The 65,769-nt window shown below is 48.2% G+C and overlaps 11 protein-coding genes across 28 annotated transcripts; 5 read left to right on the top strand and 6 right to left on the bottom strand.

Moving 5' to 3' along the window:
• Positions 1 to 6,239: 6,239 nt before the first annotated feature.
• Positions 6,240 to 9,237, bottom strand: LOC112896324 (ACT domain-containing protein ACR4-like). The gene is made up of 7 exons (XM_025964259.1): positions 8,901 to 9,237; positions 8,751 to 8,796; positions 8,521 to 8,635; positions 8,270 to 8,337; positions 7,490 to 8,152; positions 6,960 to 7,064; positions 6,240 to 6,876 (listed from the first exon to the last, which is right to left on the bottom strand). Exons 1-7 carry the CDS (start codon positions 8,981 to 8,983, stop codon positions 6,520 to 6,522), a joined length of 1,437 nt encoding a protein of 478 aa, XP_025820044.1. The 5' UTR covers positions 8,984 to 9,237; the 3' UTR covers positions 6,240 to 6,519.
• Positions 9,238 to 15,776: 6,539 nt separating this feature from the next.
• Positions 15,777 to 20,219, top strand: LOC112897042. 5 transcript variants are annotated; one of them, XM_025965227.1, is made up of 3 exons: positions 15,777 to 16,614; positions 18,697 to 18,756; positions 19,836 to 20,219. In XM_025965227.1, the coding sequence occupies exons 1-3, from the start codon at positions 16,539 to 16,541 to the stop codon at positions 20,054 to 20,056; spliced, it is 357 nt and encodes a 118-aa protein (XP_025821012.1). In that variant the 5' UTR covers positions 15,777 to 16,538; the 3' UTR covers positions 20,057 to 20,219. The 5 variants fall into 5 exon arrangements, 1 of the variants encoding a protein (XP_025821012.1); XR_003229574.1 differs by having other exon boundaries at positions 15,778 to 16,548; XR_003229573.1 differs by lacking the exon at positions 15,777 to 16,614 and adding an exon at positions 16,908 to 17,037.
• On the bottom strand, positions 16,782 to 21,983 carry LOC112897041. Of its 2 annotated transcripts, XM_025965225.1 has the most exons (7): positions 21,744 to 21,982; positions 20,999 to 21,042; positions 20,667 to 20,899; positions 18,279 to 18,577; positions 18,103 to 18,190; positions 17,349 to 17,500; positions 16,786 to 17,019 (listed from the first exon to the last, which is right to left on the bottom strand). In XM_025965225.1, exons 1-7 carry the CDS (start codon positions 21,921 to 21,923, stop codon positions 16,972 to 16,974), a joined length of 1,044 nt encoding a protein of 347 aa, XP_025821010.1. In that variant the 5' UTR covers positions 21,924 to 21,982; the 3' UTR covers positions 16,786 to 16,971. The 2 variants fall into 2 exon arrangements, with proteins under 2 accessions (XP_025821011.1, XP_025821010.1); XM_025965226.1 differs by lacking the exon at positions 17,349 to 17,500 and having other exon boundaries at positions 16,782 to 17,019; positions 21,744 to 21,983.
• A 324-nt stretch (positions 21,984 to 22,307) lies between these two features.
• LOC112897986 (transmembrane emp24 domain-containing protein p24beta2-like) lies at positions 22,308 to 25,351 on the top strand. The gene is made up of 5 exons (XM_025966393.1): positions 22,308 to 22,468; positions 22,811 to 23,046; positions 24,105 to 24,291; positions 24,374 to 24,481; positions 25,026 to 25,351. Exons 2-5 carry the CDS (start codon positions 22,837 to 22,839, stop codon positions 25,157 to 25,159), a joined length of 639 nt encoding a protein of 212 aa, XP_025822178.1. The 5' UTR covers positions 22,308 to 22,468; positions 22,811 to 22,836; the 3' UTR covers positions 25,160 to 25,351.
• Positions 25,352 to 26,870: 1,519 nt separating this feature from the next.
• LOC112897065 (non-specific lipid transfer protein GPI-anchored 1) lies at positions 26,871 to 28,540 on the top strand. Its single transcript, XM_025965256.1, has 3 exons — positions 26,871 to 27,415; positions 27,980 to 28,039; positions 28,133 to 28,540. Exons 1-3 carry the CDS (start codon positions 27,067 to 27,069, stop codon positions 28,258 to 28,260), a joined length of 537 nt encoding a protein of 178 aa, XP_025821041.1. The 5' UTR covers positions 26,871 to 27,066; the 3' UTR covers positions 28,261 to 28,540.
• A 5,044-nt stretch (positions 28,541 to 33,584) lies between these two features.
• LOC112896646 (peroxidase 55-like) lies at positions 33,585 to 36,409 on the top strand. The gene is made up of 3 exons (XM_025964697.1): positions 33,585 to 33,949; positions 35,273 to 35,464; positions 35,560 to 36,409. The coding sequence occupies exons 1-3, from the start codon at positions 33,716 to 33,718 to the stop codon at positions 36,133 to 36,135; spliced, it is 1,002 nt and encodes a 333-aa protein (XP_025820482.1). The 5' UTR covers positions 33,585 to 33,715; the 3' UTR covers positions 36,136 to 36,409.
• LOC112896645 (plant-specific TFIIB-related protein PTF2-like) lies at positions 36,005 to 40,349 on the bottom strand. 9 transcript variants are annotated; one of them, XM_025964691.1, is made up of 5 exons: positions 38,217 to 40,349; positions 37,061 to 37,182; positions 36,893 to 36,997; positions 36,685 to 36,808; positions 36,005 to 36,140 (listed from the first exon to the last, which is right to left on the bottom strand). In XM_025964691.1, exons 1-2 carry the CDS (start codon positions 39,943 to 39,945, stop codon positions 37,097 to 37,099), a joined length of 1,815 nt encoding a protein of 604 aa, XP_025820476.1. In that variant the 5' UTR covers positions 39,946 to 40,349; the 3' UTR covers positions 36,005 to 36,140; positions 36,685 to 36,808; positions 36,893 to 36,997; positions 37,061 to 37,096. The 9 variants fall into 9 exon arrangements, with proteins under 9 accessions (XP_025820476.1, XP_025820478.1, XP_025820474.1 ...); XM_025964693.1 differs by having other exon boundaries at positions 36,893 to 36,936; XM_025964689.1 differs by having other exon boundaries at positions 36,893 to 36,973; positions 38,217 to 40,348.
• A 772-nt stretch (positions 40,350 to 41,121) lies between these two features.
• Positions 41,122 to 45,531, bottom strand: LOC112897452 (protein NUCLEAR FUSION DEFECTIVE 4). The gene is made up of 3 exons (XM_025965743.1): positions 45,196 to 45,531; positions 42,672 to 43,609; positions 41,122 to 42,063 (listed from the first exon to the last, which is right to left on the bottom strand). The coding sequence occupies exons 1-3, from the start codon at positions 45,529 to 45,531 to the stop codon at positions 41,550 to 41,552; spliced, it is 1,788 nt and encodes a 595-aa protein (XP_025821528.1). The 3' UTR covers positions 41,122 to 41,549.
• A 1,561-nt stretch (positions 45,532 to 47,092) lies between these two features.
• LOC112897974 (nuclear transport factor 2-like) lies at positions 47,093 to 49,450 on the top strand. Its single transcript, XM_025966382.1, has 2 exons — positions 47,093 to 47,517; positions 49,120 to 49,450. Exons 1-2 carry the CDS (start codon positions 47,215 to 47,217, stop codon positions 49,189 to 49,191), a joined length of 375 nt encoding a protein of 124 aa, XP_025822167.1. The 5' UTR covers positions 47,093 to 47,214; the 3' UTR covers positions 49,192 to 49,450.
• Positions 49,451 to 51,330: 1,880 nt separating this feature from the next.
• LOC112896355 (MADS-box transcription factor 51-like) lies at positions 51,331 to 56,065 on the bottom strand. 5 transcript variants are annotated; one of them, XM_025964295.1, is made up of 6 exons: positions 55,488 to 56,065; positions 54,379 to 54,475; positions 52,203 to 52,261; positions 52,020 to 52,107; positions 51,816 to 51,894; positions 51,331 to 51,735 (listed from the first exon to the last, which is right to left on the bottom strand). In XM_025964295.1, exons 1-5 carry the CDS (start codon positions 55,760 to 55,762, stop codon positions 51,847 to 51,849), a joined length of 567 nt encoding a protein of 188 aa, XP_025820080.1. In that variant the 5' UTR covers positions 55,763 to 56,065; the 3' UTR covers positions 51,331 to 51,735; positions 51,816 to 51,846. The 5 variants fall into 5 exon arrangements, 3 of the variants coding, with proteins under 3 accessions (XP_025820080.1, XP_025820081.1, XP_025820082.1); XM_025964296.1 differs by having other exon boundaries at positions 51,847 to 51,894; XM_025964297.1 differs by lacking the exon at positions 52,203 to 52,261 and having other exon boundaries at positions 51,847 to 51,894.
• Positions 56,066 to 60,292: 4,227 nt separating this feature from the next.
• Positions 60,293 to 65,408, bottom strand: LOC112896884 (MADS-box transcription factor 7-like). The gene is made up of 8 exons (XM_025965006.1): positions 65,073 to 65,408; positions 63,812 to 63,890; positions 62,840 to 62,910; positions 62,131 to 62,230; positions 61,950 to 61,991; positions 61,832 to 61,873; positions 61,068 to 61,216; positions 60,293 to 60,545 (listed from the first exon to the last, which is right to left on the bottom strand). Exons 1-8 carry the CDS (start codon positions 65,255 to 65,257, stop codon positions 60,482 to 60,484), a joined length of 732 nt encoding a protein of 243 aa, XP_025820791.1. The 5' UTR covers positions 65,258 to 65,408; the 3' UTR covers positions 60,293 to 60,481.
• Positions 65,409 to 65,769: the final 361 nt, after the last annotated feature.

Genomic DNA, 65,769 nt, shown 5'->3' with positions numbered 1-65,769 from the left:
CTTCGTCCGTTCTGCTGCCGCCGCTGCCGTTGCCTCGAGATCAGTTTCCTCTGGCTCGTCGCCTGATGAGCCCCGCGCCCCTGACCGGCTGACCGGCCGGCGTGCGGCGCCGGAGGAGGACGAACAGACGAACAGTGAGGTCAGTCCCGGTCATGTGCGGCACCAAAAGGAAACAGTCGGTCAGTTTGTAACTGTTCCGTTCGAATTTCAAAAACTTCACTACGATATGGTTATGGATGGGAACCCTGTCGAGTGGGCCCTAGATGGCACCCGTCACTGCGACCCTGCGCGCCTGTCGATGCGCATTCCGGCGTTCATTCGTACTACCTGGCTGCTGGTTAGAGCGCAACTGTCAAAGCCCGGCCAGGGCCAGGTACAGCTTGGAAGGATGCGTTGGCAGGCACCCTTTTGCTTTTCACGGATGCCGGACGGCTCACTTTTTACTGCGATACGATACGGCGCATGCTCCGTTTTCCTCGCTTGCTTCATGGCCGGAGTCGATTCCCGGACGTCCTCCGACGGCGACCAAGGACGGGTGACCTATGCAAATCTCAATGCGGATACGGCGGTGGTAGCATGGAGTCTGGACGAATGGTATGGTCTCGCCGTTCGATCATGGGGACTGGACGCGACCGGAGTTCCTGACCGATCTGCAGCAGTTTTTTAACGGGTCACTTCTATCTAACTGATGGATCAAGCAGGGCTAATCCTGGCAGGGTGGGGCCGGCATGTGTAGGCCGTGCGGTCACGTGACGGGCACATGGGCTCAGCTTTCCCTCGTACCCTGACCGGCGCGAAGTGATTGTGCTCCATCTGCAGCGCCCGATGACGCCCGGAATCGCAGCGGCGCTCCTACGCCGCCACGCTACGCGCCGCCTGCCACGGCGGCGGCGAATCGGCGAGCACGCCGCGGCCGCGCACAGCTGCTCGGACGCACGTACGTACGTACGAGCGCGATGCCACTTGCCGGGGTCGTCCTCCTGGACGTTCCGCCGCGCCGGATCCTCGGCCTCGGCCTCCGATGCGTGCTCGCCGGACCGGCCGAACAGCGCGCAGCCAAAGGACCGCGTCGCGTCGCACGTGACCGGATCTCGGATCCGCGCCGGCCCGCGCGGAGAGAGAGAGAGAGAGAGAGAGAGAGAGAGAGAGAGAGAGAGAGAGAGAGAGAGAGAGAGAGAGAGAGAGAGAGAGAGAGAGAGAGAGAGAGAGAGACGGGTCGGATGGGGCGCGCGGGCGCCCATCTCCAGGAAGATCCACGCCGGGATACGATTCGTGGGGGACGCCCGGACGCGAGTGACCACCGGCGCCGCGCCACTCCCCTCGGCGCGCCCGTGCAGGCGAGGACACGCGCGCGGTTCCGGCGCGTGCTCGGGTCTGGGGCTAGCGCCGGCCGGTACCACTTCAGGTATGGGCGTGCCTGCCTGGTGCGCCGCGCCCGCGCGCGTGTCAGGCGACCGCCGCAGGGAGGAGACGGGCGATGCTGCAGCGGCAGTGGCCGCCGGGGATACGGCACAGCGCCGCGATCCGGCGCCTTGGACCGACGTGGCAAGTGTGCCGCGCGCGCACGCCACGGCTGCTCGAGCGGAGCTGTTTTTTTCTTCCCCCCTCTACTGTGACGAGAGGCTTTCGCTTTACACAGTGCCGTATTGTGCAGGTCTCGGCACGTACCGCGTGGCGGCATCCGGCGCGCGCGGTCCCCTACGTGCGCAGGGGCAGGGCAAAGCTGATCGCCTCGGCGGCGGTGCGACGTGGCCGGAATGCTACGCGCCGTCCGCCCTGCCGGGCCTCGCGTTCGCGTCGCCGCTTTACGATCGGGAACGTGTGGACGCCCGCGCCCGCGTCGCGCACGGCCCCTTCCGGAGCGCCAATGGGAGCGCCGGCGGGCGCCCAGCAAGACGGGTGCGGAGGAGGCAGCAGGCGCGGGTCGCCGGGTCGGGGCCACGGCCAGCCATCGACTGCCTCCCCGTCCCCGGCGTCCCCATCGCCCGACCCGGCGGCGCCGTCGACCGGCCGCGGGGGCCAGGAATCTGCGGCGGCCAATGGGCGCGCGCCGGCGCAGGCACCATCATTGCCTGCCGCGCTCCGTCGTGCCGCAATAACGGCGGCGCTCCACGCTAGCTCGTATATGATGACGCGTCGCTCGGGGACTGTTCGTTGCCCGGCCGTTATGGCGGCCACTGCTGCTTACGGTACGTGGTCGTGATCGACCGGTCGCCGACAAGGAGTCACCGGGTCGGCAAAAGCGACGCGCGCATTGACCTTGGGATCCGTAGGCGTGCAACGACTCACGGTCGTACTGTGTCCGTGTGTGTGGCGTTTGCATCCGTGTAGAGGAACAGTCTCGAACAGATGTCGTGCATGCAAAGAACACGCAGGCTAAGGTCATGTTTGGACCTACTAAAGATTATTATAATCCACGAGCTAGGTATGAGTACACTGTTGGATCATCTAGATCAGATTGTACAATGTGATTGTTTGGATCCACAAAGAGTATCTCGTGAAAATTTGTACCGTACAATCTGCTTGTTTGGATCCATTCGAGATTAAAAACGTTGCTTTTCACAGTGTGTCGGAAGATTTCTCCAGCCGGGTGGCGGAGTGCACCCGCCTAATCCTAGCTTAGGATGAGTCTGGGGTAGTCAACGAATGCTCGATCTAGAGGCGTATGAACACGAGTAGCATACACGGGTTTAGAGTGGTTCATGCCGACTGAGTGTAATACCCTACGTCCACTCTATGATGTATTGTTTGTAAGTTTAGAGGAGGAACTGCTGACCCTGCGTGAGTGTGAACCTTCCTTCTAATATGTGCGCTCTCCCTTTTATATGCTCAAGGGGAACGCGTACACTAAGCGGGGCCCCGACAGGTGGACCCGGCGATATATTAAATAACGTACATATTGGAGCTTTAAATGCCTCAGATCCGAAGATCTTCCTCGTCGGCCTCCGTGCGTATCCTCCGTCTGGATATGGTCTTGTGCCGTCTTGCTAGCATAGGGTCTGCTGCCGCTGACATGCGTAGGGGGAATCGTGCTGTCGGTGTAGAGTCAGCTCCCGCTGATAGGCGAAGAGGCTATGCTGACCTGCCGAGATGTAGCATTTGCGCACTGTAGCACCGCACATTGTAGCCTTCCTGTAGCAGGTCATAATAACTCTTCGCCCACGCGCGCGGCGCTGTGATGTGACCATACGTTCTGATGTCCTGTGAACCGCCTCGGTAACTCGCGCGCCGCCTCGGTAACTGGCGGGCTTACCGTACTGTCACCCATACCTGCCCAACGTGTCAGAGGGCAATCCATACTCTGTCTTGGGTGCGCGCACCCCAACCACCCGCATTTAATGCGGTAGTTGGGCTCGATTCTCGCAGAAAGCTGGTATTCACCGGACACATGGCGGTGCTGGTTTAGCGGCCGCTTCCCCAGGGGCACGTGGTGGCACCGGACCCCCTCTCTGGTGGGGTGGGAGGTTCGGGCCCCCGGCTGGCCTAGGCGCTCAGGTCCCCTTGGGGTCCGGCTTCCACACGTGGGGGTCCAAGACCATCCCGCGGTGGTCCGGATCCGTAGTAGCTGTTCCTGAGCACTTTGTCTTTGCGGGCACGTGGAGACACCGGACCTGCTAGTACATGGGAGGAGGTCCGGAGACTGTGCCCCCAGATCTCAGATCTGGGCCTTACGCCCTGTCGCCCAGAAGCTTAGTGCGAGGTTACGGATAACTTCGCACCCCTCGGACTGGATACTCCAGTAGAAGGTACTCCTATCCGTATGTACCGACACAATATCTAACGGATCAAGGTACGTGCTAACTAACTAAGGTTATAACACCAGCGGTCTCTAATGTGGTTCTCGGCAGCAATAACATAATGTTGCAAGGATAGCAAAAGCAAGTCAGATGGCATAGGAAGACAGTGGGAGAGTGGAATAGCCACTTGCAAGGGGCACGATGAAGGGAAAAGAGGCAAAGGACAGGACGGGACAAATTGTGAGGGCATCGCCGATGTTTGGAACTGCGTGTAGAATGTGCCCTCTCATGCATTGCGATGCTAATAAGAGTACTAGTGATCTATCTACTGCATGTTTCGAAATACAGCAACTTTTAAATTTAGTCGAAGTTAAATATTTTCATCTTTAACCAGCAATATCTTTAAAAATAATTACTTTTAAATAGAAAATATTATATGTTATAATAGTTAATTTAGTTATGAATTCACTAATATCATTTTTATGTTACCAATCTTTATATTTTTTTGTTATTTATGTCTAAGTTTAAAATATTTGATTTGGAAAAAACCTAAAAATAGATATATTCTGGGACAGAGGGAGTATATTCTATGGCTGTAGTAGGTCATTTTTTTTGCCATTGACCACAAACACATATAGCCTTTTGCATACGCTCATGACACAAGATTCGACATTGGTAGATTTATTATGAAAAATACTTTTATAATATATTTTTACCATTTAATAATATATATTTTAATAAATATTGTGGTGAAAGTGGTGTACCTATCAAAGTCCTAACAATTTTTTATAAGAGAAAATAGAAATAATGGGTAAACTAGGACCTCGCTAAAAATTAGCAACGGACTCATTTCGATCTCCAACTAATTAGTCAAGTTAGTGTCTTACGTATACCACGCAGCTAAAAATAGATGTTAGTTCGTTGTCCAAAACTAACACAGCTAATAGGTAACTGCTAGGATCCAAATGAGGCCTAGGTACTGTAGTGTATGCTTAGTCATTACTGCTTTAGTTTTTCAAATAAAAACGGGATCGCTCGCGTAAGGATCCCCGGAGCTGGAGCCTGGAGCTCCTCTGAACAACACCGTGCTCGAAATTTAGCCCTGTTCTATTAATCAAAATACAAGCACACTGCAAATATTAGCTATAAGACACTCGTCGGGGAAGACGGAAATGCCATGATGAGATACACCGGAACAGAACTACAGAAAGGTCTTACGGTTGTTGTTGCATAGTATACTGAAGTTGTGACGTGTTACCACGTTGCGACGCCTTAAAGAAAAGTTACGCCCGTCACCCCCCTCCTGTAACTTTGTTTTTACGTGCATGTGCTTAGCTTTGTCTTTACAACGACGTGCAGAGTCAGAGTCAGAGTCAGAGTCAGAGAGAGAGAGAGAGAGAGAGAGAGAGACCACGTTGTGGAGCACTCGCACTCGCATTGGCTGCGCGCGACGATGGACCAGCCTTTTACCCTCTGGATCGTCGCAACATGTCCGGCGAACAACCTTGCAGGTAACTGCCGGTCTGCCTGCCGCTCGAATCCCTCCTCCTCGTGACGAAAAAGAAAGAGTTCCTCCGATCCATGATCCACCAGTGCCGGCCAGGCCACCTTTGCTTAACCGCGCTGCAAAGCTCCAGCCAATCAAGCTAACCCTGCTTGGAAACAGGCCGCTGACGGTGGAGCTACCGGTCATCACATCATTAATTAATGCTTCTTCCATCTCAGATTCAGCACGGCGATTAAATTTCTTTTTTTTTCTGCGAGGACACGACGATTAAATTCAGAGAGAGTTTTTTTTTGAAAATCAATTCAGAGAGAGTTCGAGCGCTGCTCAAGCCACGCGATCATGGCGACGCAAAAAGGGAGGGGGGGGGGGGGTGGAAGCGTCGTGGCACGAGGAAGGACGGCAGGCCGATCGTACAGTCGCCAGCCGTCCGAGACCGAGGCGGATTTTCCTCGGCATGGGATCGGAAACTGGACAGGCCGTGCGGCGGCGCGGCAGCACGGCTCGATCGGCCGGCCGGCCGGCCGCCGCTACGGCTCCAGCACGAGGCATCGCGGTCGTCAGGCCGGGTGTGGCAGGGAGCAGGAGAGGGCACGAGGGTTCCTGTCGCGTCGCCGGCCGCTCAAGGCCCGGACTGTGCCGGTGGGTGATTCTTAATATGGATCACATGGCCGCCTCTGCGCGAGCGCCGGAGATGCGGCGGCGGCCGAGCCCCCATGCCTGTCCTCTCCCCACTGGCTGCCGCATCTCCTGTTCCTCCGAAACTCGAAGAGCTACCCGCTGGTATCTTTCCTTCTCTTTGCTCGCTTTGACCGAGACCGGCCGGCCTCACTCTACTGTTCCAATGCCGTCCGTACCCTGCTCCGATTGAGCTACTGTTACTCCACGTTTCGTCGTGGCGAGCGCGTCCCTGGCGGCGCCGGCACCGATGCGCCAATAGCATTTCAAAACGCATTCCTTGACTCGGCAATCGAAGCCGCAAATCGCAACGGGTGAAATGGTCATGAAAAGAAAGAGACGAACGAACCAAAGATGATCGGGGTATTTACACGGCGGATCGGATCGGAGCGGAAGAACAACCCAAGGCTAGCTCCTACGTTCGTCCAAGAGTTTCGACATGGATCGATCAACGGGCCGTTGATGGGAACCCAAGACCTTTTCGCTAGATGCCTAGATCCTAGCTTAGCTAGTAGCCTAGTGGCGAGCATTGCCCTGAACTGAAGTACGCTGATTAGTTGGCCGAGCTGCGGCGGCGATGTCGGCGGTGGCGGCCGGCGGCTACGAGCAGGACCGGATGAGCCCGAGGTTGTAGAGGAACTTCTCGGAGCGGGAGCGGATCATGTTCCCGAGCGAGCGGCGCCCGCCGCTGGCGCCCACGGGCGACCTGGGCCCGCCGCCGTCCGCCGGCTCCCTGACGGACAGGACCTGCTCGCCGATCTCCGCGCGCACGGCCTCCACGGCCTGCCCCTGCACGGGCTGCCCCGACGCGTCCACCACGTAGAACACGTTGGCCGCCCGCGCCCCGCGGGTCTCCACCTCGGCGTGCGTCACCGACAGCCCGTGCTCCCGGAAGATGCGCGTCACGTCGGACAGCAGCCCGACGCGGTCCTCGCAGCAAAGCTCCAGCCTCAAGCCCTGCACGCGGCCGCCATGGATTAGCTCAGTTCGCGTGAAAAGCATCAATCATCGATCGGTCTCGCAACGGACAGGGCCAGTACCTCGGTGTACCGCCGCTCGATCGCGGCCTCGAGGGCGCGGCGGAGGCGGTCGCGGTCCTCGCCGGAGCTGCCGGCGCTGTCGCCGAGGTGCCGGATGTAGTACTCCTGCAAAGGTCACCGCCACCAGCATGCGAGAGGTTACATGAGCATGTATGTGTCCTTTTCTGCCGGTAAAAACAAAGTCTTTTGTGCAGGAGAAGTCACTCAAGCTCTTCACACCAAACTAGGAAGGATCTCCCCCCACTCACATGCCAAGATCTACCAGTATCTAGCCGCTGCCAGACATCTCTGGCAGCGGTCAAGACGTGAGCCGGCGTCAAGGCCGAGAGGGCGTGCATCTTTGAACGTGAACTGCAGGGTCCGTGCAGGTGCGGCAGGGAGAGCACTGTTACTGTGTCCGTGTCTGTGTTCTTCTGGAGCCAAGTACCAGCACAACGCGATGCAACAGTTTCATGATCGAAGCCATGGGATGCCAAGTACAGAGGAGGCGTGCGGCCGTGTGGGGGAGGAGGCAAGGTTAAAGCAAGCACCTGGTAGGCCTCGGAGCCCTCGGCGATGACGGTGCCGTGGAAGACCACGTACTGCATGTCGGTGAGGGTGCACACCGTGTCGAACAGCAGCTTGGGGCGGTCGCGGCACCGCACGTTGACGAGCGTGTACCCGCGCTCGGCGCAGTCCTCCACCTCGACCACCGGCCGGCCGGAGCCGCCGCGCGACGCGGCGCCGCAGTCGCCGTCGTCGTCGGAGCCACCGTCGCCGGCGCCGTCGAAGCCGCCGTCCTCGCCGCCGCCACGGCGCCTGTCCGCGTGCATCATCTGGTGGAGCCGGCGCTGCGCGTGCGCGGCGCGCGCCGAGATGGCGGCGCGGGCGGCCTTCTTGTCGCGGCTGCTGCCGCGGAGGACGTGGCGGAGGAGGCGCTTCACGGTGTCCAGGCGGTCCGGGTCCGCGACGGCGCCGCCGGCGTCGGCGTCCGTCACGCGCACCAGCGCCGCCACGCGGGCGTCGTGGGTCCACACCTCCGACGCCACGATGTTGCACTTGAGGTCCGTGAGCACCGCGAACACCTCCGACAGCAGGCCCGGCCGGTCGCGCCCGATCAGCTCGATGGTGGTCTGCTCCTCCTCCGCCTCCGCCTCCACGCCGACGGACCGCTCCGGCGCCGCCCGGAAGCTCAGGGACCCCGCTCCCAGGGACTGAAACAGAAATCAACACAACATCGATTGATTCATCAACATCCAGTTCAGAAGCAGATTGCTCTGCGCTCGCTCTGTTCTTGGCATCGAAGAGCAACAGGGGACCCTGCGCTTTACCTGTTCAATTCTGTCGATGACTTGGCCATCATAAAGTTTATTCCCATCCTGATCCACGACATGGAACACTGCAGAAAGGCGAGGCAAACCCACACCCACCACACATCAGGATCGGGAAAAAGATAGAAAGATTACACTCAGAGCAAAAGCCCGGCTTTGCATCACCCCAGAAAGGCACGCCGTCTTTCTCCCATCTTCTTAAACTTTCCAAAGACAGCAGGGAGGGAGGTCGCAAAGCAAGCGGCACTCACCATCCATGAACCACTCGCCGTCGGAGGAAATGTAGCCCCGCTTGATGGTCAGCTTCAGATCGGTCAGCACCTGAACCACCTCCAGCAAGGTCCCATACTTGTTCGCGCTGTCCACCTGCAGACAGAAAAATCAAGCAATCTCACAGGTCCGTCTGAAAGAGAGAGAGAGAGAAAAATTCCCCCCCTGCAGGGACTCGCAGGGAGGCAAGGACGCAGAGCGAGCTCCTTGCCTTCACCAAGGTGGCAGTCATGTCGGAGTCGTTGTCCACGGTGACCCTGTGCGTGGCAAACGGCCAAGAACCAGGCACGGTTAGCAGAGGGCGCAGGTCAAACGCGGCAGAAGGGAACACCCATGGGTGTCGGGGTTGGGGGAGACGAACCTCGGAGGGTTCATTCGGATGACCAGCTTCTCGAACTCGTCGACCATCTCGTTGCTCCGACTTCGAGACCCGCAGGCCATCATTGTCCCCAACAAGGCTTGCTTGCTCGCACGAGAGGAGACGTACAGAGAGAGATGGAGCGGGGAGCGGAGGAACAGGAGATTTGCCCGGGCAAAAGGGCTGCGTCCCCTTTGCTGCCCCCAATCCGAGTGCGTACTTGGTGGTGGTGCCCCTCTCCCTCGCCTTGTTCTCTGAAGGAGGCAAGCTCTCACCTCACCTAGTCCTAGTTATATATATATCTTGGCCATGGCCTCATGGGGGGGCTGCAAGGAGAGAGATAGAGAGAGGGGGGGGGGGGGGGGGGGGGGGGGACAACATGCCTCTACTTGTGGATTTGTGAAGGGATCTCTCCCCTCCTCTTTCTCTCTCTTGGGTGCTGTGGCTGACTGTGTATGTGTGTGGTTTCGTGGGCAGGCAGTGGTGTTTGGTTGGTGTCCCTTCACTGGTTTAAAGGGAGATGTTTGGGGAAAAGACCATCCCAATGGGGAGCTTGTTTCTCTGCCTGGCCATAGTGGACATGCTTGGTTCCCTTCCTGCTATGCAGTGATCCAAGTGTGGGACCTATGCTCAATTGTTTCATAGTTCATTGTTTAACAAGTGTTTACGTAACGGTCGCCACGTCTAAAGATTTGTGTTTACGTAACGGTCGCCACGTCTGAAGACTTGCACAACTATAATTTGGGGATATTTAGTTATGTACGGATATAACGGTCGCACATCGGGAATTAATGGCGATATAGTTATGTACGGATATAACAGTCGCACACCGAAAATTAATGGTGATATATAGTTATGTACGGATATAACGGTCGTTATGCTATAACTTATTATGGATACTTAATCATATGTTTACATGACGGTAGCTACATCTAAAGACTTGCGCAACCGTAATTTACTCTTGGATTAATCGGCGATGTTTCATCATGTAGCCCATGTATATAACAGTTGCTGCATCCGAAGTCTTACACAACCATAATCTTTTGGATTTAACAGGGATACTTAATCATTTATGTATACTTCTCAACGGTTGGAAATTGAAGATATCCTCAGATGATCTGAGTAATTGGGGAACATTTAAAGCTCCATCCTAGAGAAAATCTTTTTTTAGATACTAGAGGGATGTTTTGAATGTAAGTTGACATTTGATGAGTCGTCCGAGAGAATTTCTCACCTGCCCAAAAAAACGTGAAACTGCATTGACTCTCTGTTTTTCTCTTCTTTTCTTGTAACTGCTCTGACTCTCTGTTTTTTCTCTTCTTTTTCTTGTAACTGCTCCGACTCCCTGTTTTTGTTTATTTTTCTTGTAACTGCTTTGACTTTTTGGTTGATGGAGTTGCATGCTTCTCGCCCTGCCCATGACCGCACAATAGAATATTTTTTTCTTTCAGGGATCACAATAGAAAACGTTCAACGACAAATATACTTGCACGGCTCTTGTACCTTTACATAATAATATAGTATATTTTCAAAAGAAAACGATAACAAAATGGTATAGCTGATTAGGGTGGCAAACATTGCATTGGCTGCTTAGTGCCGTGGCATAATCGCATTGGCCGCGCTTAAGTTATGGCTCATGGTACGATAGAGGACCTCGGCAATGCAAAAGGTCAACCTGCACCTTTCCTTTCTCCTTTTATGAATCAAAAGGTCAACCAGGCACTTGCCTTGCACTTGCGGCCTTCACAGGTACTATAAGCAGTTAGGAACTTGTTATCTTGCAACATGTGACATATAAAAACGACCTTCAGGATGGCCAAAATTTTCTACATATGAAGATGACAAATAGTCTAGGCCAAAAACCATATGAGTATCTAGTGTGCTATTCCTGCTTAACCGTTACAGGTGGACTATGATAATTCGTCGACAAAGCACAACGCGATCACGGTAGACTTTGATTCAGAGGCGCTTAGCTCTTCTGCGTATCCAAGAAAAACACAATGCCACAGAATTAATTTACCCCCTATATATATGGGCGTGGGGTCCTGACCAATAATCATTTTTTTTAAAAAAAATACCTTGACCAATAATTATCAATCATACAACACTCCTGCGGCATTGTACTATTTTGCTCAACCAGGATCTGAACAGCCGCGTGCCAAATGCTTAGATTCAGGGCAAGGATCCGAGAGCAATGAGGTCCCCGATTTCATCAACAGGATCACCATGTGAGGACGTGAGGTGAGGTCGGATGGAATGCTATCTTCTTCTCCTGGCACTCTATCTGCCCATCTTTGGTCCCGAGCCTCTTTTTTCTTTTTTCCTTACCGTGCATGCATCCACCATTCCTGCCTTTCCAGCTCGCAACTTCCTCATTTGGTAGTACCAAGTGCACTTTTGGATTTGATAAGATATCTCGTCGGAATCTCCCTTTTTTCCATATATATGCCAGTACTTAGTATGCACTTTCCTTGTCAACAAGTATATGAATTTCATTATTTTTTTAAAAAAAATATTAGAACTTTGACATCCTAAAATTTGATTGGTTACTTGGCAAGACTACATCTATGAGCCTATGACGATCAGAGATGTTCAGATTTGCTGCTTTGGGTACTCTGATGATCTCAGTAGACTCGTTGTGGTTGCTTGGCAAGACTCATAAATACATGCCCTGCAAAGCTCTTGCCAGGTGTTCGTTTTAACATTGATGCGCACGCAGCCAGAGCCAGGTGGCCGAGCGTTTCTTCCCGGCACATACACCTGTATAAACGCTGGAAGAAAAAAAAACGCAGCATGATTTGGCAGTGCTCCTGCCGGTATTTCAAAAAAAAAAAAAAACGCAGCGAGCATTGTCGTCGCGAGGGCGGTGCCAGGTGCACGGCTGCTCTCAGGAATCAGGAGCACGTTGCCAGATGGAGATCGAGCGTCGCGCGCCGGTCCAGGACGTCGAATATCCCGAGCACGCAGTACTGGCCGGGTACGGCGCGGCAGTGTCCGCCGCGAGTCAACCGGTGCCGCTGAGTCGCTGACCAGCCAGGAGGAGCCTACGCCGCTAGCACCAGCTAGCTAGCTGCGCCGGCGGTGACGAGGGCTGACTCGATCGTCGGCGACGGCGAGCAAGTACCGAGTAGAGCAGAGCTGGCCTTGCCGTTGTTTTTCTTTTCGCGATTTTTCCCCAGCACGGGATTTTCCCTCTCCTTTCTCGTACCACCAACAAAATGCCTTTAATTTGTTTCTGCGAGAAGTATTTCGATACAATGACAGTGCTTGAACACACGCGCATGCATGTACAACATGTAGGTGTATGACCAGTGTATGCGTGCTCTCCACCTGGTGTTGTTGCACATCTTGTCTCAGCTCGCCTGTACTGGAAGTCTGAGCACCCACCACCCCTGTTCGCTCAAACAGTGTAAGCTCTTACTCGTAGGCAAGCGTAACAGTGCATGTTTATATGGACATAGACATTGTTCTTCCTTCTGTGCAGATGTTTTTAGTACCACTAGGCGTGTGATTTCTTCAGAGAAAGAACACCCAAGACATACACACATCATCAACCCACACGGCATTACTCCATGGCACGCATGCTAGTCTCTCACCTGTAATGTAAGAAACATGGTATATTTAACAACAACTAATTAAATACCATAAAATACTTTTCATGATGAATTTGTCAACATCTATATTGTAATGTGAACCTATTTAACTTTGTACTAATTCTCAGAGTAGTAGCATCTCCAGTGGGTCCCCATTCTCCAATCCAACTATCATATTAGAAGAGTTTGTATAAAATTTATGCTCCAGCAGATCCTCTTTATCTTTTCCTTTTCCCAACAATTATTGGAACAAACCAATAATCCACCTCAACTCTCCCCAAATAGAGGGAGAGTTGAAGCTCTACCAATATGGTAGTTGGTTTGGGATAGGGTTATTGAGGAACTACAAATGCAACTCTCCCAATAACCATGAAAGAATCATTAAGACATGCCATTAGATGGTTATTGGAAAAGATGTACTGAGAAATTGCTGAAGATGCTCTAAAAGCACAGTGCCTAGTCCAACGGTAAAAGCCTTTTTAAAAAATCAAACGTTAAACAATTCTAGAACAAAGATATGCACTTTAAAATACAGGGAATATATTAAACTAATCTGCATTTGAAAAGGCACACGCACATGAAGCATTGTCGTGTAGCCGCTGCACGATGCACCGCACCGGCATGTCGCGCCCAAACAAACGCGCCGAGTTGTTTAAGGAGCGGTCAAACAAAGATGAGGTAGAGCAAGTGAGAGAGCAGCAACCGGACACTCGAAAACATTAACCAATCAGCACTAGCTGAGCAGAGCAGCGTAGTGCTGCAAGATTAGTATACTGCACAGAGGCTGCTAAAAACTGCTAAGCTAGCAAGCTACCGCGGTAATTATAAAGTGCGCCCTGGTGACAAATATTCCCTGACACTCGCTGCCAAATTACCCCAGCAGCCGATTAGATTAACGCGATCGGGTAAGTCCTGGCCGATGCACGCTCCAGAGATCCTGAGACGAAGCGCCCCCATTGGCCGTAGAGGCGGTTAAAAAACTCGCGCCAGGGCCAGCGCTAGCTACACTGGCTGGTGGATCACTAGGCGGGCGCCTATGCCGGATGGAGAAGAGATTCCCCTGTGCGGCGCCTGGAGAGGGAATCTCCTGCTCCTCCGCCGGCTGGGCTCCGCTTGATTGATCCCGTTGAACCTTGCTTTGTCCGCCACCGCACGCCCGCACGCCGGCGGCATGTGCGCCGCAGCGCGAATCGCTGCGGCATCCGCGGCCGGCCGAAACGACGGTGCGCGCGTGGCCGCCGGCCCGGCCGAGCTCGGTTATTTTTAACCGTGCGCGGTGGTGGCCGGCGTGGCTCCTCCGCCGGGCCGGCGAGTGGCGCGCATGTGCGGGCGGCCCCTGCACGCAGCGGCGAGCGCGCGCCCGGCCGGGCGGTGCGGGGCGCGCGTGGCCGCCTGCCTGCCTGACCCGTGCGCGCCACCACCTGCTGGTGCTAGAGGAGTGGATCGGCCTCTCCACCGTTATCCCTCGCAGTTTTTTTTTCCTCCACCGATCCTCCTTCAATTCAGTTCGTGGCAGACACCATGGCGAATTTTGAGCAGCGGCATGGTCGAAGAGCCGGAGATGGGAGTCGGCCACCGGTTCCGGCACGGAGTTCGACGGCGACGACGGCGGCCGGGGAATGAGGCGCGCCCATGATACTTCTGTCGAGCATGTAGGCCGGTGGTAGCATGGCGTGGTGGAGAGGCGGCCTGACCTCTGCCCGTACGGCCCGTCACGTGAGAGAAGCACGGCGCAGCCGCAGGGCTGCAGAGTGCAGAGTCTGGGTGAAAAACCGCGGGCATGCTACGGCGCGGTAACTCCTTCCTCCGTGCCGCTCTCGTGGGCAGCTCCTGGACAGAAACAGAGCACGGGCATGTGCCAGGAGCCCAGGATCCATTCTAATCTAACGCGGAGGGCGCCGGCGGTAACTAATTGGGCGGCAGCGATTGGCTGCTGCCCCTGCCCCTGCCGCTGCGTGTACTCGTGGGGTGGAGTAACGGCCTGCCTCTGGTGGCCGTGGCATGCACGGTAGATGTGCGTACAACCGTTGGTCGCCCGCGCAGCGTACACGATCCTTCTGTTTCGCAGAGGGGGAAAAATGGAGTACCTTTTCCTTTTTTTTGAGAGTAGGAAAAAAATGAAGTACTTTTCCTCCTGCGTCAGGAATCGGCGGCATTTGGCCCATTTGCTAGACGGGGTAATACATTTGGGCCTAGGCTCAACAGGCTGCAGGCCTGGTTACCACGTCAGGCCCAACCAATAGCCTACTCTTAGGGCCAATTCAGTCCAAGCGGCCCAACTCGGCAGTGCCAGTTCGATCTGGTGGTGGTGGCGTCGCTCGCTTCGTGGGTTTTCCTCTGGATCGGTTTTCCTCGCCACCACCTGCTGCTGGTTCTAGGAGTGGATCGGCCTCTCTCCACCGTTATTTTGAGCGGTTCGTGGCGGACACCACGGCGAAGTTCGACGGTGACGGCGGCGGCGGCCGGGAAATAAGGCGCGCCCATGATACTGCTGTCGAGCAGGTAGGCCGGTAGCATGGCATGGTGGAGAGGTGGTCTGAGTCTGACCTGCCTGGTCTGTGGCCTGGGTGGAAACCGCGGGGGCGGGAATGGTACGGCGCGGTAACTCCTCCCTCCGTGTCGCTCTCGTTCGCAGAATCGCAGACAGAACGCGGGCAGGTGCCAGCCAGGATCTAATCCAACGCGGCAGAGGGCGCCGGTAACTAATCGGGCGGCAGCGATTGGCTGCTACTGGGTTGCTCTGCTCCTGCCCCTGCCGCTAGTTGCGTATACTTGCGGGGTGGTGTACCAGAACGCGCCGTGCCATTTCCGATGGTGTTCCTTGCATGAAAACCAACAACCTATTGTTATCTTAGATTCACCTAGACAGTACACTCATATACAATTGTTTTCTCTTTTAATGAACTAAGCATCCATGCTAAATCCTCGGTGGTACGCTATGCGAATTGTTGAAGTAGGATGGCACAATCACCACAGCATTCTTGATTGTGAATGTAAGACAAGCTTCAGCAATCTCCTTCATCATTATGAGGACCATGGAAGAGATCTCCTCGACGGTGAACTGCTTCTCCTTGGCCACTGGTAGGTGAAGCACGAGCATGATCCTTCTTTATGGAGCATGGGCATGATCCTTTCTTGTATGTTCAACTTTAATCTTTTGCATATTTAGTTGGTGTTATTTTATTTTATAATTTTACAGCAACGCAAGAGCACAGACCTAATCTTTTAAAATATTAAAGTTGATGCATCGAATTCTTACCTTCTCGCTTCTTGGAAACCTTTTGCCGGTCCGGGTGAAGTTGGCGGCTCCCCTGCCTACTACCACCACTTAGGTCAACTACTCTCAGCCCATGAGGTCATGATATGGCTCACCCGTTTCTCATTGTTGAGGTTGAGGCCATTAGGCGCCCGCGCCACTCTTGTGGGCCCCCGAGCGCCGCGACTAGCCTAGGTTACAAAACCTAAATCCATCGCCTGAAGGCTCAATCAAACTCGCATTCAGCCCAATTCGACTTCCACGGCCCATGATGTTGTTGCTGCTCGTGCCGCCGCCGCTCATCTTCCTCCTCTTGCCGGGGTTTCGGGGGTTAGGGTTCGGGCTTCAGGGTCGGGGGTCGTCGCCGGTGATGTTCTCCGGTAGGAGAGGGAGGGCCCGGGGACGGTGGTGGACCGGTGGTGGCGATGGGTTGTGGGCAGGGCGTCGAGGCGGCGGGACGCCGCCGGCCGCGGGTTGTGGAGGACCCCCAGTGGGCGGCGGAGGCGGCACCGGCGAGGTTCCAGCGGAGGTAGGTGGTGGAGGCGCATCCGGTACCGGAGACGGAGCTTCGGGCGGCGGAGGGTGGCTGCGCATTCAACGGTGGGAGCCGAAGGCGGTGGTGGAGGGCGGGGGCGAGCAGCTCCAATGGCAGAGGTCGGTGGCGGCGAATCCTGCAGCTCCCGCCGCCGGAGATGAAGGGTGGAGGGCGGAATAGGGGCGAGCGGAGCGACGACGGGGAACGCGTGAGGAAGAAGAAGACCCTCATGGGCCGCTGAAGCCGCTCTTCAGGTGATGGATGAAGGTATGCCTAGCCACAACACCCCTCCCCCCACGGGCGCCTCTGCATCTATTCAACTTGCACATTCAGGTATGAATTGAATGCTTCGCCTAGGAATTCCAACTTGCAAATCAGGACTTGCTCAACGGTCGACGATATCGTATGCTGACTAAGCTTTTAGCCGAGGTGGAGGTGTGAGACCTACGTTCATTAGAACTGATGCCTACGCGTGCAGAGTTACACAAGTTTCTCAAAACTGTATGGGTGGAAATGCCCACTCCGGCACTGAGTGAAGATTTATGTTGAACCGACTGATAGAAGATAATAGGTTGCGACAAGTCTGTTTTCTTCAGCTCACGTCGTCAAATTTCTATACAGTTATCATGCTTCTCGAACTTTTTTCTGTTCAGAATCATTGGCTTCTATTCATCATAGGCAGCACGTCCTTCAACTTCCTCCTGGCGCTTCTCTCCGAGGTTTGCCAACAGCACAAGTCTGAAGTCCAAACACCAGGTAGAAACAAAAATATTAACCGATGCTGGTGTTCCTCTAGAGAGAGAATCCAGAGAGTATAGTAATCAAGTAGATAAGGACAGAGACATTGAATTAATACCAAAAAAAGCATAAAGCACACATAGATTATGTTTTGTCCAGCTAAAGAATAGGACATATCAGTTGAATTAGTACCAAAAAAGCATAAAACACATAGATTATATTTTATCTAGCTAAAGAATATCATAACGATTTATGGTCAACTTCAAGCTTGGAGTACATTAATAGACTGTCATGCACCAGGAAATCAGAAGAGAAAAAAATATACATACTTTGTTCCCCATGATCTTTAAGAACTGAGTAAAGTCTACTCCTCTGTTAAGATCAACATCAGCTTTTGTGATGATATCTTTCAGGACAGATTCAGAGTATCTTTTACCCAAGAACAACAGCAAATCTCCTAGTTCTTCAGTGGTAATAAAACCTGTATGCATGACAATTCATAGCAGAATTAAACCAAAGTTGATTTGCAGTTAAGCTCTCATTGTGCAGCAAAGATTTTAATATTTTCTTAATTCTGCGACAAGCATGACATTCAATGCCTAAAAACATGCTTCATCTGAAAGGAGGGAACCAAAGAGCCATGATTCAGAGAAGTTTTAGTTCTTCACTGGGTACGAATGATGCAACAATCACACCTGACCATGCTCAATGCATAGCCAAATCAAATAATCAAGATACAGATATCAATATTAGGAGAGAGTAATCATCAGGGAAACCTCTGAAATTGTGTGCAAAAAAGGATAGCTCTGAAATTCCCGACAATATATGCATGCAATCTAAATTTTTTAGGAAATAAGAAACATCAATCACAGCAGCTAGCGTCTATCTTATAGACAACCAAACAGGCAGAAATGCAGATATGCCATGACGTTTTCACATAAGGGTGTACACGAAGCTGATAACATAACCAAGAATCAATCTATATGCCCTCAATTTTGGCATTACACAAGTTTAGCAACACAACTGAATGAACAAAAAACTTAAGCAACATAGCAAACAAACCCTACGCGCGCGCGCACATACCGTCTCTATTCTTATCGTGTAGAGTGAACACCACCTTGAGCTTCGTCATCCGCTCCTCCTCCTTCGTCAGGGTCACCTGTGTTGGATTCTGAACATATTACACAGAAAGATTAGCAATGACGCAGCAGCACAGCGTACAATACAAAATAAAAGCAGACTGAGAGCAGGAGGTATACCACTTTCCCTTTAAGAATTTGAACAGGGTCATGTAGGTCCTCTTGTTTGACTCTGGAAAGAACTTCTGGGTCAAAGTTCTTTGCCAGAATCCTGATCAACCAGATCGCCTTGAGTACCTTGAGATCTTCTTGGACCATCAACAGCTTTTCATTAATTTCTTGTAGCTGCTTGTGAAATTTCTCTTCAGAGCTTTCATGCTCAGCTCTGCTGATGAACTTTTCGTTGGCAGCCTTCACACAGTCCCGTAAGGTATTATACTTTGCCCGGAACATGTCGAGGAGCACAAAACTGCAACCACCTAATGCCGTGGCAACAAAATTAAATAATCAAAGTAGCAAATACTAGAATAGCATGAGCCAAAATCAACACATATCAATATATAGTACACTGAAACGAATGATTGTGCTTCCACTACAGGCCTGAAAAATACAAAGGAGCAAACCAAGCTCAAGACTGAAGGTAACCAAATAGCAAAAGGTATGCTCGTTTCTTTCTATCCTCAGTTTAATGCAGTGGGAACGGAACATTATTGATTTCAACTAAACTTTTTAACTGTAACAATTGATATATTAAATTTTAGTACAGAATTTATGCCTACCCAGTTTAAAAACATATCAGCTCTTCCTAACAGATTTAGCAATTAAAACATGTTATGGAAAATGGATGTAATTTCTTTTTCCCATGTTCTTTTTCATGTACTTAAAATTCAGTACAAGGATTTGTCATTTCTGAAAAATGGCTATAATTTCATTTTTTCCTGTGTTCTTTTCCATGTATTTTAAATGTGACTATGTAATCCCCCCCCCTCACCTTTATTAAGGTAATACATCTTATAATTCTTATACTTTTTATGCTGCAATTACTCATATTGTTAAGTTTTTTTAACCCACTGATCAATCTGGGTTTAATAACATAGTAAATATTCAAAATGTTAAATAAAAAAAGAGAGAAACCTATAGAAGAAATTGAAGATAGTGCACTGACTAGCAAGAAAAGAAGGTGCATCAGACAACAAAAAGTTCAAGATAAAAAACGAAAGAAAAAAGAAAGCAGTGGAATTGAAAATAAAGATGCCATAGCAAAGCGAAGATGTCTAAATATTGATTGTAGGCATTCATATCTATTATTCTTTACCACATTGTATGGTATATTTTACACCAGAATATATCAAATATTTAGAAGAATCATACAATAAAAGATCATACTTTGGATTACCAGAATACTGCTGCAGATACCGCCATGCAATATTTTGGTTTCAGGAGCGAAACAAAAAGATACTAAAAGTAATAAAAAACAAATTTTGTACTCTAACTGTTGCAAATATGCAAAGACCAAGCAGTAAGATATGCACATTCACCTAACATGTCCACCAGCTAGCCTAGGTATTATCACTAATATAAGAAAGATATGACCATTTTAGTGAACAATTGTGCTTCAGGATTCCTCACAAGTCCTTGACAACATATATTATCCTATTTGCATACTTCAAATTCTATTCTAAATTCAAAACGGTAGATTAACTATTTCATTTAATTTTGTTGTTATGTGCTTTTCAGGGTATATTATCCTTCAGAATTTTAAAAAACTACATATGGAATGCTTTGCTTTTGGACAGAAACTACCAGCTACCCCTACATATGAACAAATAGGAGCAGAACATCAGTATTGCCATTATCACCAACGGAAGTACTGCCACACCCAAAAAATCACCCTTTTGCTGTATATATTGCATCTTATCAACCCTACCTCTTGTCAAACTAATGTCAACAATATGTGAAAAAAAGGTGGACCTTTTGCTAAGCCCCTAGGGGAACAATTTCCACCTTCAACCTAAAATCTGAGATGGTGTGGATTCATGTTTGTATATTTTTCTTAAACTTCTATCCTCAAACAGAGTGACTATGCTCATCTCATGAGCTTGCAATTCATCCATTTTCCTACCGGTTCGATTCTCTCATTGGTTGACAGATGTGGAAATCATCTTTATATACAACGCGGTAATGAAACAGGCACACATGTCCTCCCTCTCAGAATGACTTTGTTGTACAGCATTTCTTAGATAAATCAGAGTTAGTCACCTAAACATTGGTGTATAAACATAAAACACTGGCACCATCTGACGAAAGGCGCAGCAAAGCCACGCCAAAGGTTTCTAGTTTCATATTTATTCCTAACAACAAAATCATGGTCCTAGGAAAGTACTTTCGAATAGGAAACAAATGGTACATTTTTTGTGCCACAAAATCTACATATTGCTAGGTTAATCATTGATCAAACAAAGACGACAAAGTTTGACACTCAAAATATGTACGGGCATTATAAAAAAAAATGGAGAAAGTATAAAACAGATACCCAATGTCAGTAAGTTTGACCTTCAGAAAACTCACCCACTGAATCTCTAGCTTCGAACTGACCTTCCTTAGAATCAAGCAAGCCACATAGCCTTTGATGTTTGCGTTTTATCTCATCCTCCATGGCCAACTTTTCTATAGTATCAGTTTCGAACATGTCCTTGATTTGGTCCAGTTTTGGATTAACCCAAAAACATATAAACATCCAGCTACCGAACGCCATGACGTAAGCTGCCTTGGGTAAGATTTCCATTGCTGCAGCCTTTGCACTGAAAATGACAAATGCAAGTGATAATTCATACCAAGTTACAAGTATCTGTTGTTTCTTTATAGATCTCGAAACTCGAAATTGGAGCAAGAAGTCGTACCAGTCCCACTCATTGAAAACTTTCTTGTTATGAGTTTGAGGACCCTGAAGAAACAGAACAGAACAAACAACATCACCGATGCAAGCAATATCAAGGCTATCAAGTTTGCAATATGTATCTAGAATCACTGGCCGCATAGAGCTGGCATCGCGGATCAGCCATGGGTCCTAATTTCATTGAATCGTATTCCTAAGTGTAGGATCAAGTGTGATCCTGCAGTATCATACCTAGGATCCTGATTGTGTTAACAAACATGACAACATCTACCATTAATTTAGGTTTTATAAACTTTAGCCTGCCATCCTTTTACAATTAACAGATTGTTCCATGTTAAATAACAGTAGAATTCACGTTTAAATGAGTAAATTATATACATGAGATCAATTGTGTATAGAATTAAGTTCAGTTGAAGTTGATACAGAAAGTGCTACCAAATTTACAATCTCCATAGCACATATTTTAGCTTTTATACAAAACAAATGTTTTCCCTTTCTTTTCTAAATGTGAAAGATGCATGATCCTATGTCTGACCCAAAATCAATCTGGCCAAAATTAAGATGAACAGATGTTTGAATTCACTGATGATGAGGTAAAAAGTTGTTCAGCTAAGGGTCCTTAAACACAGAGCATGGCTAAAGCAAGGAAAAGGCTGTAATAGATGAGTGGCAGATGTATCTGGAGCACGACGAGGTAGGAGGGCTGCGAAATCGAAGACCAGCGGCGGCTGGTGTACTACTGTACGTACCCTGTGGTTGGTTGGTAGCGGCGTAGAAGAACCAGAGGTGGAGTAGCTCGAAAGGCGATAAGACGGTTCTCGCCCTAGAAGGCGGCGACCATGGTGTTGGAGGCCCTCCTGCACAAGAAGGCGAGGCGGTGCGCGGACTATCTTGCTCGCCGCGGATCGAAGAAGCGCTGCCCCTGCCATACCTGCCCGCCACCGATCGATCCAGGATCTCCACGGCGATTATTAGAGACAAAACCTAAGAAAAGACTGCTGGATTTTGATCGAACCAAGGATCTTACTGGCGATTTGAGACGAACCGAAAGGAAAAAGGATTGGCTTGTGTGGGTTGGGATCCTCCCTCCAATTCCTGCCTAATTTTGTACTAGTAGATCCGGAAGGGGCGGAGCGGTAACGATTCGATTCGGATCCGGACAGAATAGGGCACACTTTTTTCTTCAGCCGGCCCATCAGAAAACTAGTAGATCGTTATTGGACCGACTGCAGGATCTATTCAGTCCAAGCGGCCTGCACGGCCCAATTCGTAGTGTCAGTCCGATCTGGTGGTGGTGGAAAGAATTCCTTTCTCCATATGGACGGGGACGGGGACGGACTCTCCCTCCCCTCCTCGGTCAAGCTCGCTTCGTGATTTTCCTGTGGATCGGTTGCCTTGCTTCTTCCTCCAACGGGGACGGGGAAGCGCCGCCCAGATCGACGGAGGCGCCCGGCGACCTCCCCAACTCCGACCAGTAAGTGACTCCCCGCCTTCTCGTCTCTTCCTACGATACGGTAAAGGAGCCTACACCATCAGAACTCAGATCTTGCTCCGTAACTCCCCGTCGGCACGATCGAGGCCTGGAGTCACAGAGGGGGAGCAACGAACTCCGCCCGGTGGAGTCTCCTCCTGCGGCGGCGGCGGTGCCGTACCGGGCAAGACGCGCGGCCCTCCCCCCTTTCGAACCTCTCTCGCTCCTCCCTTTCCTCCCCCGATTCAGCCCTTCGGATCCGTTTCGCCCCTGATCCAGCTGAACTATTTCCGCTATAGCTTTTGCTAGTTCTTCTGTTGACGGCATGGTAATTCGTCTCTGCAGGGAGAGGCTTCTGCAATCGGCGCAACATGGAGTGGCTGAGCTGGAGAACGGTGTGCTTATCGGTGCTCTGCGCCGTGCTGCTCCTGCGCCCGGCCGCGGCAATCCGCTTCGTGATTGACAGGGAGGAGTGCTTCTCGCATAACGTGGAGTACGAGGGGGACACGGTCCATGTATCCTTTGTTGTGATCAAGGCCGAGACCCCGTGGCATTACAGCGAGGAAGGTGTCGATCTTGTGGTAAGGGACTAACTCCGTTTGCGTCCAACAGTAGTGCAAATTGAACATGCAAGTGTACGATGAATTCTTGAGCAGGAGCTAGGAGGAGGAGGTATTGCACTTAGATAGCTAGTTGTTCTCTTGCATGCCACAATTTTTCTGAAGTAAGTTATTACTGTAGTCATTGTGACAAGATGCCAGTAGTCTGTTAAATTTTATTTCAGATCATTGGCATTTTCAGAACTTAGTTAGTTTAGCCTTTTAGACTATGTCTTATCTTTAGATTTTAGCACCTTTTTGGTTATTTTGGCATGCATGCTTGCAGCAACTTTAATTTAAACGATTGCTTGAGAGTTGATTGGATGGGGATGAGATCACTATGGTCCAGTTGTTGGAAGAAATTTTCATCATGATGGTGTGGGTCTTTCAACTTGAAGCATGATTTTGTTGCATCAGTTTCTGATTCATATATTGGAAAATCTCATATTTTAAGGTCTGGATATTTTAGATGTATGCTATGCATTTTATGCAGTTGGAAAAAAAACCATGTTCTCTAATTGTAGTTGCTACTTTTTTCTGTACCTCCCATAAGCTAACGGGTCCTTAATAGCATCGTTATGGAATTATTATCAAGAAATTAGTTGGTTGGTGACAATTCAACTTTCAACACCCATTGTTCTGTTAACTGAACCAAACTTATCATTTCCTGGCTTCCTTGCTTTTTTCCCCTGGAAACATTTACTTCTTTCACTTTGCCTGTCAACTAGTCCTTTGTTTCACTAGAACAAAGTTCTGTTGGGGTAGATTGTTTGAGTGAAGAAGATTGTCAGCTACTTTAATTTGATGTTTGTTTGGCTCATTACTACACTGCTCTTTATAATCTTTCCCACATCAGACATAGTATGCTATTAATTTCCTTCACCTAATGATACGAGTGTGTGAACACTTTTCTAGCTCAATAATATATGGTGTGATCTTAATCACTCCAGTGGCCCTTTTTGAGATCTTTGATACTATTTTAACCATACTCACTACAGTATAAGCTACTGCGGAGCTGACCTCATGTTGACTAATGACAGGTTAAAGATCCTAACGGCGCTCAAGTCCACGACTCTCGAGATAAGACTAGTGATAAGTTTGAGTTCATAGTTCAGAAGAGAGGTGTCCATCGTTTCTGCTTCACCAATAAATCTCCGTATCACGAAACCATAGACTTTGATGTGCATGTTGGCCATTTTTCATATTTCGAGCAGCATGCCAAAGATGGTAAGACTGGATTTCTAAACTTCCATTAACCTTGGTTAACAAGGGCTTAGCATTGAGATCCTGTTTTCTGGATTTGGTGCAGAACATTTTGCACCACTGTTTGAGCAAATTGCCAAGTTAGATGAGGCGCTTTACAATATTCAGTTCGAACAGCACTGGCTGGAGGCCCAAACTGACCGACAGGCAATATGTAAGTATTCCCTTTTACCTTCTCCTAAAAATACGAATTCGAGTTTCCCCTCGTATGTTTTTCCTGTCTCTCTCTTAAACCATCAGCATTAACCAACTCTAGCTGGTCAATAAAATTAAATGCCATGTTTCTGTCACCACAGTCCTTGGTGGTTGTTTGCCAGGTGTTGTGAAAAATGACATTGACAGTATATTTTTCATAAAAGAATAGCTTAACAGGAACAATAAGTTTGAAATTGTCCAGAATGAGTTGTATCTAGGAATTAGCATAAGTGGGTAAATATGCTTGATTTTAGTTGTGGTGAGCCAAACAATGGCAACCACATTCTGCTTTCTCCGCGTTTTCCATTTTTCTGCTTTGCTTCCAACATGCTTTTTGATACCCCTAGCTCCGGTATCTGTTCTCATGCTTTTCTCACCTACGCAGCAAATTGTCTCTTTATGTTTCCCCTTGGGTTACATACTCTTAAGCTGCTAATCTCTTTGCCAAGGTGGTATCAACCCATGAACAGCAATCTAACCATGCCTCTCCTGTTGCGTCACAGTGAACGAGAACATGAGCAGGAGGGCAGTCCACAAGGCGCTCTTCGAGTCAGTGGCCCTGATCGCGGCCAGCGTCATCCAGGTCTATCTTCTGCGCCGGCTCTTCGAGCGCAAGCTGGGGTCATCTAGGGTGTAACACTCTAGTAGCCGCTCCACCCATGTAGCCAAGATCATCCCAACATGACCTGTTATACCGGATTGAGTGGTTGCTAGATCTGCTAATACACTACTTGCTTGTGGACTCCAGTTACATGTAATCTTTTGTGATTGCACAGATGGTAACTCTGAAAGTTCAAACTGTCAATTTAGCCTTCATGCTACCTCCACATTTTCACCTTCCTTCCGTAGAGCCCCCAAGCACGGTTGTCTGCAAGTCTGTTCTGTACACGTTACAAGTTTTCTGCGCCTGTGTTGTACTTCCAGACGCCTGAATGTCCTTGCCGTAGATGGATACACGATGTGGCAGTTTTGCTCTGCTCACGGGACTTTTGGGGCCGCGATTTTGTCAACGAAATAAATAGCCTGGTCTCCACCCGAACAGAAGGGCAGAATTGAAGGCGGCGAGAAGAGATTGCCAGCCTGAGCTGCCTCACTCAGTCACTCTACATGACTACATGGGTGTAAACGTGTTGATGCGCTTTGGCAGCTTCATCTTGCTTGACGCCTGGGCCTGCCCTACCAGTTGCCAATTGATGATGAACACCATCCAACCACCAGGCCTGGACTCAGTTATCATCGATCGATTCTTCCAACCGAGACATTGACCAGAAGAACTGACAGGGGGTTTTGTGTGCCCTCTGAACATGGGATGAACTCTGCTGCATCTACTGAGTGAGTCTCATGTTTGATGCCCTTGCAAACTGAATTGGCCAGAGACATTGAGGCGAGCACGTCCATCTGGGGAGAAAACAACGGCTGCCTGCATCGTTCTTGGACCAGTTCAAGTGCTGTGGAGCTTTGCTCGGCGCGTGTGAGCAGTGAGCTTGCATCTAGAACAGTGATCGCATCGATGGACGCATGAATTCGTCGACAGCAACGTGTGAGCCTGCAGCTACCTGGAAGTAGCACGTACCGGCACCGAAAACTGACGGGGAATCCCGCGCGCGGATCGAGATCCAGCGGCTCGATTCCGCTGGGTTCGTGACGCACGATTTGCAGCTGCGATCGGGAGGCAGGGAGGAAGACGAACGGATCTGAACTGCCAGCGTCGCCGTCGACCCGTGACATTCTTGGCAGGTTGACGAGAGCCAAGCCATGGCGGCAGCCGGCAGACCAAGAGTCCGTCCCTCGGCCGATCGGTTCTGAACTCCCAACCGAACAGGACGCAGCTAGCGTCGCCCGGCACGGCAGAAACGCCGGCGCAACGGCGGCGCGTGCCGTGCGGGCCGACGCCACCCGCGCACGCCGGAACGGCCCGAACGAGGGCGGCACTGGGCGGGTGCGGCGTGCGGACCCCCCCCCCCCCCCCCCCCCCCGGGGCTTCTCGCGATCCAGCCAGCGTCACCGCCCGCCGCGCGCAACCGCCCCCATCTCTACCTGCTCCACCGTCCTGCGCATTCAAGCCAAGCCCGAAGCAGCTTCGCGGGCGGCGGCGGGGCCGGCCCGCCGCCGGCCAAACGGCATCCAGAAGCAGCTCACCGTCGCAGTAACAAGTTTTTTTTCACACGGATCTCGCGTGAAGCAAAGCAATGCGATTCGCATGAGCAGCAGAGCACGGACACGTCGCTCGTAGGTGTACACTTGTATACCGCCTGCCACAGCGACTGACACCTACGTGGCGTACGCGACGAGGACACCTACCCGAAGGAATTACTGCTAGGCTCTCTCTCTCTCCCCCCGTCTTGAATGCATCATCCAACCCTCACCGCCCCCGCTTCAATGCGCCCGCGCCGCCTATAAACGCCGGCCGGCCGCCCATGCCGCCTTCATTTCCCCTCCATCCTCCAGCCAAGTAGCCAGCGACGACCGGACCCCTCCTCCCCGATCCACAGCTCGATCAGCCAGATCGGGCGGAAACTAGACTAAGCTAAACCGGCAGCCAGCATGGCGGCGAGGCGGTGGTGTCTGGCGGCGGCGTTGGCGGTGTGGTGCGCGGTGGCAGCGGCGCAGTCGCCTCCGGCGGCGGACCCGCTGCAGGCCAAGTGCTCGGCGGACTTCGCGAAGCTGACGGACTGCATGGACTACGCGACGGGGCACGCGGGGCAGCCCTCGTCGACGTGCTGCTCCGACGCCGCCGACACGCAGAAGGCGCGGCCGCAGTGCCTGTGCTACATCATCCAGCAGGTGCACAGCGGCCGGAACGAGGTGCAGTCGCTCGGCCTGCGTTTCGACCGCCTCATGGCGCTCCCCGCCGCCTGCAAGCTCGCCAACGCCAACGTCACGCTCTGCATCAGTGAGTACCAGCTTCTCTCTTGGTACTAGTTGCTACTACTACAAAGGCAAACAAATTTGTTGATCTTTTTTGGGGAAATAGAATATCTCAGGGTACCCTTGTTATTATTATTATTGTTTTATTAATTTGCATATGACCATTGTTCTAAGCCTCAAGTCTGAGATCAGGGTCAACACTAGTAGCTCACACCATATCCATGTCTGAATGTATGAGACTAAAAATAGAACCAAACACTGGCCAAGTGGGCTGTGTGCCTTGGTTGGGCCGAGCTTCAGTGGATCTGATCTCTCTCTGCCAACATCAGCCCATCTTCCTACTGACTAGTGTTTTCTCTGTTTTATTTTTTGTGTTGAAAGAAAAAAAAAGTGAATTTTTCTCTGTTTGTTTTGTTCTCCCCTTACTGATGTGCAGTGAATCAGGCTACTATTGTATTATTAACATAATCCAAATGGTATTAGCATATCTGAATTGTTTAAGAAATTCCCAATGTTTTATACAATTATTTTTGCTGCCGGGTTCAATTCTGAACTCCTGATGGCTGACGATGGCCTTCTCTGCTGCTAGCCCTGCTGAACCTGAAGCCGGGCTCGCCGGACTACGCCCTCTTCGCCAACGCCTCCAAGAGTGAGTGCTCTCAACTCTGAACCCTCTCGGTCTTAGTAGTCACGCCAAACTGCACCCAGCTAACTAGCGATCATCGTCGCTCTTCTCCTGCAGTCACGCCATCGACCGGCGGCACTCCGGCGAGCGACAGCACCGCCGGCGGCGGCTTCAAGCTTCAGGCGGGGTTCCGCGGCAGCGTCGCGCTCGCCGTGCTCTCCGCGGTGCTCTCCTCCATGTTCTGATTCCTCGAGCAGGCGGCAGTTTTTTTACCCTGTGGATTCGTTCTTGATGCTTCGCTAGTCCATGTCTATTTTGTACCCACATAAAAATAGATTTGATCCGAGACTTTTTGGTTCCTGTATCCTGTTGCATGATGAGAGTGGATGGTTTTTGTGGTTTGTGCATCACCAATTCACAACCCTTTGTTCGGAGAACAGAGTGTCAGTGCAGCAACCAAGTGAAATAATGTAGTTGCTATTCTGAATTTCCAGCCAAAAAAAGAAATGGCAGTTGTTTTCTGTAGCTGGTTGAGTGGTTGCCTGATGGCTCCTGGTCTAGATTCTGAAAGAGCCTGAATAAAGATGCGGCGCCCCATGCTGGCTTCAGCACAGCTGCTTGCAGTTGTAGAAAAAAAGTGACACAGCAATCAGAAACGAACTGATCAATGATTTTAGTACATAAAATAAATCAAATTCTTTTCAGTTTGGAAACTCTGCTGGTGTTCTTAGAATCATAGGAGTCACCTGGAAGCTTTATTTCCTGACAGGAAATAGAAAGCAAAAATGAAAGGATCAAAGGAGGCACTTTGCTCTTCTGTGTCATTGTGCGGGGCTGTCTGTTCTTCCTCGAGCAAGCGGCAGTTTTTACCCTGTGGATTCGTTCTCATGTTTCTCTTTCAACAGTTCATGTCTATTTTGTACCCACATAAAAATAGATTGAGCTGAGGCTTCTCTTTTCCTCTCTGTATCCTGTTGCATGATGCGAGTGGATGGTTTGTGTGTGCATCAGCCATCAGAAACCTTTGTCCGGAGGGACAGATTGCCAGAGCAACAACCAAGTGAAATAATTTAGTCGTTATTCTGCTATTTCCAGGCAGAAAAAGAATTGGTAGTTCTTTTATGTAGCTTGATTAGTGGTTGGCTCCCGGTCTAGATTCCGAAACCTGAAACCTGAACAAAGATGCGACGCCTGCTGCTGGCTTCAGCTCAGCTGCTAGCAGTTGCAGACAAAACTGTCACAGCAATCAGCAACAAACAGCAATGATTTTGGTACATAAAAGAAATCTAATCCTTTTCTTTTCTTTTTCTTTTTACTGGATTGCTGAACAGAAGCAACTCCGCCACCATTCTTCATAGAATCGTAGGAGTCACCCCGAAGCTTTTTATTTTTCCGACAGGAAATAGAAAGCAAAGTGAAAGGATCAAAGAAGGCACTTGCTCTTCTCTGTTCCACTGTGTGGGTCGGTCTGTTCTTCCTCGCTGATTGCTCCTCCTCAGATACGCTCAGCTCAGCTTTCCTTCAATTTGGAGGCTACTAGCCTCTCCCTTTGCTCGCCTGCTTTGCACCTGCCTGTGCCGGCATTCAGGCACCCGTTGCTTTCCATGATGCTGTTGGTGCTGCCCGTGCCTGTCTGCATCCAGCTCTGGCTGGTCATCAGCTAGTAGCTCTAGCTGTGCATGGTGGTGACCGCACTGCAACTACTTGTGCTATCAGAGCAAAGATTCCGGGAATACCCAATAGCCCAAATCCAAGATGACCCACGGACAGAATTGTATTCCAGCTGGCAGTACATGTGCATTGGACCGTGGGTGATGACGTGGCCGCCGGAATTTGGAGCTGGCGCCTGGCCGGTCCTGGCGACCGACAGCTCGACGCGTACTAGAGAGTAGAGACACGCTGGCACGACGACGGGGTGCCTTGCTTGCCGACTCGGCACAGGTCACAAGGCCACAGGACCGCGCCGGCGGCCGCGGACGCCGTGAAGCCGTGATGGAGGAGATCGTGCGCGCGACGCCCGTGTCGTGCGGCGCATGAGCATCCATTTCTTTTCTCCACGGCTGGCCTGGCGCGCACGTCGTCGGAGCTCACGACGGCCGGCGACCTCCCGCGGTCAGCGCGCGCGGCTCCTGACGCCGGCAGGCAAGACATTTTCTTAACCCCGAACCATGGTCGCCCTAACCGCGTGGTGATTAGTCTGCTAGCTTAGAGCTTCAGGGCTAGTGGTTTAACCCTAATCAATCCTCCAGGCGACGCCCCCTGGTCGCCGCCTGCCTGGTCGAGACGGGATCATTCAGGCAGCAGCTGGCCGTGGGAACAGTTGGAGCTCCCCCCATGTGGTGGCTCCATAATTCGCGTCCAATTTTTTAGTCGTCGCTGTGGCATTAGGTAGTACTACCACCACTAGACAGCTGAGGATGAAAAGGGACAAAAAAAAATCTCGTTTCCATCCATCCGTATTTCTACATTTGCTTTATATTTGCGGCTAAACGAAAATGGGGTGGAAAGTACCAGAGAAGGGACGGGAAACGGAATAAGGATAGTCGGAAATGGGACGGGATACCGAAGAGAATCTATCCCGCCCGTATTTTTGGAATTCCATTTTCGGCTGGAGTGAATCCGTATTTATTCTGTTTTTAATTTATACGGAATGGATCAAATAACTTAGCCTACAAGGTACTAGCTCATCCCAACACTGAAGTCTCGAACATGCCCAAGAAATTAGCCCATTATCCACGTTACATGCCTCTGAAACCCTACCCCAAGTCCCTGGATCTCTCAGTCCCTCACCCCCGCCACCTGGCGGCCGCCGTAGGTGGCGGGGGCCGCCGCACGCTCGCTAGAGGCTAAAGGTGTGTTTGGTTCGCTGCCTAACGTGCCGCAGTCTAACCTTAGGCGCGCTGCAGCCCTAGAGGCATGCGTTTGGTGAACAGCTAAACTTAGATAGCCACACTTTTTTAGGCACGGTTCCATCGAATGCTACACAATTTTCACGCCGCACCTGCGGCGGTCGATTTGAACACCATACCTGTGGCAGCATGCTAATCTTAGGCGTGGCGACTTAGGTAGCAAACCAAACATGCGCTAAACCTGCTGCCTGCCTGCAACCCTGCACTCGCGCGCGTCGCCACGGTGCCTCCGGGCTCTAGCCGTGCCTCCGGTGATCCGGCCACCACGACCCCGCCTGGCTGCCCGACTCCTGCGGTTCTGCGCCACGCGCTCGCCGGTGGCCGGCCGGCGGCCGCGGCGTCCAAATCGCTGCGTGCAGCCGTGCCGGTGTGCGCCACCCTCTCCGCCCACCTGCGGCTTGCCCGGTGATCACGAGGCCACGACCCCGAGCTGCTGAGCCAGACGCCGTCGTCCTCGACGTGATGAAGATGCCGCGTTCGCGGAATGGAGATGGAGCTGGCCATCAGCTTTCTGCTTCCACACCGCCAGTGCCGGAGAAGCACTTGGGCCTGCACTATGTGTCTATGTTGTTGAACTGATTTACCTAGCGTGCTGCCCTTGCCTTGCCTTTGTGGCTTTGCCTAAAGCCTATGCCTGTTATGCAGCAGCATGTCTGCTGCCTACTTAGTTTGTGCTTTGAATGTGTAACGGTATATATAGGCTCACGTCTAATATCTTGTAACTTTGTAAGTTGTAATGTGTTATCTCGGTGTAAGTTTCCGGTTCCCGTCCTATTCCTGTTGTATTTCCGTTAGTATTTATTCGTTTCTGTATACCCATCTATCCTGGTTCCCATCCCGTTTCCGGCTATTCCGCTCTCGCTTCCGTTCCCGGTGAAAAAATCTGGCAATGGAAATGGGTAAAGAATTTTCCCGTCCTTTTTCATCCTGATAGACTGCTAGTAGGGTAGTAGAATTCTTCCTATTCATTTGTTCTTGAGAACACAGGATTATTCTTAACCGCTGGTGCTGGTTTATCATCGCCCCCGGCTAAGATCATCGGATTGACCTTTCGGGCGCCACCCACATGGCGCCGGCAATGATTGGCATAACTGCCCGGAACGGCACGGCCGGAGCAAGAAGACCAGCACGGCGGCCAAACGTAACGGCTCCCCAACCGAGAGTTCAGATCGGCGCCGTCTGTTTGGTGGCGATCGCAGTCGCGTCTCGCGAGCTGCCGGGCAGATTGGCATCGGCCGTCATGCATGGGAAGGAATCTCCCACCAACCCTTCGCCTCTGGATGGAGACGACGAGCTGCACTGTAGACCGGGGCGAGCCCGTGATCGACGACGATGATCCGCACCCACCTGCTGCCGGTGGTCCACGTATCAATGTCGCCATGGACATGGTTCAGACCACTGCTACCTGCAGAGCTTTCTTTGCACCTGCCTGATGACAGTTTTGTTTATGTCCGAGATGATGATACGGTGCATCGCACCATCACATGCGTTACTAGCTCGTAGTCAAGCTTTTGGGAAAACCTCAAGCTTGCAGCTTACTTGGGTTGGGGCTGCTACTGCACGGTGGATCAGATAGCTGACAAACATACGAGTATGAGCTGAATTTCTTGAGGATTTGAGTGAGCACAAGGAGCTCTGCCGAACTACGCGTACGTGTGACGCATGTGGCGCCCGTACTATCTGGCGCCCGTTGGGCCGGCGATCCCGGGATCGAAGCTTGAAACTGGGGTCAAGTTTCCTGGGTCCCGATGCAACCTGCCCAGATGAGACTCGATGAACAGAGGGAGCCAGGGCTAGCTAGCGATCCCCGGAATACATGCGCCACACGAAGCACATGCGTGCCGGCACGCGCAGTCTGAATCCTCATCCTCCGCAGGTTTGACAGTACCATTTTGTTCCAGCAATTTGATTAGAGTCAGGCTGTTGAGACATAGCATTTCAAAAGGAATTCCGGTGAAAAATCCTCTGCAGGTTTGACAATATTCCACTCCTCAGGATACACAGCAATTTGATGGACACAACCAATTGCGACATGGTAGCATAATGAAAAGGAACTCCGGTGAAAAATTTTAAAAAATCAACAGTTAGTTACGTTTCTAAAAACAAAATGTTGAGAAGTAGTAGTCATTGGCAGGTCGGTCAAATCCTAACCCAAATCGTGCCACTGAAATTTGACAAAAAAAACATTTTTATTTTATGAACACAGTTGGAAGGAAACCATTGCTAGGCAGAGTAATTGCAGGAGAATAGGACCTATGGAAAAAAGAAACAATGAGCAAGGGGCTCGAATCGATCTCTAGAAAAGCACAACACACTTTTTGCCGGCAGCACAAGATGAGATGCGAGAAAAGCATCTGGTTTGAGGCTCCCTCTCTTCACCTTTTTGCTTTGCATAGCTTCTCTTTTCTGCTTAAGAGAAAAAAATCAAGTATCTCATCCGTTTGAAGTTGTAAGATTTATTTTATTTCGTTAAAACAAGCCTTTCTGAAAAATGGGCAAAGCTCCAGGCATAACCCCATTTTTTTAAGAAGGAAATATTAAACCGCTTATAATCCACCTTGACTAACTTTGAGCTCCTTTTCTAGGCCGGCTAAACGCCCACCGATGACCAATCATTACTCTCCATTGCTATAAAACCTTCCTTTCCTTTCAAGCTCGGCGTCTCCGCAACATCCATAGCCGTTCGTCTCAGCTCCTCCTCCTCTTCCTCTTCCTCTTCCTCCTCTACCCCGCCGCTCCAGCCTCCACCACATCACCACGCGCAGCTAGGTCCCCCAACAGCAACGGTGCCATGGAGAGACGACGGAGAAGCCTGCCCCTAATAGCGGCGGCGGCGGCGTTCTTGGTGGTAGCCGCAATGCCGTACCCCGGCGAGGCCGCGACGCCTCTGCGGAAGGACTACTACGACAAGAGCTGCAGCAACCTGGAGGCCATCGTGCGGGAGGAGGTGGCCAGGAAGATAAACGAGACGGTGGTCACCATCCCGGCGACGCTCCGGCTCGTCTTCCACGACTGCATGGTTGGGGTGAGTAGCAGCAGCGCACTGCCCGGCTCGCAGCATCCTGATTCCTGATCGAACCTGGCTCCTCCCCCTTTGCTTTGACCGCACTACTCATCGTTCAGCTTTTATCCTGCTTCGAGATGCGCAATGCATCCATGGTGCATTTGATCTATTACTATTGTTTTTTTGGTTCTTCGTTGATCTATGATTTGTTCTTCTAGAGTTACAGTAGAGTTTTTGGTTCCACTCTGACCAATCTCATCCTCTTCTCTGTCAATCAACTTGCTCTGTTCTGAAATCATTTCTCCCCCCAATCTCCTTTCTTCAAGAAAGCCATCTTTGGAACCACAAAGTTGCAAGTTGCAAGCTCCTTTTCCAGCCTGATAACATGGGCTGTCTCTGCACTCAGCACACAGCATCGTCTTGCTACCCAGTTCCTCGCAGCCCTGTGCTGGTGTTCTAGTAGTTCTGAAGAAATGGGAAAAGAAACCGGTCTCTTCAGATGTCGCCAATAGAAAACTGGATCCCCTTTCGCCAAAAGCTGGGTTGTTTAGTGGGGGTAGGGAGCTGGCTGGCTGGCTCCGGGGAACAACTCGATTGCCCAGCGTGGTCGTCGGTTGCGGCAGCCGGCAGGGCCTCGCATGTGCCAACGCGACTTTTCATCAGGCCCCCAACGATTATCAAATTGGCGCCCTGCCGGAGGGCCTTGATGCGTTCTCGTCAGAGATCACAAGCCCCGACGTGAATCCCGAGCACTAGCTCTAGCCGGAAATGAGGACGGGCATTTTTTTTTCTGAAGTTTTGAAACGATTTCAATCATTTTTTGGCAAACTGATTCGCAGATGGTTTGATTCGCTTTCTTTTTTGGAAGGGTAGGCAGGGCTGGACTGGCTGCTCATCCTTTGTATTTTGCTACAGCTGGTTCCATGTTGCCGAGAACATGATGATTGATGAAGATGCCTCTGCCGTGTGCCTGGTGTTGTTTAGTGGCGTCCTGGCAATCAAGCAGCTGGCATCTCGTTCTGGTCATTTTTTCCTTTCTGGGTTGACCTACACATTGGGATGCTGCGTGAGCTCACGTCGAGCACCAGTTGTATTGTATAGGACCCCCCACGCGGCCACGCGCACGAATAACCGAGCATATTTTCATATCCAAATTTCAAACCTCCTATACAAGCAAAATTTATTTAACTTTTGCCATACTGAACATTATCGAGGCTTTCAAAACACAATTGTAGCACCAAATATGCTCATGAAACAGCAAGCGTTTTGAGTTCTTGCTGTTACATTTCTAAGTTACAAAAAAAAACACTGTGAGTAACCCCTTTTCCTCTGTTTGAACCACAGGGCTGTGACGCCGCCGTCTTGATAGCGTCCAAGAACTACGACGCCGAGAAGGACGCCGAGGACAACGAGTCCCTCGCCGGCGACGGCTTCGACACGATCAACCGAGTCAAGACCGCTGTTGAGAGGAGTTGCCCAGGCGTGGTCTCCTGCGCCGACATCATACAGCTGGCCGCCAGAGATGTCGTCTTCCTGGTAAATACACAGCTGCATTCAGGCTTCAGCAAAATCAGTTCCCCTTCACTTCACCATCCTCAGCTTCTGAATCCCATCACCTTCAACTTTCGCAGTCGAAAGGCCCCTACTGGTCCGTCGAGCTTGGCCGGCGCGACAGCCTCGTCTCCAGGGCCAGCGACGTCAAGGGCAAGCTGCCGGACCCGGACATGCACGTCAAGGAGCTCTCCCCGTTGTTCCAGAGGAGCGGCTTCTCCCCAGATGACATGGTCGCGCTCTCGGGCGCGCACACCGTCGGCTTCGCACACTGCACCCGCTTCCTCAAGCGGCTGTACAACTACAGCAGCAGCACGCCGACGGACCCCTCCTTCAACCCGGACTACGCGCAGCAGCTCAAGCAGGCATGCCCGCCCAACGTCAGCAAGACAATCGCCGTCAACATGGACCCTGTGAGCCCCATCACCTTCGACAACAAGTACTACACCAACCTCCAGTACAGGCTGGGGCTCTTCACCTCCGACCAGGTCCTGTACACCGATGGTGCGACCAAGGAGATCGTAGACAAGTTCGCCGGGAACCAGAAGGAGTTCTTTGATGCTTTTGTTGCCGCCATGATCAAGCTTGGGCGGTTGGGAGTGAAGACCGGAAACGATGGGGAGATCAGAAAAGTCTGCACTGCCTTCAACCACTAGAGGGCCTGCAGCAGCAAATGTAATTCAGATTTTCTGATGCTGTTTGGAGTTGAGATACATATACTGAGATTGATTCTTTTTTGCATACAGTTGCCAAAGTTTGAAGGTGTTCTTTCTTCCTTTTCTTTTCTTTTTTTAAAAAACTTTTTGTGCTTATTATTTTTGGGTGCATTTTTGTACAGACTGAAGAGTGTAATACCATGAACAACTTGAGGATGCTTACTTGAAAAGGTTAATTTGATGATAGGGCTAACAAGAGAGAGACATTCTGGCTTGTGATCAGTTTATATAAGTTCAATGTTGTGACAGAATCTATGTTTTTTTGAAAGAAAGATCTGCACCAAGTTCAACTAAAGTGCATTTTGAAAGAAGTGGACGGATGATTAATTGATTGGCCAATTTCAAGAACTTTGGCATATCAAAACAAAATAAAAAAAAAAGATAGTAACATGTTTATATCAAGTAAAATGTATGCTGAGAGCCTGAGGCACGACATTTCAGAATTCATATCGAACTGCAAGCCTTTGGAGAAGTTCTGCAACCACTGACCTGACAACGCTGATGATTATTTCTTCATCCAGCTGACTTCAAGAAGCTCCAAATAGCAAGTCAGCTCCAACATCACAATGAATACCAGAGTTTTTTTTTGAGGGGAATACCAGAGAAGTTATAACTGTGGAACAGAATTAACACAAGCCAATACTTGCTTCAAAATGGAAGATTCAGACCAAGAATTGTGCCTGTAATTGGTCCTTACCTTAATCTGCCCGTTGCCTCCTATTCCTGATTGCTGATTCCATGCTGTCAAGGTATAACCTCCATGTGTAATTAATTGCAGCTGTGTCCAGATCAAAGCAGCAGACTGAAGAGGCCAATTAAGTAAAAGGCACAACTCAAACCTGGAAGTAACAGGTAATAAACACACCTGATTTCTAAAGACCCTGCAGAAACAATTGCGTTGTCACCACTTATCAGGTGCACCGTGCACCAAGTGTTCCTTCCCTTCCCTGGTTCTCTTCTCCCTCTCTGATTTACCTTCTCGCATGTCTGATGGATATTGATTTACAAATTAACTGGAAGGCAAATAACCATGAACCAAGGATGTCATATGGATTCAATCTTAGTAGCAAAACAGTATAACAGCTTGTGCTATTTAAATATTCAATGTCATATGCAGGAAGATGACTACACTCCCTTGACAGTGCCTGTACATTATCTTTAGGCAATTATCAAATTCTCGAGAAAAGATGCATTTGTACAGTATGCTGTATGAACTCCTCACTCTAGAAACTCTAGCTACAAAACTTTACCCCCTAGAATATTGACCAATGAAGAAAACATTTCAGTTAAGTACTGGAATAGCACATGAATAAATTGGGAGCCAGTGCTTTGGAGAAAACTTCAGCAATATACAAGGATTACACAAGGTAGACAGATAAGAAGAGGGATAGCAGGCCTGTTCTCCATGATCAAACACCAAATGATCTTTTCATCCAAAAGGGTATGTTTAACATCAATGAAGCAATTTGAGTTGCATATATTTTATTTAAAATGTGAAACTAATGTTGAAATCCAAATGCACATCAATATCTCCAAGAAAAGGCACATCATAAACCAGTTCCAACTAACATGCCATTTGAACACAAATTTCTTCAGAAATGTCATTGCACCAACCTAAGTTTTCACAATTTCACTTAGTGGCTTCAGCTGTGACACGCTCATATTAGTAATAAAACATTCTGAATGCAACACTAAATATGTATGTCATTCATAATCCATATAGCAATGTACAAAATTACACAACTCCAGGTCATCTAAGCAATTGGAATTGTTAGGGGCCCTATCATTCCTAACCTGTACTTTTCTATCAGTATTAGCACAGAAGAACAAAAGCAATCGTTGTGTGTTATCATTTCTCTATCACAATATGTTCTTCCCACAATTGAACTTCACAAAATTGCACTCAGCAATCAGCACGAGCTTTCTATATCACTAAAAGAATGCAAATACAGAACAGTAAGAACCTATGTTCATTGAGCAAAATTGTGGTCATGTACTGAAGACTTGAGATGCTGCATCACCATTTTTCAATCTTCCTCCACTTACTGCACTGAATACATGCAACTCCAACAATCTTCTGTACTGGCCTTGTTCTATCTCTGCTTCGTTTGCACCATGTAATAGCAGGAGTTCAATAATGCAATCTTCCCAATCAATACTTTCACAGCAACCTCTTTTTTGTCTCTTCTTCCTGCCATCTGGACTATCTGGCATCTCTGCCAAATTGTCATCGAGAAAGATTCGATCTATGTCATCCATCCTCTTCCCCCCGCGTTTCTTCTTGGCCAATTTTTGTGGCGGACAGACATCTTCATTTCTTACACCAGGCTGTGAATGATTGGTGCTTGCAGCTGGAGCAGCAGGGGCCTTCCTAATCGCATCAATTCGCTGCTTAGCAGCTTCAATACGGGCTCTCCTCTTCTTCTTCAATTTCATTCCAGCAGTAAACGATGGTGGAGGTGCATCATATCCAATGTCAATATCCACCACATCCTCAAGTTGCATGTCCCTTTTCCAACCATCATCCACACTGTCCATCCATGGCTCCAGCTCCAGTCTTCCTTTCCACAGCTTCCTCTTGTCACTACCTTTACTGACCTTCCCAAGTTTCTGTAGCTGGGCAAGCCTGTTTAAGACATTTTGGTAAGCATCTGATAGACCCTTCTCTGTGATCTTCTGATCCTCAAATTCTTTCTCCTCTTGCACAAAATTATCGAAATCGAAATCATCAGCACCCACGGGAGCAATCTGAAGGTACTTGGACTCGTCATCATCAACAGAAGAGTATGCCTGCACAATGCCAGTGATGTTCGGAGCAAAGCTCTCAAGAAATTCTTCAGAGGGATCTGACTGTGACTTCATCTCCATGAGCCGGAGTAGGACTGGCGAGTTGAGGAGCAGGTTCTTCGCATTGACGTCGGCGCCCCATGGAAGCAGCTGCCGTGCGACATGCACCAGCGCATCAACGAGCTCCTTGTATCGACGGAGGCTGGTCCTGATTCCGGCCGAGAGGTCCTGAGCAATGTCCTCCACAGAAAGAGAGGTAACCCCGTTCACCTCAGCAGAGAAGGCCACAAGCGCCGCGACAAGGGGGAGCGGGTACCGTCCTGTGGTGAGCGACCACTTGGAGGCGCAGCGGAGGAGGAACCGGGCCTGTGCGAGAATCGCCTCGGTCTTCTCGCCCGCGGCGGCGGTGAGTGAGGGTGACAGGTGCACGGCCCGATCGAGCGCGGCGGCGTAGTCGAAGCATGGGAGGGGAGGGAGGGACAGCTGCGCGGCGACGCGGGAGACCAGGTCGGCGAGTGCGGGAGTGGAGCAGAACGCGGCCTCCGCCGCCTCAGCGAGGGAGAGCGGGAGGCGGTGGGACCGCGCGACGAGCAGGGAGCAGGCGGCCGCGAGGGCGGGGAGGAAGGCGGAGCCCGGGGTGGCGAGCTGGCCGTCGGTGGCGGACTTGGCCATGCGGAGCGCCTCCTCGGCGCGGGTCGGCGAGAGGCCGAGGCGGGTGGCGATGGAGGTGATGGCGGCGGTGGCGCCGGCGATCTTCTGGTCGCGGTAGGCGGAGTCGGAGCTGTTGCGGACGAGGGAGGAGACGCGGAGGTCGAGGCCGCCCGAGTCGGTGAAGGTGGCCTGGTGGACGAACTCCGCCGCGCCGGCCTCGTCGATGACGCCGCAGGAGGTGCAGACGAGCACGCCGGAGTCCGGGTCCGGGATCACCGCGCTCTCGCCGCAGGACAGGCACGTGGATCCCATCGCGCGCGCGAGGCCGGCGGCGGCTTGCGGCGGAAGGAAAGGGGTTGGGGGGGGGATTCGATCAGTGGCGGAACCAGCAGTCCTGGTCAAATTTTTGGTCGAAACCACTGAATGAGATGAGAGAGATGAAGACGGCGAACCGACCGGCGCCCTGGCCACAGCGATTTTTGGCCGAAACCCTAGCTCCGGCCTCTTCCGGCGGCTGCTTGGCACTCCGAGGCGAGGCCGCGAGGGAGAGCAAGGAGCAGGGAAGCAGCGGCCAGCGCGAGCGGAGGAGGTGCAGCAGGCCAGCAGGAAGGGGCCGCGGAGGTGCGGAGGCCGGTCGCGGGGCAGCGGCGCCGGCCGCTGGGTGCGGGCGGCAGGCGCGATGGGCGGCAGGTCGCGAACTCGCGATGCGCCTTACGGTCAGGTCAAGGGGAGCAGATGTATTTTGGGCTATTGGTGGGCTATTTGTTCATTTCTTGAGTTTGGGCCATACTATTAATTTTTTGGGCTCAAATCCAGGGTAGCGCTGGGCCTACCAGGACTACCCACTGGATCCACCCCTGCAAATCGATTCGAAGCCGAGGCGATCTGTTGCGAATTTCCGGTGCTTTGTACGGGTGCGGTGATCAATTTTTATGCGTTATATATGGCGTTGAAAATCTGCAATGTATGCGACGTGTTCGAAACTTTGAAATCGTGCTGCTGTTCGGGCCTTCTTGCACCATAATAATTCGATAAACTTGGCAAATTTGTTCGTGTTAGACTTTTTTCCGCCTCTTTGCCCCCTGCCTGTTAGGTTGGGAATCACTTACACGCAAAAAAAAAAGGTTGGGGATTACTTCATCAGGAGGAGGTACGTACTGTTTCAAGAAATTCAAACGTGCCAAAACAGAACGGATTGACCGAGCCTAAAGGCACAAATATGAATTTGTTCCTTTTTTCTATGAAAAAAATAAAAACATACCAAATGACCAGGCCTAAAGGTGCAAACATGATTTTTTTTCTATAACTAACTTAGAATATACAATCTTTTTTCGAGTGGAAATTATACCAATCTTGGTGTGCATTAAACATAACATCATGCACAGCGCATCATCTGAATCAAATAGCTCAGAGAAACCAGGGGGGCACGATTCATTCATACAATTTTCCTGATTATGTACATGTTTCTATATTACGAGTTTTTTTAACTAATAAGAAAGAATATGTCATTCCCTGTGTAAGGAAACATAGATAAGATCTCCAGCTTATTACACGTGTATACAATATTTTCCAACTAAATACAGCAAAACTCGAGCAAAAGGCACAATTCCACCATTAACTTTCATACACTTTCACGATGCCGTACTCGTACCCGGCACCACCCATGCTACCATCTGCAGCCACTAACTTGAATGCTGCTTGGGAGCAGCTTCTGCCACTCCAAAGAGTTCCAGGCTCATCGGCAGCACTTGAGCACTTTCTAATGAACGCAAAGCTCCAGTTCTGCTCTCCAAAGAACGTGGTCCAGAACAAGTTGAAGGACAACACCAAACCTGTACAGGCATGCCGGGGTACCACAGCCTGAATTCAAAACTCTGAAACTATATCGTGCCCTCTAGCCCTTAAGAATTGATCTTTCAAGTACGCGGCTTCCCGTATAGATTTGTGTATACAATCTTTGTCCGGTAGACCAGGATCAAGCTCAAAACAACAGCAATGATGCAGAACCCGGACATGATCAGGGACGAGAGGAAGAAACAGATGGCACCCTCGCACTTCAGTGATGGAGCAGCTTCAGATATCATGGTAACCACTCTGGCAGGCATTGCCAACAATGTGGAGTTGTGGCGCTGCTGAGCCTGCTTTGCAGCTTCAGAGTCATAGATGCCGCTGGCAATAATCCCAGAGAATACCAGGGAGCCTGCTGGATTTGCAACAGTGAGGAAATTGTACAGTGCTCCAAAGTATTTCACCCCAAACAGTTCAGAGGCAGCGGCTGGCACAATGGCCCAGTGAGCGCCATAGCCAATTCCGACAAGCAGTGTGCCGATGTACATTGTCCCAGGCCAAGCCATTGCAAAGTTGAAGTGCCCAATTGCCATCAAAACTTGAGCTATAGCTAATGCAATTGCTCTTGGATACGCATAATCTCTGAAAACAGGTGAAGGAACGCAAAAGGATCAGAGAAGAAAAGAGTTAAAATGAATAAGATGCATCCTTGATTTGGAATTAGTAGTTGATCAATCGGTGTCAAGATTTTCATTAATACATAACAGATGTTATTATTCATGATTGCTGAAACAAACAATGTAGGTATTGCAAGTTTAGTACACATGGGAATGTAAATGTAAAAATGATCATATATTCATATCTGTTTAGGATACTAGCTTACTATGGTCACTTCTGGCCAGTTTGTTAGCTCCAGCACCTATCTATGTTTTAATTCCCTCTTCTTATCTACTTGCATTTGGCTGGATGATTTTTGTTATCCTTAGTAATAAGGTCTCCTGGTACCAGTCTGAAAATCTATTCCAGGCAAGAGAATAAAATTATGGCAAGAACAAACACTCAAACACTTGGTATAGTTTGGAAAAAAAACATAGGTCAACATGGAAGATTGGAAGGTGAAGATGCCAAAAGTCACTTGAATATTATTCAATTCATAACTGGAGAATGCTCTTGATATGAACTAAACAAATACTTAATAAGACAGCAGATGAAGTACTTTCTATCTCAGCAAAGAGGCATAAGAATCTTACTTGACAATAATCTCTGAGAAGTAACCACCACCAATGCGCCCAAGGAAGTTCCAAATGCTAATCATCGACACAAAAATGTGGGTTTCCTTGTAACCCAATGACTGGCTCATTTGCCCAAGATTATCAATCACAGTGAGACCGGATCCGGAGCCCAACAAAAGGGAGAAAAATAGAAGCCAAAAATCTGCCTTGATGAGCGCTTGCATCAGTGTGAAATCTTCACCTCGTCGTGGACCTCTCCTCCTCTTAACCCTCACTGCACCAACAGCAGCTGCCTGAAATAGCCTTGCCTGCAATGCTGCAATCCTTTTTTGCCTCTCTGAGGCTGAAAGAAGATCAACATCCCTTGGCTTTTCATCCTCCAACTCACTGAGTATAACCTCCTGTTGCTCCTCAGAAGATGTTGATGCACTTGGTTCTTCTTTCCGAGGTGATGGCAGTAATAGTGCATACAAAGTCTCATCGTCATCTGAAAAGAAGCTGAGTAGCACTGGGATGACTATTGGAACTAATAAAAAGATGATTAGAATGATGGTCAACAAGGCAATCATTGACTGGCTTAGGTCGACAAGGTCTTCAAGTAGCATGACGCCCATCAGATAAGCGGCCAAGAGCAAGCAGACACTGTATACAAATGTGAAACTTGTGCCATCAGAAGGCCGTACTTGCCTGTGGCCTCCAACTGGTCTTACAATGAACATTAAAGCTATAACTACCATTGTTGGGCCAACGGCAACCATGAAGATCAGTGCAGCATCATCAGGCGAGTGTATCATTGCATAGATCTGTGTCAGAATTGCACCACTTAACCCAGCGAATCCCTTGAGGATACCAACAATTGGTCCACGGCTCTTGGGGAAGTTCTGAACACACGAGACGAGTGCAGCAGTGTTGAAGTATGTCTCACCATTGTTACCAATGAAGATTAGAATACACATCTGGGGAAGGATGATAAACTTTTAGTATGACAACCGACATGAAAGCAATTCGAAGTATATAAAAGGGTAACAAAAATTCCATTTTACACATGTGGAAATTATGAAAAGATCCATGGTTTTGAATACCAATAGCTGAATAGGAACATGGGATCCTGAACCAAAATGTACCATAGCAATTGGATGTTATCTTAATATAAACCACGTAGGCTCTGGTAAAAAAACACTTGGTTTCTTATAATTACTTTTTTGCTTATGTTTATCTTGTTATTTGTGAGAGATCACAGGATAAAATCTCAGAAAATCAACTATTAAACACCTCATATCTAGCCATTGAGACTCAAAACTATGAGAGCTTGGATTAGACACCAGCTGGCAAAGATCACCAATAGCAAGTAGACCAGCCACCAGTTTGCTACTAACTGATTATGCAGATGCATTGCATGTGCATGCTAGTGACAGAAAATTCTGGTTAAGCAGATGCCATTTCATATATATTTTTTACCAACAAAAGAAATCAAGGTAGCCTGCTGCAACTGTATTTAATATACAGATAATAATCAATGCTGAGGTTCTTGATTGTACATTAAGGGATTTTAATAAGATATCGCAGTTAAATCACTGAATGATTTACGCAGATGTCATAGTGTTTCCAGGGCATTAGATAATGAGTTACAGCTAAAGGCGCATGGAAAGCAGGAAAGCCACCACGTTGACAAGAGAAGTACACCTTGGATGATGATTAACCATATTCAACAGGTCGTATGCAAAATTGTTCCAATGAAACTTCAAGAAGTTCAGAATTATAAGAGTATTCATTTCCTTTTCTGCGAACACAAAAACTTCTGCGTCTGAATTTATAGAAGAAAAGACCAGATGGGTTGGAGTTACAAAGGGCCACAGGATGTAGGCGTGGGCTATTGTCCGAGTTCAAAGCGAAATTTACAATAAGAATAACAAATGAGCTCCAAAGGAGGCTAAGAGTATTCATTTCCACTGTAACTGTACGCTGTGCTTTAGATGAACACGTAACAGTTAAGGTTGAAGTTCAGCTGCAATGCTATCCACAAAACAAGAAACTAGCTGTCATTTTCAAAGTGAAAGAGTCCAAGTGCAACTCTCCATCCAGGAGGGCGGGCATGCTGCATGTAGACATGTAGTATTTCATATTGCTAACAATGGTCTGGACGCTAATACCAAGATTTCAGTAACAGAAACCATGTGCTACATGAAGCAACAAGATCCTTTGACAGGCGGCATATATGGTTGGTTTCCGTACGGTAATCTTAGAAAATTCGACCGTAGCAGAAACAGCAGAACCCTATCAAAAACATCGGACGAGACTCTGAAACTTCAACGACGCCAGCACTTATTATAGAACCCAAAAATTCAACACGAATTCCAACTAAACATCGTGCACGCTTCAACCAACAACAGTCACGAGCAAGAAATTGTAAGGAAGTTTAGCGCCTGGTAGAGGACAGGTGATCGAGACCACGCAACCAACCAATGCGTCCGCCCGTCGTAATTGGTAAGGTGAAACAAAAAAAAAGCTTCAGTGATCAGAAGAAGAGGCGTTGGGATCTCACCGCCCAGAGCGGTGGCACGGGGACCCGGCGCGTGACGGCGAGCCAGACCCATCCGTAGCCGACGAGGTTCTGTGCGGCGCCGACGAGGAGCGCGGCCCAGAGCGGGAGCAGCGCGCAGAGCGTCCCCGCGAGGAAGCCGACGCTGTCGCCGAGGTCCTTGGCGACGCCGAGCCCGGCCACCTGGCGCTGGTTGTACCCCAGCGAGCTCTTGATCACCGGCGAGAGGCTGCCGAAGAGGTACCCCACCCCCGCGCAGGACTGCATCCACATCGCCGCCACGAACACCAGCCACCGGTTCCGCAGGAACCCCTGCACCCGGCTCCCCACCTCCACCATTGCGCCCCCGCCCTCCTCCTCCTCCTCCGGACCGCGAGCTCCCAATCGAAACCAGGAACCCGGACGCCGAACAACGCGCGCCGATTCAGACCGGAGCGGCGGCGCCCAACCGAGCGGGCGGCGGCGCGCGAGCCAGAGGCCGGGATCGGGATATCAGCGGGCGCGCCCGGATTGGCGTGCGGCTCCGGCAGCGGTCGCCGTGGCCCCTTGTTGTTGGTTGGCGACAAGCGTGCGTTGTCCCAGTGCCCCGCGTCCAAAATGACGGGACCCGGAGGGGAGCGAAAATCTGGGGATTTGAGCTCGCTCCCCGTCCCTTTTCCTTTCCTCGCGAGTTGGGCGGTCGGGGTGGCCGGGTTGGGGATCGGCGATGGAGACCCGGCGAGACCGCCGCGAGACGAGAGGAGGAGGAGGCGGCGAGGCGACAAACGCGGGGCCCTTTTTCTCCGGCGCACGGCTGCAAGCCTACAAGAGCGCACGCTGCTCCGGGTGCGCGCGGCACAGGCCACCCACGAAAGCGGTGGTGGCGGGGGACCCGGGGCTTTCGCTGCGTGCCGTGGCGGTCGGCGAGGCCGCGTGACGCGACCACACGATGGCCTGCGCGACCGCCGAGACGTGTCGCGGCCGGGGGGAAGATGCCGAGCGAGTGTGTTTGGTGTCAGGCGCCGCCGTGCCGGCTTGCCGCATGGGCGACGACGGCGAGCTAGCTGAGCGATCCCAACGCCGGTCTGGGTAGCTCACACGCTCCGCTGGAGTTGGACAGCTCGAGTAGGCGTAGGATGGTGGCTGTTCACTGGCTCTGTGTCGTTTGCGTCTTCAGCGGCGCCCCTACCTGCCGTGCATGCTCCTGTCGCTTACCGTCCTCGGTGGCGGGCCCGATGCCACTTCCCAAATCCCGATTGGTATAGTACTTCTTTGAGGGACAAAACAAGAGTACTGCAATGTACGTGTCGGATTCTCTGCACCGATCGTATTTGCATCCGCTGATGGTACGTGCCGCCGTGTCTTTTGACATTTTGTGGTAGCGGTGTGAAGAGAGGGCAGACTTTCTCAAGAGAGAATGCATCATGCGTTCGCATTGAAATGTTATTTGAAGGGAACCAAAGGGAGGAGTGCACTCTACACTTACCAATCATGCATTGTCCACCTAAACGCGTTTCGAATTTGTACCTCCGTCTGATTTGTATCCTGCGCTCCCTCCATTTCAAGATATATTGGTTTTGTTATACATTATGCCTAGGTATATGATACAAATAATATATTTAAAAATGTCAAAACGACCAATAGTTTAGAATGGATAAAGTAAATATCCTAAATCAATGTGCTTAGTGTGTGTGTGGGCCGGGCTGCATTTGTACTCCTCGTCATGCGCGGCGGAGGAAAAACTGACACGAGAAGATGGAGCCCATGAGCAACGAGCAACTTCCAGCCCATCTCTCCCCTCCGCCCGGACCACACTTCCAGCCCAGGCTCAGTCCAGACAGCGTCGCGTTCTTTCCACGCGAACCCCGCCGACCCACGGCCCCACCCAAGGGCCAAATTCCCCAGCACATCACGCCTTCACCTCACGATCCTCTCCCCCTGCGCCGCTCCTCTCCTTCCTCATCACGCCGCGACGCCTCCTCTCTCTCTCTCCCCCCACCCAGACAGAGCTCGAAACCCTAGGCGCGCTCGGCGAGGCGAGGCATGGCGATGGACCCGGACGCGGTGGCCAAGGCCTTCGTGGAGCACTACTACCGGACGTTCGACACCAACCGCGCCGCGCTGGTGTCGCTGTACCAGGACACCTCCATGCTCACCTTCGAGGGCCAGAAACTCCAGGGCCCGGCCGCCATCGCCGGCAAGCTCGGCTCGCTCCCCTTCCAGCACTGCGAGCACCAGATCATCACCGTCGACTGCCAGCCGTCGGGGCCCCAGGGAGGCATGCTCGTCTTCGTCTCCGGCTCCATACGCACCGCCCCCGAGGAGCACCCCATGAAGTTCTCCCAGGTCTGCAACCCCCCGCACCGCCTCGATCCGGTTCCTCCTTGCCTCTCTCATTCGCACTCACCGCGTAGGAGTAAGCCTTCCGCGTAGTCCGCCCTGACCTTTCAGCTGATCTGATCTGATCTGTGGTCATTCGTGTAGTTCCTGGCTTGGGTTGGTCCCAATCTCATGGTACTCAATAGAAGGACCTCGGTTTGCTTATTATTTTTGGATTGCTTGCTTGATCTGTGCTTACTGTTGTGATGGGTTGGTCTCTCACTATTCTCTATTTAGTATTCATTGATCCAAGTCGATTTCCGTATTGAAACATTTGATTAGCTGCTGACTGTTGGTCCTGTAGTACTGCGAGGTTATCTGTGTCGTTTAGATCTACACTACATGTACCTGTTTGGTTATCCTTGGTTAATCCTTTCAGTTGTGCTTCAATTCGATCTTTAGCTATGCTGCTGTGTCTATTGTATATATTTATGCTCCTTGTTTATTGCCTTAGGCTATTTTCATATGTACAGCTTTAGCACACTTTTTGAAATTTTTGCTAGATAGTAGTCATTGGTTTTGGTTACATAGCGAAGTTATTGGTTTTGGTTACATGGCAAAGTCGCTGGTTTTGGTGACATGGCAAAGTGATTTGTTTTGGCGATATTTTTGCAACACTGCTGGTTAATGCTAGAGGTACAGGCATGTGTCATGCTCAGCACTATTCAATTTTGCACGGTTCAAAGATTCCAGTTGATCAAATTTGTTGCTCTGTTTTGTGTTAAGTTTCATAAACACTTCATGAATCCTTTTAGAATGCACTTTATTTTTGTGTTTGTATCCATGGTACGTATTTCCTAGAAAAATGTAGACCTTGTGTTTTGGGGGATTATCTCTTGAAGCTGTTTAGTTGCCTCTGAACCATGAACAAATTTAATGTCAAATTTTTAGATATCGACCCATCTTGCAGGTGTGAAATATACCTGCATTTTACATGTTTTTGTGTTTCAAGTTGTGCAGTAACTGGAACCAAATGGCACGCTAATCTGTATATTTTAATGTCAAGTTTATGACTTTAGGAGCAGCTTGCACAACATGTCTATGATGTCTTCTGTATAAGCTCAGACTGCAAATGTGCAGTTTATTACCTCACAAACACACACACATACTTTTTTTTTATAAGAACACACACACACACACACACACTTTATTTGAAGTAACAGCTTCTAAAGCTTAGTTCTAAGAACTTGTATCTTTCGATCTTATGTTGGAAGCAATGCACAACTTTTAACTTGCCCTACTTCCTATAGCTAAGTTCTCAATGATAATACGATTCTGGCATGCAGCTTGTATATTTTGGTCTTGAATTTGATTTAGGTATTTGTTTGAAAGTGCAATGTGGTGATTCCATTGAGAGTTAATTCAGATGCTTATCTAAAGTTTTATTGATTTTCATAGCACCCCCTTTGAACCAATTGATTGTTTGCAAAACTCTAATATGCTTGTGGTGCATTTTTTAAATATACAGGGTGCATGTCTTGGTTGACTCCTCTTGATTGCAGTCATTTTTTTTACGTACCCTTTCCAGAAAGCAAAATTGACGTTGCTATGTTTCAATTCTTTCTGTAGGCATTCCATTTGATGCCGGCTGGAAATTCCTTCTACGTGCAGAATGACATGTTCCGCCTGAACTATGGTTAAAGACGGTCAAGAGTTGCTGGAAGCGAAGTGATTAAGGGTTTCATGTTGAATTGATGGATATGAATGATGCTGCTACTCCTGCCCGTTTGTTGGCTGCTGTTGTTTATTGCAAGAAAATTGCTAGACTTGATATGCTTGTTGGATAATTTCTTATTTTGGATCATGTACTCTGGTTGCGTGGACACCGCTTCTCTGTGGATTGTGAATGAAAACGGTCCAGATCTATTCATGTGAGGGATCTCCGGTTTGTCCTGGTTGATATTCATTTTAGGCACACTAATTATCCTGGTGACGTTCTAGTGTCCTGCATGAAAGTTTGCTAGGTGACGTTCTAGTGTCCTGCATGAAAGTTTGTGATTAGCAGGATTCCTGGAACATTAATTGTGTTGCCTAAACAGAACAGTCCCTTTCGCTTGATTCCTAGAAGTACGTACTTGGCAGAGTTTCGTACTGAGATAATTCTGTTGAAAAACATTGGTACTCTGTTTTGCCAACTTGATTGCTGCCCTGGTGCAATTTTTTTCTTCCTGTACGCCTGGAACCAATAAAAACTAAATTCAAAGAAGTTTCGGGTACGAAATCGAGATGAAACAGCAGCAAAAAGTTTTTTCTTCTGTGCCTGTACCCGCGGCGTACTGATTGATAGTGGTGGCCTGGCTCGGTGAATTTGGGAGTGACAGAACGCGACTGGAAATTCGGCACGGAGATACTACTGCGTTTGCAATGTTAAACAGATTCCTCTCATTCATGGGCCAAAAGCAGGCACCAGGCGGCGACGAGGGCCCAGTAATCATAGCCCAGAGGAGGGAAGACGGCGAGGCCGAGCCGGCCACCCGGCGGCCCACGGTGGATTTCTACACTCATTCCAGATCACCCACCAGGCTCCTCTCATTCTAGATCAACGTATTAAATAAATAAGAGTGAATTCCCTTAATACCATTGGAAATTATAGCATTTCCCTCGTTGCCACCTTTTCAAATTTCCATTCCCTTGGTTGCCATTTCGTCAGTTATCTTGATAGGGAAATACGATTATGCCCCTCCAAATAGAATGGAGTGAATTTTAGCACTATTATTTACATAGTTCAATATTGACTTGTCCATATCTGAAGAAGCCATCATCGGTGCTGTCTTCCTCCCGAAGGCCACGCTCGCTCGGCCGTGCTCACTGACCGCCAGAGCAACGCTCGCTCCGGCCATTCTCGCTGGACCGTGCTGGCGTGTGCGGGCCGGCCGCTCTCGCCTCGTGCGCATGCTCGCCAGGCGCGTCCCGGCGGCGCTCCACGCGCGTGGGCCAGCCGCGGCGAGGCAACGCTCGCCCCGCGCCGCCGCGCGCGTGTTGGCCATCTGCGCCCCGGTGGCGTTCGGCCCGCGCGTGTCGGCGGCGCTCCGCCCCCCCACGCCCAGACTCACTCCAATCCTCCATGCTCGAGCTCCTCCCCCGGCGATTTCTTCTCGCGACTGCCTACGGCAACTCCCTCCGGTGGCTCACCCCACGAGCGTGCGGGCCATCGCCTCGCGTGCATACTCGACAGCCGCGCCCAGGCGACGCTCACTCCACACGTGCAGGGGCTGTCTGCGGCCAGGCGACGCTCGCCCAATGCGCGTGCAGTGGTGCTGGCCAGCCGTGCCTAGGCGGCGCTCGGCTCCGCGTGTATGCCAGCAGGCGCTCCGCCCCGCGCCCTGCCTTGCTCTGCTCCAATCCTACGCGTTTGAGCTCCATCCCTAGCGATCTTTTCTCACGGCAACTCCCTCTGGTAGCTCGATTTGGTAGGAGATAAGGCAGGCCAGCAGTGGAGCCATCTTGCCATTCAGAACAGTTTAACCATTGATAACAGTGGAGGTAGCTGTGCAGATTGTGGGCCCGTCTAGTCAGTGAGAAGCCACTTAACAGCCATTGACGGGAGTGGCAACCAAGGAAGATGAAATTTAAAACAATGGCAGTGAAGGGAACCGAATAATTTGAATGGCAATGAGGGGAGTGCTATAATTTCCAATGGCATTGAGGGAATTCACTCAATAAATAACGGACATGACTTCAGGCAATAAAACAACAGGTGCAGGAATAAATGAGTCTCCACAATACCTTGTAGCTTCACAACACCCACCCAAATGGCCAAATGGAAATGTTGTCTGATTCTTTCAATCAACAAAACACTACTTTTTCGTAGAGTGGGTTCTTACACGTAAATCATCATCTTTTCCACGTTCTATGCAAGCACACACACAGTCAGAAAGTTAAACGCTTGCTGTGCGTGTGCAACTGCAGTGAAAGTATCAACACGCAACATGCTGGAAGTGTTTGACAGATTCAGGACCATGTTCAAGGGAAACTAGTTTCCTAAGTTGACAGTTGCTGATCACGACTATAGGGCCCCAGCTTAACCTGTTTCTCGGCATATATGTCTGCAGGCTTGAAGCTGGGAAATATACTGTATGCCGTATGCGGCTCCCATTTCCAGTTGCGCACTGCTCTTTCTCCAGATAGGAGTCCACTGCATGGTCCCTCCTTTCGTATTCAGAGGCCTTCTTCTTATCAAAAATCCTTATAAAAAAACACAACAATCGGGGTTAGTACTTTAGTGCTGAGAGCTTTGATGGTAAGGTTTGTTGAAAAGATTATACCTTTTTCCTGCTGCACAAACTAGTTTCATACCTAAACATAGGGTTGGGGCAACCCAACCACCTTCATCCTCAGTTTATTCTGCAATTACCAAATTAAGATGATCTCAGAAATCTACCGTGTGCGGCATATGAACGTTGCACGATCGTGATGCAGGTCAAGTTCATGCAGTTCTATTAGAAGAAATATCAATTGTGCATTATGACCCTGATAGCTGCCAGAGCGTCGGTTACTGTTTCCTCCAAGTTGCTTATCTGGGTCATGCTCATCTCGTCCGCATCTGCTTCCATTGCCCTGAAATTTACAGAACCAATTAGATAGCGATTAACACAACATTGAAGGTCTTCAATGAGCTAGAACCGAATATTGTTCATCAACTAAATGTGTACCATTGAGCAATGATATTCAGTTGATCAGGTAAAGAGCCGACAGATGACTGCTGCTCCTTCTGAACAACCAGGAGGGAATGCACAAAACATACAGATAGTTAGCGTATACAGAGGGAACTCAAAGAAAATACAATTAGAAAACTTACATTCTTTACATAATAAAATAAACAATATGCAAATTAAATACTAAGTCTGAAAAGAATCTGATACTAAAAAGCCGTATCCACAATTGCCTTTCATTAGCTAGAACAGAATGTGAAGATTTGCATAAATTGGTACTGGTGGTGCGTTCTATACTGATAGTCTGCAGCCACTGCAGATGGTATGCGTGCATGGAATAAATCCAGAGCAATACATGACGATTTTATTTTCAGAATTATATGATCATGGTTGTGGAAGAAATTCAGCCCATATGAGCTTACACACGAAGTTCACAAGATCTATTATCTATATATATACAAAACAGGCCGGCTAGGAAAGTTTATCTGGCTAGCTAGAAGCATCGTTGCAACTTGGAAGGTAACATGAGATATGATTTCCCCGAAGGACTTAGATGTGAATATTTTCTTTCCTTTTATTTTACATCTGGTTAATATCGTGTTGGATTGTTTTAGGTCCAGAAAAAAGGAAATGAGAACAGTTAGGTTGAGATTTAAGTCTGCATAACTTGAAAAGGAGACTGATAAAAGTCCACAGCAATACGTTCCGCTTTAGATTGACGAACAATATGGACTCGCGTAACTTTAAGTTGATGTAAAGTTTAGACTTGTTATATCTTCGCTAGCAGCCTAGCACAAACAAGTAGATTAGTAGAACCTATGTCGTTTTAATAATTAGATGCTTTGGGCCACAATGGGAGATCTATCTTTATGGTGAAAATGTAAATCACTCTGCGCTAGATTATATCAGAATCTTGACCTCGATTTTTTTTAGTTTATCCTGCTTCTTGCTAACCATACCGTACCATTAAACATTTCATTCTGATGATATGACAAGTAGATGCACCACTTTCGCAAAAGAAAAGGTGCAAACACCTTTCAATTCAAATTTTGCTGATCTAATGAGTCATTAGGATCGTATCTTTAACAATAATTCATCTAGCATAAACCCATTTAAAACCCTCACTGCAAAGATTTCGCCAAGCTTTTGAATGTGACTTCCCATTAAATTTACCACAATATTTTAAGGCCTAAGTTGATTTGAAGATTTGGCTTAAACAATAATGATAGTTTACAGAAATTTGAAATTCAAGAAAAATATTTCAGCCATACGTAACCTCTTTTGTTAACAGTACAATTCTTTTATACCCAACCTGCTCACAATCTCATTAGTAATAAAAACTGCATAAGTAGTTCAATGTACAATTCTATGTGATGTTATCTTATTTTCTTCAAGATGCAGGCAAATCACAAGCATCCTAAGTAACTCTATCAATATAATGGCAGTTAGCTACCAAAAAGAAACAGAATGAAAACTCACCAAAATATTGTTGTTGATAATCCTGAAATGTTACCTTTTTGGTAATTTAAAAGTGGTGAATTTCAAACCTTTTCCTTATATCCTCTATAGAAATTTTGAAATCCAAGATACTTAGACTCTTCAGTTGGCAATACTTGTTTGAGAGTTGGGCACAAGAATTCAGGAGGTAGATAAAATGATGCAGTTAAAGAGAGTTAAAATTGAAAAAAGTAGACCAAAGTTGTTAGACAACATGTATTTTGAAGATATATTACTTAATGCTAGATATATGATCATCTAATGATCTCCAGCAGAGTTGATGAGTTTCTAAACCTTTTTGGACATTTCTTACTGCCCCCCTTCTCTTTTTACTTGTGTCTTAGTAATAATTGGCACAGCTTCCAACACATGCCTTTGACCATTATTTTTAAGCAATTTCCTTTTTTTCAATTTATTGAAAATAATATTATTAGTCATGAGGAACCTATTAAATCTTTTTGACGTGAAAAGTATTAATAATTTTGTGCGCTTTCTGATCAAAGTTTAATTGTAAAAGTTTGTCTGCATGCAACCATTGGAGGTGGGTGGGGCATATATGTAAGCACAAAAAAAATCAAGGTAATGCATTCAGTTAGTAACAGACAGCACCTTTATCATAAGCAAAAGTTAGCTTTATTGTTTGTAACCGAGTAGATTTTGTCAACTATTTATGCTTGACCTGTATATTGCAGTCAACCGTTGAGTCTCTTGCTTCAATATTGAGATCATTTATTGTGTTGGCAAGGTCCCAGTATCGACCAAAAATTTCTTCAACGCTGCAAGGAAGAACGCATAAAAAGCTTAAAGTTTAACTCAGAATGGAGAAGCGGGTACACCGTAGACACATAGAGAAAATAGCTTGCTAATTAGCAAGAAACTCCATAAACTAATTAATGCACAATCTTGTGCACAAAAGGATAATCTCACCCTCATGAATGTATATATGTGTATAATTAATGTTCACTGCACAAAAGAACATGACCTACAATTACTTCAAATTAATTAACAAGATCACCACCAAAACTACATAAATCCGGTTTCATCACGAAAAAGCTCTATATGTTGCGTTAGTTTTGGTTAACTGTTGTGTTGAACAGTTGCAGGGCACAGTTACAATGCCTTGATTTGCATTTGCGCATATATTTTATGCATGTTTTCGAACTAGCACAAGTCAGTTAACAAATTATATGTTAACCATTAACAGTATCTGCTGCAGCATATATGATATTTATCAGTAAGTCTAAGAACAGCAAGGTGGAATCCCAAAATATTGGACAAGCGACATTTACAGCAGTCTTAGAACAGCATGGTGGAATCCCAAAATACAAATGCAAACAATTGACAAGCTAGCCCAGTGCGAAAACTTAAGCATGCTTGTCTCTCATCAGGGTTTACCGGCCATATCCCATGATGAAGCTAAAGGCCAGCATGGTCTGTTAATTCGCGGCTTGGCTTCCTAGTGCTGGCATTTATGAGTTCATTCTTCTTGCTACCTGTAGATCATTCTAGCGTGCTCCTTTGCACAGTTCACGACGCGTAAATCAGCTGCGTCCTGCACAGATCCAGCTTGCTCTAGCGGCAGCGGGAACGCGCGCGAGATTTCTAGACGAATCGATCAGTTCAAGCAAAGACAAGGCCGGGAAGCGATCGAAGAAGAAGCCAGGAGAGCATGGGTTGATTTAGAAAGGAAAAAAAACGCAAGCAAGAGCCAACAGGAACAGCAGATTGTTAACCGCACCAGCACCATGGTTGATTACGCGTGAGAGGCCTGAAGCAAATCATCGTCACCTGGAGGTGGAGGAGGCGAACTCGTAGAGGCGGCCGGCGGGGGAGAAGACGATGAGCGCGACCTGGGCGTCGCAGAGCACGGAGAGCTCGTAGGCCTTCTTGAACAGCCCGGTCCGGCGCTTCGAGAAGCGCACCTGCCGGCTGGTCCGGTCCTCGATCCGCCGCAGCTCCACCCGGCCGCGCTTCCTCTTCCCCTTGCTCTCCTCCTCCTCCTCCAGATGCTGCAGCAGCTGAAGCTCCGCCCTCCTCGCGGCCATAGCCTCCTCCCGCACCATTCGTTTCGCCCAACAGCGCCAAGACAATACCAACCTCGCAATGAACAGGAGAGCTCACTGGCACTTCACTGCTGGGATGGATGAACCGGACGGAGGCAGCAGGTCGGAAGGATATAAAGAGAGGATCGGAACAAATCTTGGTCTTGGGGATCGAGGCGAGCGAGCGAGCTAGGGGCGATGCATTCCTGCGAAAGTTGTGGATGGCAGGCAACAACCAGCAGGAGGGTGGGCTCCATGTCGCCTCCTCCACTGCTCCACATCTCCATCTCCTGCTCGAGCTCGACTGATGGGTCATGGGTAAAGGATACGGTGCCCATCCTGCCCCTGCCCGGCTGTCAGTGTCCCCTACCCCGGAAAGCGGAGGAGCTCCGCGCGAGGACGCGTTTCGAAACGGCATTGGAAGGTTGCATGTCCGCCACTGTAGACTGTTGTAGACTGTTGGTAGTAGTGACTAGAGTGCGCCAGAAATTGCTGCACTAGTGTTCGTCGTCTTGACCGTGAATGCTGGAATGGCAGCAACTTCACTGCAGCAAGCCATAGCTGATTTTGAGCAACGGCTGGTACTAATTTTTAAATTTGGATCGCATCGGATATTTGGATGTCATTTAGAGACATTAAATATGAGGTAACCGTAAAATTAATTGCATAAACGGAGATTAATTCACGAGAAGAATCTATTAAACTAATTAATCCATCACTAGCACATGTTTACTGTAGCACAACACTGCCAAATCATGGAGTAATTAAGCTTAATGGAATCGTCTCGCGAATTAGCCTCCATTTATGCAATGGATTTTGTAATTAAGTTATATTTAATACTCTTAATTGATGTCCAAATATTAGATATGACAGGACTAAAGTTTAGTCCCGACTAACCAAATAAGATCTAAATTTTTCTGAAAGTTATGGCACCAAGTTTACAAAATATATGGATTCTTAGCAAAATCTTTTGGGTGACTATATTGCACAGTGCCATGACAATCATAGCTATTGTTGAAACTTGCTCCGTTTCAAACTTGATGTTTTAGCCTTTTGAAATTCATAGTACTTGCTATATATCTAAATATAATGTATATCTAAGTGTATAACAAAATTTATGAATGGCCAACATCTTTGAATGGAGGGAGTATTAGGGTACATGATATTTTTGGAGTCATGCTAGAGCAATACTAGCTATTGGTGAATGGCCTGTTTGCTTCTCCGATAGATGCTCATATTGCAGGCCACGTAGCACCAGGCCTTGGGCTGTGTGAATGCACGGTTGTTCGACTTGGTTCAAAAAATGGGTGAACTATCGTTGAATCGGCTTGTTTTGCATTCTACTGTGGATTTTACTACTCTACTTGTAGTTTTCTTCACTGAACATCTTGTGCTACCTACATACTCACGTATATGCAGACCAAAATCCGACCTAGAGTTCGGTGTCACTCTTCCTTTTTTTTAAACGAACGTGCTCAGGCACGTATTTGATTAAAAGGACGTATCACCTTTCCCTCATTGTGCTAGTAATTCACAATAGGATTTCACATGCATAGGTCCGCTATTAACCTCTATCTAGCACATGTTAGGCATTTCAATGGGTGGCAGAACCATTTTATTTCAGATATATGCTCATGTCACATCTCCTTATTAGCTAGTATTTATCACTCCATGTTCTCTACTGTAGTCTGTAACCCAACATGGTCTTTGGCGTTACATTTGGAAGTACTGTTAATATCTCATACATTGAACCATGAAAATAGACATCATATAAAAGTTTTTTTTTCTGATACCACTAACATCGAATTAATCTGTATGGCATAGTATCCAAATTCTGAGACTAAATGTCAGTTAAAAGGAAATCCTGTTTGGAGCACTTATTTCATAGTAACTTTGGTTTTAAACAGTATGCATCAAAATGGCTTCAGCTATTCTACCAAAACAACTTCGACGGCATCAAATAAAAGGAAAAACAGCTTCCACACTGTAAAAAACAACTCATAAAAGCCATATACTTCATCTGTCTTTTAACATAGGGCATCCTACCATTTTCATAATAGATTAAGGAAATAAAAAATAACGCATATACCCCTATTTAATATCTTATTTGGTTATTATTTTGCTGATTTTATGGCAGGCTGGAAATATATTAGTTTTCAAAACACCGTAGGATGCCTAATATTTAGGTAAAAATTTTGAACCCTTCGATACATTATATTTTAGGATGGAGGGAGTATCTAAAATGAACCAAAAATAGAAACCAAAACCCTCCCGGACCATAAAAATAAAGATGAGATATGAGAATATTTATGTAATTAGGATTTACTCCATCTGTTCCGATATATAAGGCGTAACCACGTTTAGTTTAAACATTAAGGAATATATTTAATTATTTTTATCAACAAAAGGAACATAAATGTGTCTTATATTATATGACTTAGGGACTTGAGTAAAAAATAAGTTAGCACGGAGACAGTTCTGTAAAAGGTAACTTGTGAAGAGAGGCAAGGAGTTGTCACGTTCCTATTTGCCCGGTTGCCCCAGTTGGTTGGGCGCGGTCCTGGAGGCAGCCTTTACACTGTCCAATGGCCAGGTGGATAAGGCTGGCTGTAGTGGCAGGAGGTCTCAATTGGTCCCCGTTGCGTTTCTTATGCCCACGTGCGATAATTCTCCCAGCCTTCCTTTGGCCCTTGGACTCTGGGCCTGGCAGGATCAGTCCTGCCAGTACTACAGTATCTGTCACATGTTTTTTGTCTTCCTCTTGGATACCCCAACAATTTGGCATTTGTAGCGATGACTGTGACACCGTGGCATGGCTTCACGATAAGGTCGCGAAGGAAATTAAAGACGCCACATTGAGATCAGCGTAGGAGTACTTGAAGTACGCTAGTAGCGTCGAGAAATTTCAAAGAGGTGCCAGAAAGGATAGTCAGCCTCTAGACTTCTGCCGGGTCTGATTGGTTCCATGGTCTAAAAATTCGGTGGACTAAAAATACATGTCTAAAATTTAAATCTCGTTAGAGGTGGGTAAAAAATACACCCTACTCTCCCACCCACCCCTCTCTCCTTACCTACCCACCATAATTAGGAGCAAAAGGTTCAACATCCCGATCTAAACTTTAGATCTTGGAACCAAACAACAAAAACTCTCAACTTTAGTCCTCCATTTGAGGGGCTAATCTTTAGCTCTTAGGCTAAAGTTTAGCCCAAGGTATCCTAACAGGACTTAACTTCGTATGCTGCTGCTAGCTGAAAAATCCAGCCTTTTGGTTGCTTGCAACAATTTTCAAATCGTTAGCGGATTAGCTACACATTGCTATTGCCTAACTGTAGGGCCATTTGGTACGCTACCACAAAATAGCTTTACCGGTGAAGTTAAAAAAGAGTTTTATTTGGCTTCCATTTTATTTTTACTCCAGCTTCCAAAACAATTTGACACTATAGTGTCGATTTGCGGAAAAGATAAAGCCAAAGCCGTTAAAAATCCTCCCAAATAATCTCTAGATGTTGTAGCGGTTAGATGTAGATGCTGTAGAGGGCGAACGTGCTTCTAGCTCGGTGGTAGGTCCGCTCGGCGGAGTGCTACCCACCAGCGTTCGAGCGCTGTTTATAGGTGAAGTAGGTCGCAACACAAGTACACAACAGAGAGCACAGAAGAGCGTGCTCGAGCTCGACGGAAGAGCAACGGCATGTGCCTAAGAGGAGGACAGCTCCTCGGCGCCGGCGGCGCGGTGCGCTCCGGCCTCCGGTGGTGGATTTCGGCGGCCGCTCCGCTCTCGCTCCGGTGTTGGTCTGCCAAGAATGTCCACGCCTCTGCCGCGGCCCGTCCGTCGTCAGCTCCTCAATCCCACCCACCACTGCGGGAGGGCCCAAGAAAACTCTCCTCAGACCCAGCCCACAGACACACGGAAGTTTTATGGGCTATTTGCGCCGACACGGATGGGCTGCAGAACAGGGCCGAATTGGACAGGTCAGGCTGGGAAAGGAAGTTTCATCTTCAGCTGCCCTCGAGAGCATCTCGAAACTCTCCACAACAGAAGGTTAAGCAAAATATAGCAGCAAACCATGAAAAGTAAAAAAATGCTAGATAAAAATGAGCGAATGTAGAGTGTTTAGTGTAAACAAAACATGCATCGCTGCTTCGCTAGTGCGTGGTTCACCACTGAACAGACCAAACAACAAAATACTTGGATCCATCCACCTGACCTTTGTGTTCACCAGTCTCCACTGAATAGAGCATATAGAGAAAATGAGATTTCAATACCTAGATCCAATATTCCAGATTATCATAGTTTTTTTTTATAAGAACATGCAAGAATGTTATCTCTTTTCATGCATTACTTTCTACCATTTTTTTCCAACAAGGATGACTTTCCAATATGACAAAGCATCACAATACAACGTAGCTAAAGTGCAGCAAATTCTATAAACATTGGTTATTTAGGCAAAAGGTCGTCACGATTACAACATAAATATGGTGCAGCTACAAGCCCACACACAACGTTCACACACCCGCTACAACAGTACATTGGAGGCAAAGCAGTCACAATATTATAATGCCCAATACATTATTCGAGAATCAAATGGATAATCTCCAACAAGCTCATCACAAATGTTACACACATACAAGCCACGCAAGAATCTTAAAGTGGAATCTATCACTCGAAGCACAACATATGGCAGCGCGATGGGCGGCTCTGCCGCATCTTTATTATTTCAGAATCACACAGTAGTGTGATCTCATGGCAGCCATGGGGGCAGGAAGGTGGTCATGCATGAGCTAGTCAGTGCCTCGGAAGGGTACCTGCAAACAATAGCACAATTGGAGGATCAACTTTAATTTCATTCCAAGAACAAATTGGAGAGATCTTAACTAGTGCTTCATCATGCTAGTTTTGTATTTGAAGTTTTAGCAATTATATATCTAGCTGGACCAAAGAGCATAAAGAGAGCGTCAATTCTCTAGCTATTGGTATGACATGTGACATGTCATATGATTTCGTTGGCTAAATATACACGGTCGTGTGACAGATAAACGATGTTCTTTTTTGCCACCAAGAAAAATAACTGTACAAGGTGTCCTTTTGATGATCCTGTATGTAGGATAAAACAGCAGGGTAAAACCGGATTATGAAAACGATGTGTCCTTTCTGTGGGCATGCATCTCTCCAACCATAAGGCATTTAATAAAAATATTGCAACAAAACTGAGATCCTTGTGTGTTTTTTACGAATTATGTAGGAGAGCCACCGTCTGTATTAAGATAATTAAGACAAAAGAAGAAGAAAGTCAAGACTGAGCCGAGAGGTTTGGAATAGGAGCTTACCCTATCTGAAGGGTGGGTTCACCACGAGCAGCTGCAGCGTCGAGGGGATGGAAGAATCCATTGCCGCCTTGCAGCTGATGCTGCACTTCTGGTTGTGGCTCCCCGTGCTCCCACGCTTGCTGCCAGATAACCTGATTGCTCTCCTCCAGCTGCACATCTCAGAACAATTATAATGGTCAGCGTCCTTACTGCTTAAACCCTATAAATGTTTATTATTATGTAAAGATGAATAATGTGTATCTCCATTCAAGCTTCGAGAAGTATAGGTTTTTTTTTTGATAAGGGAGCATCAATATATTAGACAATTACATCATCGGAAAGTTAAGTTGGAAACTGGAAAACAATAGGTTATTTCTTCAATCAATTAATGGTTCTTTTTCCTGAATAAGTAAAGTGCAATCAATAGTTTGAAAACATTACACTGGTATTTTAGCATCTTATTTCAATTATGCATGATTGCACACCACAGAAGGTAAGATTTGCAAGACAAATATACATTAGACAGCAAGTACCAAAAGAAATGAGAGTGTATGAAAGCATTTAGTCAAAGGAAATAAATTCAGACCCCATCAAAATTTCTAATAATAACTTTAATCTTAAATTCTATGTTTCCGAATAAAACTTACACAGAGAAAAGATAAAATATTGCATAAGCCTTGAATTCTATTGTTATTCTGATCCTTTTTATAAGTAACCATTTGATCAAGTTCATCTATGAATGCATTTTTCGAATGGTACGACAATAGTCAAGTTTAACGACTTACTTTTCTTCGAAGACACTTATTTGCTTCAGAAAACATTTTTTCCTGCAAATTGAGGAATTTAAGTCATTCACTGGTTGAGGGAAGGCAAATCTATTTTGTTAAATTTTTGAGAGCATACCTTTCTCTGAAGTTCTGTCAGTTGATCAACCATGTGCTGTGTCTACAAGAGGAACATAATGGTCAGAATATTTGATACATGGAGGTAGACCTGGGCGTCGAGCTGAGATACCATTAAAGAGTGCCTGGTGCCACATAGTTCACAAAAATACACTTGTTGATACTTTGAGAATGTTCAGTACCCTTGTTGATCTTATGTGCTTCAAGGATGAATCAAGCTGCTTCTCGAGGTGCTCCAGCTCCTTTATGTCTAATGTATCAAGATCTTCGCCGAGCAAATTCCTAAGATTGTCCATAAAGCATGCAGACTTTTAAATGGATATGAAAATGTGGAACTGTATATCATTTGCAGAAATGCACTGAACTAAAATAGACCATTTTCGTATCTCTTATACAGATAGCTGCAAACTTGACTTGATAGTAGACAATACTTGAAATTTTCATTTTCATTCCAGCTAATTACAATTCCATTCTTGTTGCTCAAGTAGTAGATGACATGGACTAGCTGAACATTTAATGGTTCTACTTATAGATCACTCGCCTTCATTATTGTAATTAGTTTCGGAATCTGACCGATTACATTTGCTGTCGTGTTCCATATGGCTAACAAGTATGGTCCACAAAATGAATATTTTAGAGAAATGTAATAATATTTGATTGGAGAGGATTTGTCTCATCAACTTGCTTATTGAGATGAACAAATAAAACATGCTCTCAGAAAGGTTTCTGATAAAAGTTTAATAACCATAGACAAGCAAATTTAATTTGCTGGATGTGGTCCTTTCACGCATGTTTTCCCATATCAAAGCACATTTTCAAAAGAAATTGCTCCCTTAATTATATTGTTTTACAGAAAGACGAATTACCTGAACTTACAAAAAGAGAACTAACCTTTGAGTTCGCTGTAAGTTTTCAACACGTGCCTTCAGTTTGAGGTACTCATTACGGCTGCTTTTCAATTGCTGAATGAAAAAGAAATGAAAGAATATCATAAGCTGAATGAATTGTTCAACATGACATAATTGTGAAAAGACAGATATAGAACGTTATGCAGTGCTTGCCTCATGTTTTCCAATGGAAAATTATTTTACTGTCTAATTGAAGAGGGGATAGGATTGTCTTGATTGCATATTCTATCAAGGCACTATCACACTGATAGTGTACCCCCTTAATTGCCAGATTTCTTTATGATGCAATATAGGATGTTAGTAAGAATATGTAATTCTGAATCTTAAGGCCATAGGACCAGCTAGAGTTTTTGGCTGCAGAATAAAGTCAAGTCAAGAACTGTGCACATATATATATAGACGAAACTTTGCTACCACTCATACATTTGATATGTCACATGAAATGTGCTCATATTTTTTTTCGTACGAGAAAATCTGCTTAAGTGCTGAATCATAATTGTATTTCCAAGTTACTAAATGATAGTCACAAGTACGTCTTACAAAACAGAAACAGAATCAGGCTTGTTCAGTTCGAAAATGTACACACTGAATAATCAGGAGAAACTCGACATCTGTATTTCCACACACCTATATATTATTGATGACATTTAGGACTTTTTGCGTTTGCTTGAGTTTAATACTATCATCTAAAATAGCCTTTGACAGGTGCCTCCTTTAAATCTATACATAATAGTTGTGTTAGCCTGTGTGATCCTTCAAATATGAAAAATCCAAACCATTAGATTGCAAAATGTTGTTACTTCTTTGAAGCAAAGCAATTAGTGTCATAAATTCCAAAGTTTCTTTCTATAGGCTGTTAGCAAATGAGTATATATATTAAAAATTCTGCTCAAATGAATACAAACTTCTGCGCATTAGTCTGAACTAATTAAACTTAGGGAAAGTAAGACTTTACCTCACTCTCTCTATTTTGCAGTGCTGTTTCAGGCCCTGCATAACTGCACTTTTGATACTTTTCAAGTGTCTTTGGCATGCTGAAAGGGAATGAGAAATTAGAAATATAATTAATTCCTAGAAGAAAAAAATCAACCAGGCCATTAAAAGAGAGTGTGCAAATGCATAACAATAAGGCAAAAATTGTTCTGCTGAACCTGAGGAAGAGATTGCTTAATAATGGCTTCTGTTGTGCTCGGCATGGAGAAATAAAGTTTTTCTTAAATAAATCCAAGGTATGTAGCCATATGTAATTGCTGTCATTCATAATTAGGGAAGCTATAGTTCGGTTGAAGTGCTAAACTGATCATTCCATAGTTAATATAAGATAAAATAAAGAGTTAACATGGTATAACTTCATAATGTCATGAGAGTTGATAGTTATTTGTTTTGTGTAGGCAACTTCTTTTGTGTTTGGGCAAGTTTACTTCAAATCATAAACGACTTTCTACCACTCTCTTAGAGTGCCAATAACTTATGTCAGTGACATGTGGGATCATTGCATTGAGTCATCAAAGGGGTCCTAGCTGTGATGCTAAATCGTGTGACCAACATATTATAGAGCACGAGGTGCATTTTACTCTTTTCAAAAACCCTCTGAGTTCATAGACCAGCTCGATAGATTTGTTAGGCATCTCTATAGCTATGAGTCTATACTATATGACTCCATTCTGTTTGTTAGACTATGAAAATTTGGAGCGTGGGTTACTACATCAGGCTATCATATATATGAAATAAGAAACAATAAGGATGAGTGGATGACAACCGGATCCGCAGGAAATTTCTGTAATTGAGCTACCCAGAAACCATGCCTGGATCATGAATTTGAGCCGACAACCACGAGTACGAGCACTTCAAAGACCAATGGATCAAACTTACGGGCCCAAGGCGAGGAAGTAAAGTAAGATCGATCTAGGAAAGGGGCCAGAAAAGAAAACCCTAAACCCAAGAGGTCTTAAGCCGGATCCCGTGTCCAGAAGCCATGAGGACCCAGCTCTAAGCGTGCGATGGTATCTGCAAGCTAACCTCACCACCGCGAAATCCCTCCCACTCCCGGCGTCTCAAAATCGAACGCGCGCATGCAGCTCGGTTAAGCTAACAGCAGAAGCTGCTCGCGATGCTCGACCCAGCAGGCAGCAGCGGCATGCGTTCCATGGGCAGATCTGGCGAGATCCGCTGAGACTTGCCACCCCAGCCTGGCCTACATGTGTGCGTGTGTATACCTCTGCGTGCTGCAGAACTCATAGAGCTTGCCGCGGTTGGAGAAGATGATGAGCGCGACCTCTGCGTCGCAGAGCACGGAGAGCTCGTACGCCTTCTTGAGCAGGCCGTTGCGGCGCTTGGCGAAGGTGACCTGGCGGTTGATCTTGTTCTCGATCCGCTTCAGCTCCACCCGCCCCCGCCCCATGGCCGGCGCCTTCCCCGCGGCCCCCGAGCCCTCCGCCCCCGCCGCCGCCAGATCGACCTCACCGAAGCAGCAGCAAAGCAAAGCGAGAGATGCTCGAGAGACGGGAGCTTGAGGAGCGGCGGAGGAGACGGATCGGAGCGGGGATTAAATAACGAGGGGAAAGCGACGGCACGGGCTACCAAGCAAGCTAGCTAGCAGCCACCAGCCAGAGCCTAGCGGTGGTGGTGGAGGGATGAGGAGCAGCTCAGGGAAGGAGCCGGTGGGCGCAAGGGTGCGGCGTCAGGTTGCCGTTTCCGGCAAAGCATCCGTAGGGGGCGAAACCCTAGGCCCCCAGCAGCGTAGCGCGTTTGCGGAAAGCTAGGGGATGGGAGTCGCCACCACACCACCCACTCCGCCCATGGGCCCCGTCGCGTCGTGTACGTCCCCGTCGCCCTCTCTCTCTCCTCGCCTCTGCGCCCGGCTTTTATCTCGGCGGGCCCCGCCGGCGAGCGAGGGGGGCGAGCCCAGCAGCC

This window comes from Panicum hallii, chromosome 6 (assembly GCF_002211085.1).
Source record: "Panicum hallii strain FIL2 chromosome 6, PHallii_v3.1, whole genome shotgun sequence".
Lineage (NCBI taxonomy): Eukaryota > Viridiplantae > Streptophyta > Magnoliopsida > Poales > Poaceae > Panicum > Panicum hallii.
Note: the sequence above shows the minus strand (reverse complement) of the source record. Positions and strands in the feature narration are given on the sequence as shown.

Coding starts and splice junctions, on each gene's coding strand:
- LOC112896324 (XM_025964259.1), bottom strand. CDS start 8,983: ATGATGGCCTGCGGGTCTCGAAGTCGGAGCAACGAGATGGTCGACGAG. Junction 8,338..8,520: donor CGGCGAGTGGTTCATGGATG/GTGAGTGCCGCT, acceptor GCCTTTCTGCAG/TGTTCCATGTCGTGGATCAG. Junction 6,877..6,959: donor TCGAGCGGCGGTACACCGAG/GTACTGGCCCTG, acceptor GGCCGCGTGCAG/GGCTTGAGGCTGGAGCTTTG.
- LOC112897042 (XM_025965227.1), top strand. CDS start 16,539: ATGGATGAAGGTATGCCTAGCCACAACACCCCTCCCCCCACGGGCGCC. Junction 16,615..18,696: donor TATTCAACTTGCACATTCAG/GTATGAATTGAA, acceptor CTTCCACTACAG/GCCTGAAAAATACAAAGGAG. Junction 18,757..19,835: donor AGGTAACCAAATAGCAAAAG/GTATGCTCGTTT, acceptor TGTGCTTTTCAG/GGTATATTATCCTTCAGAAT.
- LOC112897041 (XM_025965225.1), bottom strand. CDS start 21,923: ATGGCAGGGGCAGCGCTTCTTCGATCCGCGGCGAGCAAGATAGTCCGC. Junction 21,043..21,743: donor CGCTACCAACCAACCACAGG/GTACGTACAGTA, acceptor CTGTTTCTTCAG/GGTCCTCAAACTCATAACAA. Junction 18,191..18,278: donor AAATTCTTAAAGGGAAAGTG/GTATACCTCCTG, acceptor TAATATGTTCAG/AATCCAACACAGGTGACCCT.
- LOC112897986 (XM_025966393.1), top strand. CDS start 22,837: ATGGAGTGGCTGAGCTGGAGAACGGTGTGCTTATCGGTGCTCTGCGCC. Junction 23,047..24,104: donor AGGAAGGTGTCGATCTTGTG/GTAAGGGACTAA, acceptor GACTAATGACAG/GTTAAAGATCCTAACGGCGC. Junction 24,482..25,025: donor AACTGACCGACAGGCAATAT/GTAAGTATTCCC, acceptor GTTGCGTCACAG/TGAACGAGAACATGAGCAGG.
- LOC112897065 (XM_025965256.1), top strand. CDS start 27,067: ATGGCGGCGAGGCGGTGGTGTCTGGCGGCGGCGTTGGCGGTGTGGTGC. Junction 27,416..27,979: donor CAACGTCACGCTCTGCATCA/GTGAGTACCAGC, acceptor CTCTGCTGCTAG/CCCTGCTGAACCTGAAGCCG. Junction 28,040..28,132: donor CTTCGCCAACGCCTCCAAGA/GTGAGTGCTCTC, acceptor CTTCTCCTGCAG/TCACGCCATCGACCGGCGGC.
- LOC112896646 (XM_025964697.1), top strand. CDS start 33,716: ATGGAGAGACGACGGAGAAGCCTGCCCCTAATAGCGGCGGCGGCGGCG. Junction 33,950..35,272: donor TCCACGACTGCATGGTTGGG/GTGAGTAGCAGC, acceptor TTTGAACCACAG/GGCTGTGACGCCGCCGTCTT. Junction 35,465..35,559: donor CCAGAGATGTCGTCTTCCTG/GTAAATACACAG, acceptor CAACTTTCGCAG/TCGAAAGGCCCCTACTGGTC.
- LOC112896645 (XM_025964690.1), bottom strand. CDS start 39,945: ATGGGATCCACGTGCCTGTCCTGCGGCGAGAGCGCGGTGATCCCGGAC. Junction 37,183..38,216: donor TGGAGGAAGATTGAAAAATG/GTGATGCAGCAT, acceptor AATATCCATCAG/ACATGCGAGAAGGTAAATCA.
- LOC112897452 (XM_025965743.1), bottom strand. CDS start 45,531: ATGGTGGAGGTGGGGAGCCGGGTGCAGGGGTTCCTGCGGAACCGGTGG. Junction 43,610..45,195: donor CCGTGCCACCGCTCTGGGCG/GTGAGATCCCAA, acceptor ATCCTTCCCCAG/ATGTGTATTCTAATCTTCAT. Junction 42,064..42,671: donor TTCTCAGAGATTATTGTCAA/GTAAGATTCTTA, acceptor ACCTGTTTTCAG/AGATTATGCGTATCCAAGAG.
- LOC112897974 (XM_025966382.1), top strand. CDS start 47,215: ATGGCGATGGACCCGGACGCGGTGGCCAAGGCCTTCGTGGAGCACTAC. Junction 47,518..49,119: donor ACCCCATGAAGTTCTCCCAG/GTCTGCAACCCC, acceptor TTCTTTCTGTAG/GCATTCCATTTGATGCCGGC.
- LOC112896355 (XM_025964295.1), bottom strand. CDS start 55,762: ATGGTGCGGGAGGAGGCTATGGCCGCGAGGAGGGCGGAGCTTCAGCTG. Junction 52,262..54,378: donor CGGTTGACTGCAATATACAG/GTCAAGCATAAA, acceptor CTGGTTGTTCAG/AAGGAGCAGCAGTCATCTGT. Junction 52,108..52,202: donor CTGAATATCATTGCTCAATG/GTACACATTTAG, acceptor TGTAAATTTCAG/GGCAATGGAAGCAGATGCGG.
- LOC112896884 (XM_025965006.1), bottom strand. CDS start 65,257: ATGGGGCGGGGGCGGGTGGAGCTGAAGCGGATCGAGAACAAGATCAAC. Junction 61,874..61,949: donor TGACAGAACTTCAGAGAAAG/GTATGCTCTCAA, acceptor CTCAATTTGCAG/GAAAAAATGTTTTCTGAAGC. Junction 61,217..61,831: donor ATAAGTGTCTTCGAAGAAAA/GTAAGTCGTTAA, acceptor TGAGATGTGCAG/CTGGAGGAGAGCAATCAGGT.